General features: G+C 31.3%; 3 protein-coding genes across 7 annotated transcripts; 1 reads left to right on the top strand and 2 right to left on the bottom strand.

Annotated features, from left to right (window-relative positions):
• The first annotated feature begins 10,208 nt into the window (after positions 1-10,208).
• LOC139527691 (uncharacterized) lies at positions 10,209-34,394 on the top strand. 5 transcript variants are annotated; one of them, XM_071323296.1, is made up of 17 exons: positions 10,209-10,235; positions 12,865-12,989; positions 14,753-14,792; positions 15,130-15,249; positions 15,493-15,550; positions 17,319-17,431; positions 18,777-18,905; positions 19,935-19,961; positions 20,623-20,781; positions 22,491-22,688; positions 23,151-23,443; positions 29,644-29,724; positions 30,280-30,336; positions 31,056-31,139; positions 31,691-31,732; positions 32,538-32,609; positions 32,883-34,394. In XM_071323296.1, exons 2-17 carry the CDS (start codon positions 12,954-12,956, stop codon positions 32,967-32,969), a joined length of 1,596 nt encoding a protein of 531 aa, XP_071179397.1. In that variant the 5' UTR covers positions 10,209-10,235; positions 12,865-12,953; the 3' UTR covers positions 32,970-34,394. The 5 variants fall into 5 exon arrangements, with proteins under 5 accessions (XP_071179397.1, XP_071179395.1, XP_071179396.1 ...); XM_071323294.1 differs by having other exon boundaries at positions 10,229-10,323; XM_071323295.1 differs by having other exon boundaries at positions 10,232-10,311.
• A 1,255-nt stretch (positions 34,395-35,649) lies between these two features.
• On the bottom strand, positions 35,650-58,055 carry LOC139527690 (vacuolar protein sorting-associated protein 33A-like). Its single transcript, XM_071323292.1, has 16 exons — positions 57,926-58,055; positions 55,885-55,950; positions 54,864-54,991; positions 53,893-53,977; positions 51,881-51,985; positions 51,123-51,239; positions 50,408-50,582; positions 48,540-48,730; positions 47,981-48,071; positions 47,374-47,448; positions 46,756-46,835; positions 46,109-46,195; positions 45,369-45,500; positions 44,530-44,698; positions 43,851-43,973; positions 35,650-37,717 (listed from the first exon to the last, which is right to left on the bottom strand). The coding sequence occupies exons 1-16, from the start codon at positions 58,037-58,039 to the stop codon at positions 37,614-37,616; spliced, it is 1,842 nt and encodes a 613-aa protein (XP_071179393.1). The 5' UTR covers positions 58,040-58,055; the 3' UTR covers positions 35,650-37,613.
• On the bottom strand, positions 38,838-41,269 carry LOC139528955 (zinc finger protein 862-like). Its single transcript, XM_071325201.1, has 4 exons — positions 39,983-41,269; positions 39,682-39,920; positions 39,425-39,552; positions 38,838-39,273 (listed from the first exon to the last, which is right to left on the bottom strand). Exons 1-4 carry the CDS (start codon positions 41,267-41,269, stop codon positions 38,840-38,842), a joined length of 2,088 nt encoding a protein of 695 aa, XP_071181302.1. The 3' UTR covers positions 38,838-38,839.
• Positions 58,056-60,948: the final 2,893 nt, after the last annotated feature.

Consider the following 60,948-nt stretch of genomic DNA (forward strand, 5'->3'; position numbering starts at 1 on the left):
GAGTTAATATATCTAAAACATCTTAAAAAAACTTTCTTGAAGAGATTCTTTTCTTCTACGATGGTATGAACTTATTGACTGGTTATAGAGATGCATAAATCTGTCATCAATTCTTTTCCGATCAACAACCACAACCTGAAATATTTCATTATGAAAATGATAACCTATACGCAACTAAAGTCCACATCAAACCTCTTTTATCTTATATGTAACCTTTTTTGGAGGGCACTTCAGTGATTCCCTTCTGACTTTTAAATCCGGGAACAAAAGAAGATATTATGAAGACATAATCTTTCAATCAGTTTAATTGAGGTCTGGAGCTGGCATGTCAGTTAACTGCTAGTAGTCTGTTGTTATTTATGTATTATTGTCATTTTATTTATTTTCTTTTGTTACATCTTTTGACATCAGACTCGGACTTCTCTTGAACTGAATTTTAATGTGCGTATTGTTATTGTTTTACTTTTCTACATTGGCTAGAGGTATAGGGGGAGGGTTGAGATCTCATAAATATTCATATGATGAAGACATAATCTTTCAATCAGTTTAATTAAGGTCTGGAGCTGGCATGTCAGTTAACTGCTAGTAGTCTGTTGTTATTTATGTATTATTGTCATTTTATTTATTTTCTTTTGTTACATCTTTTGACATCAGACTCGGACTTCTCTTGAACTGAATTTTAATGTGCGTATTGTTATTGTTTTACTTTTATACATTGGCTAGAGGTATAGGGGGAGGGTTGAGATCTCATAAACATGTTTAACCCCGCCGCAATTTTGCGCCTGTCCCAAGTCAGGAGCCTCTGGCCTTTGTTAGTCTTGTATGATTTTAAATTTTAGTTTCTTGTGTATAATTCGGAGTTTAGTATGACGTCCATTATCACTGTACTATTATGCATATTTTAGGGGCCAGCTGAAGGACACCTACGGGTGCGGGAATTCTCGCTACATTGAAGACCCATTGGTTGCCTTCGGCTGTTGTTTGCTCTATGGTCGGGTGGTTGTCGCTTTGACATATTCACCATTTCCTTTCTCAATTTTATTTTTTACAGAGTTTGTCTTTAGTGCCGTGTGGAGACAGTAGACTGCCTCCCCGTGCTTAAGGTTTATGCTCTTATATTATACTAGATTATGGAGTGTGTGTCCGAGCGAGAACTTCTCTATGTTCATTACTTTAGGAATATCTATCAAAAAGTAGTATTTTAATATTCAGCCCCATTCATCTATTTAGTCAGACGTCAGTCGCTACCTTGATATACCCTATCTTTTGTTAAATTTGTCGGGTAACTTATGACAATAAGCATTTGACGTCTTGAGCCGAACAGTTTTATCATTTTTACACAATTTAATCTACTGTGTGATGGTTCATATTCTGGACGCCAGTCTTTGCTCCTTTGTAATAAATCTACATACCAAAAAACAAATATGAAGCTTAGAAATGGAAAAATATTAAATACTAAACTCGTTCAAAGGGTATCTACACGTCTCAATCTTCAGAATCGCTTATCTAAAAATACGACCATAGTAAACGTTTTTAACAATAAAAATCGTGGTTACCCTTCTATCGATAAGTGTCATGCCAAAAAATGACTTACGTGTCCCCGTCTTTCCACCAACAATACAGTAAGGTCCACATTTAATGGTCGCACATTTTCTCTAAATTTTGAAACTGATATTACTTGAAAAACAAACAGTATTATTTATTTACTCACATGAAACAAACCGGGATGCGGTATTCAGTACGTAGGTGAAACTGGGCGATATTTATCTAAACGCACGCAAGAACACCTGTATCGTTTTAAAAGACCCAATAAATTCAAAAGTATCATTTATCAACATCTTAAGAAGCACAGTCATCCTATTAAATATTTAACAGTTCAACCTTTAGAAGTAGTAAATAAGCAGCCTGGTGAATCTCATTCCAAGTTTGTACGATCACGAAACATAAATGAATTAAATTGGATTAAAAAATTACAGACAGTCTACCCTATCGGTCTTAATGATAATATCATGGGAATTGGCAATATATCAAGAACCGATTCTGTTAACATTTTGGATATAGTTTCTAAAACTGTTCGTAAAAATCGTTCTCATGGACGCAGAAAAAATCGCAATCAAAGAAAATTTCGGACCAACCATACAAATATTTCGGACCTAATTTCCATTTCAAAAAACAACGGCAGACATTATCTGTTAACCAAGCTTTGTTCTTTACCTATAAATAAATTAAATAAAATTTTAGAGGATTGCAACACAATTTCATATTACAGTCCTAAGTATGAAATTGTCCAAATTATAATGGCATATTGTTATTCTAAACTGTTTCCAAAAATTGATCGCCCTGAAGATCATAAAAAACATTTTATTAAAATAAAGTATGTCAATAAAGGTTTTGATTTTGTAAATATTGCCGGTATTTTTAACGACCATTCCGTTAAAGACAAAATTCCTGGATATTTTGATAATACTGAACTCCCTCTCATTTGTTATATTTACAAGAAATCTACCCGAAAATATGTGTTTAATTATAGCCAATTGTGTAAAGATGTAAATATCACTGAAAATACACCTATGTCGTGTAATTGCAGTAATTCAGAATACACCTATGGACCAATTTCCCATGTTATAACAGGAGACCTTAACATCGTTCGCGACCGAGAGTTAAAATCATTCCTCAGTAAAGGACCTAAATATCGTCCCCCGTCAACTGTTAACTGGAATGAGTGTCGTAATATCATCAACGACTCACTCCGCGCCTACTGTTTGAAATGGGTAAAACGGGAAAAAGCTGACAAAAAATCTTTGGACTCTTTTTTTAATTCAGTAATGAAGATAGTTGATATTCGAATACAACATTTTAAAGAACATTTTACCCTCAACAAAAACTATAAAAACCCTATTTCGCGTATCAAAAATAAACTAACAGAACTAGCCAAGGAATTTGTTTTTGTCCCGGCTGATAAAGCTGCTAATAATATCATTATTGTTTGACGTAAATTTTATATAGAGGTTCTGCAAAAGGAAATCACGAATTCACCAACATTCCAACTGACTTCATTTTCAGAAAACGACATCTGTAACAAACATAAACTTTTAGCTACTTCTTTACAAGCAGAACCAAACACAATGAAAGTCCCAACTATGTACTGGCTTCCGAAGCTGCACAAAAAACCTTACAAATATAGATTTATTTCATCTTCCAGCCATTGTTCAACTACTAAATTGTCTGTTTTACTTACTAGTACACTTGGTACAATAAAAAACCTGATAATAAATTGTTCAAATAAGGCCTTTGAAAATAGTGGAATTAATTACTTTTGGAGTGTCAAAAACTCGTTGGAAGTACTTGATAAATTGCATGCATATATTGGTGATTTTGAATCTGTTCAAAGTTTTGATTTTTCTACCCTATATACCACTTTGCCTCATATTCTTATTAAGAAAAAATTCACATCCCTAATTAACTGGGCATTTAAAAAGTCGGAATGCGAGTACATATGTTCAAACTCTTTTAGATCATTTTTTAGTAGCAATAAACAAAAGAACTATGTCAATTGGACATGCTTTGATACTATTTATGCACTTGAATTTTTACTTGATAACATTTTTGTTCGCTTTGGAGATTCCGTATATCGTCAAGTTATTGGAATTCCAATGGGGACTAACTGTGCACCACGTATTGCGGACCTGTTTTTGTATTGTTATGAGTTACAATTTATGACTAAAATTAGCAAAGACCCATCAAAACAACATTTGATACAAAAATTTAACAATACTTTTAGATATTTGGATGATATATTGGCTCTAAATAATGACGACTTCAGTATGTATACTAAAGAAATTTATCCTGTAGAACTTACTTTAAATAAAGCTAATGATAACAATGACCACTGCCCTTTCCTCGATCTTGATATCTATATCATAAACGGGAAGCTTAATACAAAAATTTATGATAAAAGAGATGATTTTTCATTTCCTATTGTTAATTATCCATTTTTAGATGGTGACGTTCCCTTGTCACCATCTTATGGTGTTTATATATCTCAACTTGTACGATTCGCTCGTGTATGTAACAATGTATTAGATTTTAGCGAGAGAAATTTATGTATTACTGAAAAATTATTACACCAGGGTTTTCGATATCACAAACTGGTCAAAACATTTACTAAATTTTATCACCGGTATAAGGAAATAATTCGTAAATATAACTCAACATGCAGACATCTTATACGTTCAGGTATTTCACATCCAAAATTTTATGGAAATATTCTTTATAAAGCACAAAAATGTCAGTATTCTCCTCAGAAACTAACAAAACCTTTAAATAGACTTATTAAAAGGGGATATAGTTACGATACTGTTGTCAGGTCATTAAAGATTGCATATTTTGGCATTAACATTGATTCACTGATAGGGTCTTTGCATCGGAACTAAACACATTTATTTCTAAAAAAAACAGTTGTTGGCATGACACGGGTTATGTTCTTCTCATATATTTTATGATAGTATGATACTAAACCCCTAACGGGAGGGATTGTACCTGATATTCATATGATGAAGACATAATCTTTCAATCAGTTTAATTGAGGTCTGGAGCTGGCATGTCAGTTAACTGCTAGTAGTCTGTTGTTATTTATGTATTATTGTCATTTTATTTATTTTCTTTTGTTACATCTTTTGACATCAGACTCGGACTTCTCTTGAACTGAATTTTAATGTGCGTATTGTTATTGTTTTACTTTTATACATTGGCTAGAGGTATAGGGGGAGGGTTGAGATCTCATAAACATGTTTAACCCCGCCGCAATTTTGCGCCTGTCCCAAGTCAGGAGCCTCTGGCCTTTGTTAGTCTTGTATGATTTTAAATTTTAGTTTCTTGTGTATAATTCGGAGTTTAGTATGACGTCCATTATCACTGTACTATTATGCATATTTTAGGGGCCAGCTGAAGGACACCTACGGGTGCGGGAATTCTCGCTACATTGAAGACCCATTGGTTGCCTTCGGCTGTTGTTTGCTCTATGGTCGGGTGGTTGTCGCTTTGACATATTCACCATTTCCTTTCTTAATTTTATTACATGGTGTATCATAAAGGTGCGATAAAAGTCCACTGTCTCACATGCTTTTCTTTAAAAAAAAAAAGCTAAAACCTGAAAAATAATGTTTATAGGCGGGTAAACGTAAGGATTCGTTTCTAATGAAACACCTTGTGAAAATAAATTTACACCTGCTGACAACGGAGAAGGTGCTAGAGTAAAATGTTTGAGTTTTTCACCTGACGTCGTCGTCATAGCATTTGAATCAAGTGACATTAGATCAACTGTATGTGGTCCGTACGTACTTTCTAGTATGAAACAACTTTCTAAGCTGAGTTTTGTATCAACTAAAGAGACTGATCGAGAGGTGGCATCCGCCTCATTGAGAGAAGATGGTATGTACTGAAAACGAAGATCGATATTATTTTCGCACACCAGCATAAATAAATCCTTCATGATATCATTAAATAATTTGTCTCTACCTCCCTGATTTTCCCACATGGCAATAACTGATTTATTATCTGTTAATATATCTAAACGATGATTGCACACGACGGAACCTAAAGATTTAATTGCTTTGATAACGGCATCTGCATCTTTCAGGTGAATAGGACACTCGTCATCATTTTCCCCAAAATACCCAAACTGTAAACCCTGTTTTTCCCCATAATAACTGAAACCCCAAATTTGTATAATGAAGCATCTGTTGTGTCTGACTTCATACAGGAACTTTCTTAAAAAGAAAGATAAGTTGTTAGCAATATCCTTTTTGAAAAATTTTACGTCAAAAGAGATGATTTCAGCTTCCCAATTGTGAACTTTCCATTTCTATGTAGCAACATTCCAGCAGCGCCTGGGTGCAAACGGAGTATATATCTCCCAATTGATACGATATTCCCGGGCTTGTATTTCCTATTATGATTTTCTTGATAGAGGATTGCTGCTCACAAGGAAGGTATTAAACCAAGAGTTCCAAATGGTGAAGTTGAAATCATCCCTTCGTAAATTTTACGGACGCCATCACGAGTTGGTTGACCGTTATGGAATAACCGTTTCACAGATAATATCTGATATGTTCCTTATGTCGTAACTACAATACCCTTCCCTTTTCACGAATGTGATCTACCGAATTAGACTATTTACCGGATTAGTAATAACATAAGCAACACGACGGGAGCCACATGTGGAGCAGGATCTGCTTACCCTTCCGGAGCACCTAATATCACCCCCAGGTTTTGTTGGGTTCGTGTTGCTTAGTCTTAAGTTTTTCTATGTTGTGTCCCTCTTTTGCAATAGTAAGGTGCTTGAGTAATTCGAGTCTCCAAGGCGTTACGCCCTTCCAATTATCTGAAAAATTCCAGTGTTCGATCTCCCTTTTCAGGTCACCACTAATATTTACATCACGTGAAATGTTAATGCCGCTTGCGTTGACCTCTCTGCAAAATAATTTGGCTGCCGGTATAGCTTAGTTCATTGACACACATTTAACTGCAAACCGTTGCAAAGTCTTCACGCTGACCTTCTCAGAATTTAAGATAAGCTCTCTCAATGCAATAAACGATAGTTTCTTATCTGATGGCAAATGACAACATTTTTGTTCTGAGTCAATAATAAAGAAACCTAAAAATTTTATAGTCTTGGAAGGGTTAAATCTACTTTTTTAATGAATAGTGTGTAACCTAGTCTAGAAACTATTCTGTTACATGTTTTAGATTTTCTAATTGAAACGGATTATCCTTGATCCATAGGTTAAGAAAGCGTTCATCGTGACAGAGTCGAGGTTTACTCGGCTCTATTGTCAAAGGCATGATTATACGAGGCAACACACATTCTCCCAGCTGTCCCCAAAGTCGTATCGAACATGATTTTAACCTTTCCGTAATCTCTTTCTCAATAAAAGGTATAAATAATCGGCATGAAGAAGAGTTATGAAAATCAGCTTTTGGCTGTCTCTTTCCTTCATAAGATTTTCCTTTAAAATTGCCTTTAAAATGTTTAAAGAAATCGTTTACGTCTACATCATTGCTTATCCAACCTTGTATTTGTATCGGAATATCGTCGCCAAAATTTTTCAACCATTCATCGCTATTTTGATTAATTTCACCTGATACAAAACTGTCAGGATCTCGAATAGGATTTTTTTTAAGATCGTGAACTATATCTGAATTCAAAATATCAATCGTATTATGGTGAACTGTATTTGCTGGCTTGTCCCCATCCAACGTTACCCATGTTGAGTGCTTCCTTATATGTTGCAAGGCACTACGAGGATAGAACTGAACCTGTTTCTCCCATTCCGGAGTAGAAAGGTACGGAAAACCAGAATTTTTTGTATTCACATCCTGAAATACAGAATAAATTTCTATACCAAAATGCAAGGTATACAAATGTAATGGAAGCAACCAACTTAGGTAAATAAAGAAAAGGGAGAAGCTTAGCACCTGCAGTCCACATGGTCTAATGATCACTAGGGAATCAGTGTCCCCGGACAGAGTTGCTGGCTTAAAAAATGTATATAAAATGCATAGGCAAAATTTATGCAAAAATATACTAATCTTAAAAAACTACAAATTATGTTTTAAAGCACTAATTAATGAAAAACTAGATTTAAAAAAATGTTACAAACTAGAAACAAAACTCGATATAATTATTTTCACTTAGCGTTTTTCATCTTCTCATAATTCTTCACAACGTGATTATTCGAATTGCAGAAGAAACAATTTCATCTGCCACCGGCCATTTCTTGGGCTAAATCTTCTAAGGCCTTGATTATGGTACATTCTAGTACTAAAGGGAAACATTCCCTGATGCCATCCAGTGGGCGTCTGAGGCATGAAATAGTTATGCATACAGGTAGCAGGAGGGTAACCATTAGCAAAGGGAGAAGTGGTTTCCATTTTTTCCATATGGTTAGCTTTATTCACTGTGATTTTTTGTTCCACTTCCTTTACCATCAGACATTTTGCCATTGCTTTTTCAACTAGATCAGAAGCTTTCCCCCGATAACATTCAGAGTAAGAGTGGCACCATTTATCGACCCCTGATATCTCTGTGCCTGTCGCGATAATTCATAGAAGGTTTCTGCGTCATCATCGTTTTGTTTTCTCGCCTTTTTTGCCAACTCGTCAAGACTAAGGAAAATTAGAGACTCGCTGGGGTTTGCCTGTAAAGCTAAACTCCTCACCTTATCTTTCAACTCTTTAACGTTATCTTCATTAGACTTTTCTATATCTGCTACTCTATACACAAGATCAGCTAAACAGCCAAGCAAAGAAATGCTAATCTCAAGTGCCAATCAGGCTAAATATAACTAAGACTTCATCAAAGCTATAAGAAAAATCACATCATCAAGTCCTAAAAAGGGCAACACATCATGTTCCGATCAAAAGAAATAAAATTATATTAACTTTGGAGGTAGGCGATGTGTTCTCTCCTGTAGCAAAGTTGAAAGTGAGGCTTGTAATCGTGCACAGTTACACTTCACTGAGGATGTAGTTTATATCTTGTGCATGGAGATGAATGCCAGACGTGGTTAAAGTTTGTTTTATGTTTTTACTATCTAAAATGTATCTGTTATGTTACGTTTTGAATTTTCCTCGGAGTTCAGTATTTTTGTGATTTTACTTTTTTTTTATAAGTTGAAATTTTTCATGTATCCACCTTAATTAATAGCAATTACTGGTATGTGTGGATCATTTTTGCTAAAGGTTTTCCTGAATGATGCCACCTTGATTATAGACATAATTCGATGAATATTGTTTTAACTCGTAATCTTTACCCTTTTCGATATCTAAGTTCCTTCCGGTTAATTGTTGGTGTCATATGTATGTTGCTCAATTTAGAGTTCCTTGGAATTGTTTTTTAGTCTTTGATTTTACTTTTCAAGATTCAGTATCAGGTTTTGACCAAACAAATTTGGGGCATGTCAAATATTTCTACATTTCATACATGTAAATATCTACCAGTTGATACGATACTCTAGTGAATGTTATCATTTGAAAAAGGTTGTAATCAAAAGGAACTTATTGTCCCAACTGCATTTTCAGTGTCGAATTGAAGTCTCATGGAAGCCATAGTTTTCTGTTTTAACGTTAGGAAATTTCTGTTTCATATTTAGTCACTTATTGACGCCATAATTTTTTTGAAATACTAGTAATGTTCAAAAGTTTCGGCCTTGGGCATCACTAAAGATGTATTTATTGGAGAAATGCGCATCTGGTGCAGTAACAATGGTACCTTTAATGTTATCAGCATGTTTTTGCAAATGACAATAACACTTTCAATGGACATATTTTTTTCTTTAAACGTTTCACTCATTTTGTATTACGCAAACCTCGTGACATATAAGGTAAATTGGGTATCGCATGTCATATACAATTGCAAATTAGCATATAACAATCAGACAAGATCTTTATAGAAAAGTGGAAATGTTGAGATAGATATGGCATTCATTCGTTAGACTTTTAAGAAAATATATATCTTTATTATATTTTCATTAATTTTTAACTTTGTAATATAAGAATTGTGAAACTTTCATTAAATAGTGTGCTAGAAAGTATTTTATATAAACAGTCTGCATTCTTTCTCATAATACGGAGTTCATGTATAATCTATACAAAAACTTTAATTGGAACAAAAGCTCCCGTGATCAATAGTTTTTTCTATAATAATTAAAAAGATTCTATCGATTTTTATCTAAACCCTCCATCTACCTTAGACAGAAAATGTGCAGGTTAATATAATAATAACAAATTGTATTGATACATTTTAATTTCGTTTATAGAATTTCGTTTTGAAAAAAGCCAGCTTAATAAAAAAAGGTATTGAAAAGATATAATTTAAAATCATCTCTCTGTTGAAAAACAAGTGCAAAATTATTCTACAAATACTACAAATTATAAATAAAATGGAATCCGTAATATTTAGTATTTACGTAGTTAGAAATCACAAATTCAACAATATAAAGTTCCAACTGAAGAAGCTTTTTTTTTTAATCCTATTTGGACAATATTATTATGATAAACTAAGGTTAAAATCCCTTTTATTATGTGTGCACATAGTAGTCCTTATTCATTCACGAAATAAATTTATTTCAATGATATCGAATATGTAGAAGACGTATGATTTAAACACTTACGGGTTTTCCAAATATCCATGGAAAAGGACATTACTTGGATTTAAAAATAGAATTGCAATACAGGTAAGATTCACACTATTTACATTTTCAACCTACTTTAACATGTTGAATTAACATCATGAGCATAAACAAAATTCTGGTAAGTTGTTAGGTAAGTTTTATTTTCAATTAATTTAGTTTGTTAACGAATTGCGGAATCTATATTAATTAGGGTATCATCAAGAATATGAAATATATTTGCATATTTTCTATTTATATCTCACTGACAACAGAAGATGGTCGCGACCACCGAAGGGGTAAGGAATATGCGAGTTAGACAAATTATTGTTTTTCTTTGAAACTAGTTGCTAGCAATGCATCAATTCCAGCTGAACCACTTAGCATTTTAATTGATTTTACTGCATTGTCCGAGGGTATTTAGTCTTGGAACTATATATCATTTTTCTTCCATTTTGTGTTTGTTTGTATGAAAATATTTGAAATATCTATGTCACCAATAAGTCTTGCATGCATGACCTTTGAAATAACGGTACTACACCAATTTTAATATAAGTTGAGTTGCATTGCTATTTCATTGTAATACATAAATACAGATTGTGTGTTTTGCATGCTTTGAGAAGTAAATTACGCATTACAATTCTTTTTTATTGTCGTTTTAACCGCAAATGGTGGATATTGATATGAAACCATTATATGTAAGTAGTAGCAGTTTGAAACTGTGATTCGTAAGATGTACATATTATAATGGTAAATGTTGAACGTTTATTTTGATGATTTAATTTTCTTCCATTTAATTTATATTAAGTTGACTTTTTCGGGCATCGATAATAAATGTTTACCAGATGACGTTGGAAACTTTCACTGAAAAAAGTAGGTAAAATTTGTTTTCCGAATTATATTGCTTGGAGTAATAAGGATACACAATATACAATTATCTGAGTTCCTTTCATTTCCATTTCTTTTCTAAAAGTGAAACATTATTTTTACAACGTATAATTTGCTGTACTTATTCAAAACTTATTTGGTAGTTCCCAACTGCGTCAATGGTAGCATTAGGTATCTGTGACGATTTTCTATTTATAGATTCTATGTGAAAAATATCGGATATAGTTATTTATTGTCGGTACACATTTTAAAAGAAATTATTTCTAAACGTTAGCCCATCATTTTAAACAATTAATTAAAAATAATTGTTTTATAGTTATGTCTATAATATTATTCAATAGAAAACAAAATATTTGGCACAACTTTTTGGAATTTTGGGTCCTCAGTGCTCTTCAACTTTGTACTTGTTTTTGGCTTCTAATTATTTTGATCTGAGCGTCACTGATGAGTCTTATTCATAAGTTCATAAGTGTTTCCCGTTTCTTGTTTATATATAGATTAGAACGGTGGTTTTCCCGTTTGAATAGTTTTATACTTAGTCTAGTAGTTTTGGGGCCCTTTATAGATTGCAATTCGGTGTGAGCCAAGGCTTCGTGTTGAAGATCGTACTTGACCTATAATGGTTTACTTTTATAAATTGTAACTTGGATGGAGAGTTGTCTCATTGGCATACCTCATCTTATTATATCTATGTATATATGCTGCTGTCGTTGTATTCGCAGTATGTTCCAAGCTTAGGAAAACAATCCAACATTGTTGTCGTTCGACGAAAAAGACAGAAATAAGACGCACCAAATTCAATAATCACCTTGTAAATACTTTATGGGCATAGAAGTATGAAAAAAACACCGCACTCCAAGGCAATTTAAAGAGCGGAAGTCCATAGAAATCGCCAAAATAAAATGCTAACAATCAATTTTTGTATATATAATTTTATCAAAATGTGAAGAGGAAAGTACTCACATAAAGTTTCCTCTTGAATAAATAGTTTGTATTCAATGAAAATAAATTTGGTTCACTTCAAATGTGCATAGTTTGATAATTCTATTTGGTATTTGCCAAAAATATCATCTTTGTAAATATTAAATTGAATTCAACACCTTTAAGTGGAAGGTGAATCACAAAAATGAGGCAATTGAGTTCTACAGATCATTTTCGTAATCGCAAAAAAGAGGGACGAAAGATACCCGAGGGGTCAACTTTACCTTTCAAATTATTTTGTGAATTAACAATATGTTTGTTGTAAGTTTCCATGGGGAGATAATCATTTTCTCTCAAAAAGTCTTTATTCAAAAGAATAATGTTTAAGTTATCTCCCCATGGAAACTTATCAATAAAGTATTGTTATTTCACTCATATTTTACTGAATATATGATGTTTTAATTCAAATGATGTATGATTCTTATGAATATAGAAGACTTTTCGAAAGAAAAACTATATGAAAGCTTAGTTTAGACATTTTTATAGCAATTCAAAATTACAACAGTTCACCTTTAGCATGACAATGACTATAAAATATCTATACAAACTGTTACACTGATTTTTCATAACAACATTAAAGTGGACGAAAATCATGTAGGGTTGTAAGTATGTTTTAATTTATCACCTTGCACTTTCACATTTTGACTCAATAGTTTGTTCAAAATTCTGACCAGTTGAACAGTTTGGTTTGATAAAACAAATTGCAATTTGGTCAGAATTATGAATGGGTTGTAATTGTTAGAGGGCAACACTAACAGTGTAGTCACTGTAATATAGTAAGGTATCATTGGTACATATTCTTAAGTTATATTTACACCAACTTCAGGTTAGTGGAGGAATACAACATTGAACAGTAATGAACTAAAGATCTAATTCAACTAATGTGTGAGTTGCGTTGAATCCGATTTCAGAGTGATGGAATTATCGAAAATAGCACTTATTTTCTTCACGGTAAGTGCATGGACAAAACAAAGTCAGAAATGTTTTTTTTTATCACGAGATATCCATGTATGAAAATTATATCATTTATTTATGACAACAACCCCTCTCTTCCAAAAAATGTCAAAAAGACTAAGATATGCCCAAATTGTATTAAACTGGGATTTTATTACTGTACTTATATGTAAAATCATTGTCATCTTGTCATTTAAAAAAATGCTAAATTGTATAAGGGTCTCGAATATGATTGTCCAGAAAATTTCAACTGTAAATTTCAGACACTGGAAACAAAATGAAAATGTTGTACAAGACTCATTTACGTAATACTGAAATAGTAAAAAAAAAGTATGTCCATTGCTTAATCATACCCTTAACTATTAATGTAGTGATCTAAAATAAATAAACAAATGGTTATTGCTTTCTTGCTTAAATGAATATTTGGTGTGGCTTGAACCAAATAGTTATCAAAGGTACCAGGATTATAATTTAGTACGCCAGACGCGCGTTTCGTCTACATAAGACTCATCAGTGACGCTCATATCAAAATATTTATAAAGCCAAACAAGTACAAAGTTGAAGAGCATTGAGGATCCAAAATTCCACAAAAGTTGTGCCAAATACGGCTAAGGTAATCTATGCCTGGGATAAGAAAATCCTTAGTTTTTCGAAAAATTCAAACTTTTGTAAACGGGAAATTTATAAAGATGACCACATTATTGATATTCATGTCAACACCGAAGTGTTGACTACTGGGCTGGTGATACCCTCGGGGACGAAATGTCCACCAGCAGTGGCATCGACCCAGTGGTGTAAATAGTTATCAAAGGTACCAGGATTATAAAAACATTTGATAAATTAAATTTTTTTAGAAAACTAAATTTGTGATACTCATTCAGTTGTCTATTCATACTCATTGTTGGCACATTTGTTATGCATGGACATCTAAACTTTGACAACAGGACACAAACATACTGAACAAGTAGTAAATAAATACATAATTTAAAATGTACCATAAACTAGATTATACAGGAAACAAAGAACAATAAACTGTTACCATTAATCTGTAATTAATGATAATTTAAAATTGAAAATCGAAATGGGAAATAGGAAATGTGTCAAAGAGTCTAAAAAAACAACCAGAGAGCATAAAACAGCCGAAGACCACCAATACGTCTTAAATACAGCGAGAAAATCCCACATGCACCGGAGGCGTGCTTCAGCTGGACCCTAAACAAAAAGTGTACTATATAGATTAGACCGTTGGTTTTCCCGTTTGAATGGTTTTACACTAGTGATTTTGGGGCCCTTTATAGCTTGTTGTTCGGTGTGAGCTAAGGCTCCGTGTTGAAGGCCGTACTTTAACCTATAATGGTTTACTTTTTAAATTGTTATTTGTATGGAGAGTTGTCTCATTGGCACTCACACCACATCTTCCTATATCTAGTTCAGTGATAATAGACGCCATACAAAACTTTGAAATATATAAATGAACTAAAATTAAAAATCAGACAAGACTAACAAAGACCAGAGGCTACTGCATTGAGACAGGCGCAACAATGCGGCGGGATTAAACATGTTTTTTTACATCTCAACCCTCCTTCTATACCTCTATCCAATGTAGAAAAACAAACACACATCAATATGCACAGTACAACTCAGATTAAATAAAACTGTTTTGGTGGAAACCACATAATTTGGCTAGGAAAAATTTGCTCAATGAATATATATCAAGATACATTATTATATCATGTGACATAATCTTTGTTTTATTACAGGTTGTGACCAGAAGCATAAGTAAACTACAAACATGCCCAGGTAAAGTGAACTTTATATATGTATTTTTATTAAATATTGTTAAAGAAGACATTGTTTAAATAGATAAAAAAAAAAACAAAAAAACAATAGTGTTTTTGATAAAAGGCAATAATATATTTCAATACACAAAGGCAAAATTTAGTAAATGACGACTAATAGGATATTATGTTTTTGCAAGATTATTTAATAAATTCACTACTTGCTTGGATAGTTGTCTCATCGACAATCTTACCCCTTTTTCTTATTTTCAAATTAAGTAGATTCTACTTAAAAATGTACATTTAATTGCAAACTATATTAACTACGCATCTGAAATTTACTCTATTTTCACATTAAGAAAAGTCAATATGGAATGTGTCAGAATGCACATGTGATCTACGCCGCGGTTACTTTGGTGAAGATCCGAACAAATGTGACCAGAACAACTGCAGTGATGGTTTCTTACTGACAAGGAATGGTAAATAATGATTCATTGTATATATTATAAAAGATATAGTATATCATATTCTTAATGTTAATGTATTTAACAGTTGTAATTCATTGATGTTTATTTTATTGAACAGATTTATCATACCCTGCAGTGAGTCTGTAGTTTTGCAGTTTTTTGTGTTTTGTATTTGTTTTAATTTTATTTTTGGTGGAATTCTGCTTCTTATGGATGTCTGATTTTTTTTTGTAAACTTATATTTTGTATGTTCAGGTACCTGTAAACTTTGTACTGCTGACGATGATGTGGAAAGCTGTTACAAAAACAAAAGGTATTGTCATCAAGCTTGAAATATGGTCCGCGCTTTAATTGCTCTACCTTTTATAGTGTTAATCGGGTGGGGTTACCTAGATGTGTAAGTATATAATTCGTAGCATCCAACTGTTTAAATAAAACTAGCCGATCTTGCTACTTCTTGCAAGTTACCGAGGAAAACTAAGATAATAGCCAAGTCCAATTCAATAGTGATTATACTTTTTGATTTGATTAAAGATTTGAGAGAAAAGTTTTGTTGCCAAAAATCTCATACGAAAGCATAGATGTACGTGAAATATCTTTTTCAATAAGATGCATATATTTATACAACAGTACTTTACCATACACAGGCAAATTTCGTTCACATGAATTTCACCTCAAACGAGCTTATACGTAAAACTAACGTGAAATCGGTTCATGTGGGTTTCATGTTAATCTTATGTGATACTCATATGATTTTTTTCGATGTAAAATTCACGTCAATTTGTAGAATAACATAATTCAAATAACATTTAAAATTTTAAATCTGATTAAAATCATAAAAAATATTTTTTTTGTTAAAAGTTTATGTGAAATTCATGTGAAAAATTTCACATGAGATTCATGTGAATCTCAATTCAAGTGAAATTTACATGAACATTTTCACGTGAGTTTCATGTATAAGCTCGTTTTCAGTGAATTTCATTTTAAATTTTTCACGTGGATTTCATGTGAGATTCATGTGAAATTCATGTTTGCAAATTTTGCCCGTGTGTCTGGTATATACATTTTGAAAATACATACCAAGGTAACAAGTGAGGGAATCGAATGAATTCCGAATAAACGGCGAGAGCCACCCATAAGTCGAAAATTAACTGATGCGATTGCAAAAATAAAAGGCAAAAAGACAATAAACAGTCTAGAGAATCAACATTAAAACACTAATGACTTAGTGAAAGGAACCCCCCCCCCCAAAAAAAAAAAAAACGGGTGTGATCTCAGGTGCTGCTTAAGGGTAAGACAGTCCTACTACAAATGTGACACATTAAGGTGCGATACTGCACACCTAGCCCGGTAAAGAGATTTCTACTACGGCCTTTGTGTTCAAATAGATATCGATAATTATTTATTTTTGTCGTCAAAGTTACAATACACACGACATTTCTCCACTAAAATGAAAGATTTTATGATATTCGTTTTATCATATAATTTATGTAAACGACGTTTAAGTGCTTTATCGCTAATATCAAATTGAATCATAATAGTCTAATATTGTCATGTAAATGAAATGAGCCATATATAAAGTGTTTGTAATACTTAAACTCGCTAACATAATGATGTTAACAATCAGATATCAGTTGTTCCTGATCTACAAGCAAATGACAGCAAATTGCTCATAGAGAATATTGAGTGGAATTTTTAATATCATATTTTTTATAAATGACATCGGAATGATAAAATTGCATACGATGAAAATGGGAACGGAAATGGGAAATGTGTCAAAGAGACAACAACCCGACCAAAGAGCAGACAACAGCCGAAGGCCACCAATGTCTGGGTTTTTCAATTATGTGATTCATGATAATCAATATACCCATTGGAAGAAGCTATATAGGAAAACATAATGTACCTTTACAAAAATCAAATGACTAGAAAAAAAGTCTTAGAATTTGGGAATACACTCATCATAGATAATAGGACTAATATTGTGTATACCAGTGACGTTCGAAAAAAGTTAAAGGTACGAATTTATATAATAATCTCATGGTTATTTCAATGCATGTATCGATACTATCTATTTCTAGACAGACGAGCAACAATACTTTGACAACATCACTTATTGTAGTATCTATTTTATTTGCAATTTTAGTAATTGCATGTATAATAGTTCTCATAATCTTTATTTTATCAAAGAGAGGTACGTATTTGCTTTGTAGAAGTTAATAAATGATTTAACTTTTAGTATTTGAATAATTTTTTTAACAACCAACCGAGCTAATGATTATGTTGATGAATGACTTTGAAACCAACATTATAGGCATTAGTCATCTATAATTTAAATATATTTATCTTACTTTTTCTGATATTTATATATAATACAATGATTAATCATAAAGAGAAATCTCGAATCTCGAAATAAAGATATAAATCGTGAATCTCAATTTTCAAATTTTGAATTTCGTATATGAATCCGAATATCGGATCTCGCATGGTCCTTCTAGTCTTTTGTTTAGAAGTGTGAAATATGAATTTCAAAAGGCTTTGCATGATACACAAATAAACTCATCATAGATACCAGGATTGAAATTTTAGTGTTGAAGAGTAAACGAATCGTAGTTGGTAGATATAGGTAGGGTTTATTTCCCTTATTTTATTTCTCACCAGTTACTAAATCAAAATCGTTTTCTTTCAAAGGGTCTAGCAAATATTAAATGAAATATCGTACTAATAAGTGATCGGATTTTTAAATTTATGGATCTTTTCATTTGAACAAACACGACTAAAATACGTATATCTAGTACTGTTAAAAACTATAAATCTATATAAATGATAATGTATAATGAAAAACAAACAGATTAGATATTCCTGGTTATTGTTGTCGATGCTGATTGTGGTGTAAATTTTATTTCTCTAATTCTTCGTCAATTTATCCCTTTCTGCACCCATTGTATAAACAAAATTTAATCAACGTGTGGTTCGTTTGAACTCAGTTCTTCATTGGTTAAAATCGGATTATGACGTCGAAATTTCTTGCTTTCCTCTGAATTTCCTATTGTTACGGCTTGAAAAAATGCGACCATGCCTGATGACGTCACATAGAAAGAACACATCTTTTTGCAGATCATTCAAAAAGAAGGAATAAGTTTGCCTGCATATTGTTTGAAAATCATTAGAGAAACAGATTCCTCCACCAAATCTCGTGTAAAACAATATTTATTCACTCTCGACAGTTAAATTTTAAATATTTAAAACGTTCGTCGAGCCTCGAGTTCTAAATTTGAAAATTTAACTGACTCGAGTGGATAAATATCGTATCACACTCGATGCAGTGGTAGAATCTATATATATAGAAATCATGCCTCCTTCGTTATAGTCATGAACAAAAAACATATTAATTTATATAACCATATAAAAAAGCCACCAATGAGGACGGTAAAATTTAAAAGTTTCAATACTATTTTATAAAATGAAAATAGTTAATAAAGTACTACCGATAAACTCCATTTCGTAGTTAAACTTATTGCTTAAGTTATATTTTATAGGAAGGAGAAAACAAAATCGAAATACTGCTTCAAGGTCAAGTCCGTTACTGTCACGCAGACGAAATCACCAGGAAAGCAGCTCTGAACGGAATAGTTCAGTATATAGTTATGCTGACACCTCAGTCATTGGTAGGTCCATATAATCAAATAAATATCAAGATACAAATCATGATTTGATCATTGAACATCAGCGTTCTAATGACCTTGACCTATCTTACAACTATTACATAGTACAATAAATCTTTACAATCAACCAGACGTGAAAAGTAGATAGTTAAACTTTTAGCGTTTGGAGTAATCAAGATATAGAGCTTTTAGTATATAAGCTTATTTTGCAAGCTAAATATAGCGTGAATCCATATTAACCAACATGTATTGCATTACAAACTAATGTTACGGTTAGTCAGAGCTGCCACTATTACACTAAGTATAAGTTGTTATGACTTCTATATATAAATTAAATATACATGTAGATGTAAGATCAGACTGATATCATAAACCGCACCAAACACTGTGTCTAATCTAATATAAAAAGCATTCGTGACAAGCAAAGATAACACGGTCCCAATAAAAAATCGTATATTGGTGATAGGATCAGATTTGGTATGTATGGGCTAGTTTCAATTCGACCTGTTTATAATGCTTTTTTGTTATTTTATATTAATATGGATCTTGTCTATATACCAGCTTTGATTATTTCGAATATCTTCTTATTTTCACTTCTTCGTACTACATTTGTATAAACTTCAAGATTTACCTGTATTATTAAATCGGTTTTTTTTCAAAAGTGATTATTTTCGAAGGGTTAAATATTTCCCAGTGGTGTCTTGCCATGGCTTTGTTTGGACTTGTTTGTTTGCTTTTTGGCCTTGAATGTGTGTCCCTAATATTTTATTAACTGTTCATTTAAAATAAAATTGAGAATGGAAATGAGGAATGTGTCAAAGAGACAACAACCCGACCAAATAAAAAACAACAGCAGAGGGTCACCAACAGGTCTTCAATGTAGTGAGAAATTCCCGCACCCGGAGGCGTCCTTCAGCTGGCCCCTAAACAAATATATACTAGTCCAGTAATAATGAACGCCATACTAATTTCCAAATTGTACACAAGAAACTCTTACAATTATTGTATTTATTTTTTATTTTTGTTTTGTAGGTTTATCATACAGAGATGTATCGAATAGTAAGTGTCTTTCCTTTGTATTAAATGTGCTAGTAGATGATGTATGAATGCTTAAAATAATATAATTTTGTCCCTTTGATATTGCCTGTCTCGTTTTTTACGGAATGCAAAACCATTTACCTGAAGGGTTAAAATAGTTAGATAGCTCATTGTTAAGCTTCGTTTCATTTTATTATGAATAATGTTTCCCGAAACCGTATTTAATCGTAAATTATTCATAGATGTGGAAACCTCCTTTACAAAGTGAAGAAAAGAAACATTTTGAGTATGTTTTTCGTTTTATCGTTTGCTATTCGTGGTAAAGGGGAAAGCAAATCAACAAAGTAGGATGAATGCCAGAAATAACAATGATTCAATCATTTCCGACTTTAGATATGTGTAAGATTTTATCTATAAATTTTCGAAATCTACATTTCAGGTCGTTTGTAAGAAAACAAGTGTACAAATTACTAGTATAAAGTGTAGGTTTAAGTGATTCTATAGATATTGAATTTTGTAATCTACTAATGAAAACAATTCTTTTTACAGGCAGCCTTTATCAACCACAAAGAGTAACCACTTAAGTAAACGTTAAATCTCCTGTATCGTAATTCTTCAATGAAAATTAGTCCAACAGACATTGAAGACAAACCAACTGATCCTCATGTTCTTTTTCTTTAAGGTTCAAATCTTATTAACAGATTAAATCTACCGGAGATGGATGAAACTAAAGTAAAAAGGACAAGGGAAAAACTCCGAAATGCTATTCCAATTCCACCGCGGCTTCACCCAAGTCACAGTCAGGAACATAGTTTCAGTAGTCCAGATGTAACAAGCAGTGGTATTTACAATTTTCAAGAAATGTCTACTATTCATTAACATGATTTAGAAACATGATTTTTTTTAAAGATTGACCAAAACATTGCAAAACAAAATTTAATGCAAGATAACATAAAAGGACAATAGCTGTCAAATTCATAGATATAGGAAGATGTGGTGTGAGTGCCAATGAGACAACTCTCCATACAAATAACAATTTAAAAAGTAAACCATGTTCACCAATTTGACTCAAATTCTCATATTTGATTTAAAAAAGTAACAAAAATACCGAGCTCCGATGAAAATTTAAAATGGACTGTGCCTAATCAAATGGCAAATTCAATGTAGAAAATATTGGATTAAATCTGATTTTACAGCTAGCTAAACCTCTCAGTTGTATGACAGTCGAATAAAATTTCATCATATTGACAATGATTGTGTGAACAAAAAAAAAACATAATAGGAAAAATGTCAAAAATATCCCAGTCAACATTATGTTACAATCTTAAACACAATAATAACCTTCCATCATTACCGAACTGAACAAAGAAATAACACGACGGGTGCCGTATACAGTGCAGGAAATGCTTACCCTTCCGGAGCACCTGATTTCACTACCAGTTTTTAGTGGAGTTCGTGTTGTTTCTTATTTATTATTTGTAACTGTTGATTTCTTTTGGTTTTGTCTTTGTTTACTCTTTGGTTTTGATTGTTATTGTCTTTGAAGAGGGTAAATTTTCTTTAAATTGATATAAAAAAGCAGAACTTTGGCGATTGTAATTGAAGATGCCAGTGTAGATCTTTAGAACTTTTGAGAATCCCAATCTAATGGACAGCAATCTTTACTGAAGAAATAATTGTAAGAAAAACTGAAGGAGAATGTGTAATCCAATATCTACGAAAAAAACTGTAAATGGCGTTATACACCACACGATAAATAAATCATCAGCAATCTAATATTTTCTTCGGGTAGATGTGCTAGTTATTTTATCTTCGATGTAAGCACGCATAGTTTTCTTTTCAGACCTTTTTTGTAAAAACATGGATATAAAAAGCGAAGCTTCAAATGCATTTATAAAAAAACAAAGTTAAGTCACATCTCTGAAACTATAAAAACGTAATCAAAGTGAACTGTTTCCCATTGCTGTTACTATGACGATTTCATAGTTGTTGCCTGCTTAACTCTTATGGTACAGTATATATAGATATATTTTTCTGATTTTTGGAGTAGACAATGGAGGAAATAGACTGCATGTCCTTTAAGTGCTCATTAATTTTCTTTAAATTAAGACTTTTATTTGTTATTTGGATATGTTGTTACTTCTTAACCGTAGAGATAATGATAATAACAGTTGGCATGAAAAGTATCCATAACGCAGTAATTCAGTCGCCTTTATTTATAGCCATTAACTTTGTTTTATAGTTAAAGAGAATTCTGCCTACGCCAAAGAATTGCAACATTTTAATAGTCCTATTATAATCTCATTATCATGTTGTAGTCAATATCAATTATTTCTCTAAGTATTAATGTTTTCTATTTATTTTATAAAAAAACTTTTCAATCCCTTGTATAATCATACATTACTGGCTTTTAATCGTTTAGATGTTAAAGTTTTTCATAAAGATTAGTCCTGATTTTAATGCTTTTATTTCATTTACACGATTACTTGAAAAGATATAACTATTCATTTCATAATGTTTCTTATCTTTAATTACTAGTATTTTTTCCAGACATTACTCCTTCTGGTGACCGACGATCAAATAGTAACCCCTTTGTAGCAAGCCAGCAAGTAAACCAAAGTTTATCATCCTGGCCAACCAAACAATCGGGTTCCAATTCTGATGAAAGTTGTTTCAACTTAGAAAGAAGAGTGACTAATTATATTTCAACAAATGCCGATAGGTGCACACAAGTTGGCACACAGACAGGTAAAACTGCACTACTATAAAAGTTTTGAATAGTAATGACATTGTGTGTGTGATTTCCTACAAAATGAATACAATTATCTTTTTGTCTTAGTATTAAATTAATAGGTACTACATTTGATCACTGTTTTGTACTGAAAAACTTTTAAAAGCAATAATCGTTCATTATCTTTTAACACATTAAGATCATAAGAAGTTTATACATTTGATTGAGAGACGATAATTGATAAGTGTAAATTAGAAATCAAACAAATAATGAGTCAATACGACATTGATCAAAAGTGTATTTCATAAAATGAAAATGGCTTAACCAATTGGGAAGTTATAAATGAATTCATCAGACTGCAAAACAAAAGTTATAAATGACAAGTTCCTTAACGGATAAAATGCATCATCAAACACTGAAATCCATTGACGTCAAATGCAACATGTAACATCTAAAAGTTTTGGTCATATAATTTACAGGAAGTTTGTTAACACTAGATTCTATTGATCGGTGTTCAACTAACAAAAATGTATTAAGCTGGAATGGGGAAGATGTACCTGACAACAGAGACTTAGAAAACGAAAATATGGAATATCATGGTCCAGTCGTCTTACATTGTGTACCATTGTCTGTGCCTATTTACCAAACAATTGAGATGGAAAACTTGTTAACAGACACACCATGTATGACAACGGATCTAAATTATCTAAGTGAAGATACAGAGCTAATGAAGCCATTTCTAGATGACCTTTCTTCGAATCCAACTCAACAAGTGAGTATGTTTCTATATAGTTAACTAGTAAACATACTGAGTCATGCTTTTCTAGTAATATTTACTATCCTTGTTTATTTCACAAACTTGTCAGAATAATTACTTTATTTTATCATCGGTACAAAGACTCCATAAAATATGGCATAGTTTGGAATTAGTATTAATTCAATTATAATGGAAATAAATACACGTGTTCTAAAACCAGTTGTTGCCATGCTAAGGATTATATTATCCTCATATATTTATGTGTATATAAACAGAGCAATAAATGCTATTACAGCTTTTTGGAACACATTTCTAAACGTAGAAAGTACAACCTACGATTTGTAAGTATTTGAATGTATCTGGTTTAGTTATGCATGCGTTGGTGTTGTGTGTAATGAGTATGTAGTATGAATATCTTGATATATATGGGATTTTAGGTTAAAACTTGAAAAAAAAATCTATATTTTAAAGTAAATAAAGGAAAAGGAATCATAAAGCCACTATATAGATCTCAAGCATACGAAATGAAGAAAGTGTCAATCAGATGTATCAAAGGATTTACTCTGTCGGATATATGCTTTTATATCTTAAATATGGCTTTAAAATTTGCTAAAAGGCTTCAAAGATCGTGCATTTAATCTTAAGTTGCCTGAAAACTTTATAGAAGGAGCTGGACAATGATAATAAGTATACGCCAAGGCCAAACTGTTTAAAATGAATATCAAATTCATAATAAGTTAGTATTGTGTAACTCAGCTGATGTTCGATTATATGTTATAAAAAGTAATGAATTGGTTTGCCTTTTAGGGAGGCAATCATGAACCACTTTTTAATTGCATTCACATAAATCGGAGTATTTGCTTAGTAGTTTAAATCATTTCTTGTGTTTTTTCAAATGCGCTAACACATATAAACTGTATTTTTTTTAAATTTCATTTGGTATGCACTGGTTTCTGTGAATTTATATATCTAAACTCAGATTGTTATCAATTATAATATTTTAGAAAATAAGCTATATATAAATATTTCATCAAATGTATTGTTTAATATTATTATTTCCTTAATTGATTAATGAATATCTTCCTATTCCCAAAATCAAAGGATGGAAACAATACCACTTTGTTGAAATTTAATCAATCTGTTATTTAACCCATTGAGATAATCATAAACTTGGGATATATTCTTCAATTTATTGAATGTTCCATTATTAGCATGCCAATGTCAATACAAAGTATTTTATTGCAAACAAACTAATGAATCTATATATCAATCCACCTTTTTTTTATTTATTAAAATGTCCTGGACCAAGTCAGGAAAATTGCCATTGTTTGTTATAGTTCGTTTCTGTGTGTATTACATTTTAATGTTGTGTTTCTGTTGTGTCGTAGCTCTCCTCTTATATTTGATGTCTTTCCCTCAGTTTTCGTTTGTAGCCCGGATTTGTTATTTTCTCAATCGATTTATGTTCGAACAGCGGTATACTACTGTTGCCTTTATTTGTAAATTATTTTCATCGTTTACGGTTTTTTGTATCTGTAACTAGGTTTTGGATTTGTAAATGCCACGAGCATTAATGAAGAGGCATTAACACTCTAGAAAAATTATAGTTAGTATTACAAAAACATAGTGCATTTAGATTTATATTGCAATATTTATAGGTAAGATAGACATTGCTAGATATGCAATATCATTTTAATATTTGATTTTAAATTGATTAATATTGAAGATTTATAAAACTCAAACAAAAATTTATGCCTTCGGGAATGTCACAGTATATACCATGTCTTAGATCTGAAAAACACATAATGTATATGTTGTTGTTTAGTACTAGCATGGTATACTTCCTCAGATATATTATACATTTACGTAGGTGTTGTATCCTCGTTAATAATTCTACTCACAAAATTAACTGAGGTATTTCGTTTGCTTCATGCATGCTTCTATCTAATTTTTAAAAATGCCTTAAAATTATGTGATTACAAATGAATCCGTTTAAGTACTAATGTGATCTTGATAATTTACTATGCTCTCGTGTTCAAAATAAATCTAAGGTGTGTTAAATATATTGTCTTAATTGCTTATTTGTAATTTGGTTTTAACCAATTTTGTTTTAATTTCTTGTCACATGAAATAGTTCTTGTTATTGTGTATATAATATATTACACATGTTTTGAAAATGTGAGTTAATTGGGAATAGGCGAGTGACTTATTTCAAAAAGACGCTTAGTTAACGACTTTAATGCACCCACCTAACACACGGCTGTATTATATATCATTCGAAAGCTGTTAATCTGTACTTTCTGTTTTGCCCGGTCGTAAAAAAATCGTACGGTGCAATTTTTGTTAAATCAAGGACAAAGGTCATGAAATTTACTAATTTAAACGCCATTTTCTAATTCTTGTACCATAAAATTTTCCAGAAGATCATATGAACTTTATGGAACATGATACATAATTTCCAAATCAAACAAAAAATAAGAGATTCGATGCGCAAAATTTCCCGAAAATTGAAATTTATCACAAATCCTAAAAAAAATGAAAAATTATTCAAAAAGCAAAATATATCCTGGGGAATCGATATTTGAATGCTAAAAAAATAGATAAATGTATATGTTTTAGGTCAAGGAATATTTGTTTTGTAATTTTAAGATGTAATTATTAATTATTGTTCATGGAATAGCCTTCTGTTGAAGTGTTTGCAGTTGCCCAAAAATCTGCCATTTGCAAATAACGATCATTTTGTTAATCTATGTTAAAAAAGCACATCGCTAATTGTGAATATCAGGGAGGAGAATGATTTTCCATAATAAAAGAAGGGGTATTTAAAGTAAGAAAAGAATATATGCGAGGTAATTGAGGTTAAAATATGTTTTTTACCTAGTCAAACTGTTCTACTTTTTGTAATCTGGTTTAAATGCAAACATTACTTTGCGACTAAATCGTAGGCAACATTGAAATAAGTAACCTTGTTTAGAAACACTTGGTTGTCTAAAGCGGGATGTAAACGAACTAAATAAAATGCGGCTGCTTCTTATTTAGTTTAAAATCGTGTTATAGTAAGTCATATTAAATGTGATTAGAAGTTTAATCGCTTTAATTATTTGAATAAAATATGCTATGAGTATTTTCTACATAAGCTTTAAAAATACAAATGCATGTCATTGTGTATGTAAAACACTATAAGCAGTTGTGAAATAACAAAATGAAAAAGTTAAATACCCTTCCTGACCTCATAAGATCATTCGCTGTTTTAGGAGTGTTCGTTTTCATGGTATGCTGTGTTTTTTGGACTGTTGTTCATCTGTTGGACTTTAATCTTATTTTGTTCATGGTTTTAATTAACTTTATTTGATTCATGGTTTGAGATGTTGATTGTCACTTTGGTATTATTTGACTTTAAACACATTAACTTGCAGTAATGAAAATCAGCCAAAAAATCACCTCAAAGTAAAGTGAAGAAGATTAACGCAATAAGACAAATATCCGCGAAAATAGCTTAATTGCTCACGATGATATATATATATATATATAGAACCAAATCGTTATCATGATACATTTAGCTACACTGATCTACAATTTTAAAACCTTTTACTACTTGAATAGTGACGAAATATATCAAAGGGACATCAAACGCATAATTGAAAACGAACTGACAAAGCCAGGCAAAAAACGAACAAGACAAGCAACAGTAAACAAAACACAACATATAAAACTACAAATTGAGTAACACAACCCCCCAAAACATTTTTTGAGTGAACTCAGGGGCTCCCGAAGGGTATGCAGATCATGTTCCACAAGTGACACCCGTCTTAGTTTAAACATATTTATTTATAGTGGATTGGGAAACAAGTTTTGCAACTTAAATTAATCGCTTTCCACTTTGCGGGTGCGAGTGCTGCCTTGTAGCGGCATTAGATTGCTCTTTTTCGAAATCTACAAAGGTGTGTTTAACGTACAAGAGATATGCCTCTCTCTTAACACGGGTCAGCCATTTATCGTCCCCTTCCGACGGACTTTCATCGTTTCCTCAAGACCATACTCACAAATGGTGTCAAGGAAGAGCCGAAAATTCAGTCCCTGAAATTTTCATCACGGAACGGAAACGAACCAGGAACCTTTGTGTTAGTAGTCCGATGCACTAACCACTACACCACGACTCTCTTTTACCCGTCTTGTGGCTCATGTATTTCCTAACTCGGTGCCAAGCCTTATTCGGTTGGTGACATTCACGGCAGAAATGACGGCAATTTGGTTACGTCGATGGAACTTATCAGTCGTCATCTGGCGAAACAGTTATCTCATAATTGCAACCAACTCGTAGTGGCGTCCATGAAATGTTCAAAGGGATGATTTCAACTTTGCATTTGAACTCTGGTTTAAAACATGTTTAAACCACCATTTTTCTTCAAATGTCCTGTACCAAGTCAGGCATATGGCAGTTGGTATCGAATAATCTGTTTCTTTGTATGTTGGCGTTTGTTTTTGTAGCAGTTCTGTGTTTCTGTTATATCGTTGTGTTCCTCTTATAGTTGATGCGTTTTCCTAGTTTTTGCTTTGTGACCCGGATTTATTTCAGTTACTAGTAAATCGATTGATGACTATTTAATAGCGGAATACTATAGTTGCCTTTATTTCAGAGGAGTTGAGGCTCATATCGGTCTCTCCTTTAGTAGTATAGATATGCAGGCGTTGCTATAATGTTGTTACATATAAATGAAAAGTTTATAATTTGGTAGTAAGGGGTGTTTTTATGGGTTGTTTTGTGCTCATCTCTTTTGTCGTAAAACTTGTTCTCAACCAACCCTCATCATCGATTTCAAGATACGTGATAGAGTAAACTGTATCTTTTGAGTCTTTTATTTTTATTGAAAATACGAGTCCAACATTGTCACAAATTTTGCGATATTCAGTGAGATGACATCATCTATATAATGGAACGTGAAGTTTCAAGATAGTGATAGCTGCTTTTCAGTCGTCATCAGAAACTCTTGCATGAAGTCATCCTCGTATAAAAAATGAACTAGTCATTCAAGCTATTCAGGAAGTCTAGTTGTAACTAGAATCGTTGCGTATTAATGGATATTTTTTTCTTCTTCAAAATTATTCTTATTTGACGAATTAATGCATGTAAACAACGAACAACGCAATTTAAGCAATCAAGTAGTCAAGTTTTATAATGTGTTTACTAGTTTTTGAAATTCTTTGAAATTTCAATTTTCATCAATTTATTTTCTATTTATTTTGGTCTAAATTTTCTATTCACATTAAATAAATAAAAGGTCTTTTCACTACATCAATATTTATAATGAAGCTATTAATCAAACAATCAGAAAAGTCGAAATATGTTTATTTCAGTCTGGTAGTTACAATGCAGATTGCAATCTCTTAGTTTTACCCCCTTTATTTCAAGCAATAAGATGATTCGCGCACATGTTTTTTTTACTCTATTTTTTTCAGATTCTTAAGAATATGTTTATTAAATCTTATATTGACCACATACAATGTTTAAATAGGAAGAAATGCTTAAAAGCTGTTTTTTCGCAGATGGCGGTATTTTGGGCAACTGTATGAGTTGTTATGATTTGCTGTTTGATTAGAAGTAAGCATAATTTTAGGAAATTTTATGATGTCAAAAACTTCTTTGATAGTCATTACAGGGTTTTACTTAGTTTTAATTGATTAGCATTTGCACCAGAAAGAAAATTTTGGGTTTTCACACATTTTGTTAACTTTTACTCGAATTTCAGGAAACATGTGCTATCTGTCAAAAACACGCTTTAAATATTAAAAAATGCATTTGAATAATGACTGTTAATCTCTCTGCTAAAAGTTTAAATTGTTTGCATATGTGAATTTAGTATATAAAAGTCATATTATGCAATCAGGCTGAAATCTTAGAAAATATGCACTTATTCGTCCTTGGCCTTTGATCTTGATTTGACGAAAATTGCACCGTACGATTTTTTTACGACCGGGCAAAACAGATAGTACAGATGTGTAGCTTTCAAATGATATATAATTTAGCCGTGTGTTAGGTAGGTGCGTTAAAAATTTATTTTTATGGTTAAAGTCACTCGCCTAGAATAAAGTCAGTATGAGAACTTATGTAATTAGAGTATGTTTGGTTGAGTTCACTATTTTTGACCATCAAATATAGGGGTTTAATTAACTCATGTCACAGGTTAACGAATTACATTTATAATGTCTACTTTTAGGATATCGAACAAAATGTAACTGCAGCACACAATGATCATCATCAGAATGGTGATGATTATGAAGCTATTCAAATTCCTCAGGTATACGTTAGAGTAATAAAAAAACTTCATAAATATATAACTATCAATTTGAATGTAGTATTGAATGAAACGGCTATTGCAATATTTTATTTTGTGAAACATTTAAGCCAATTATGAAATCTATATCTATTGTGTAAATCTGCAAAACTTGTTGTATACCTTTCTCTGTATTGTTTTGATTTTCTCGTTAACTTAGTAATTTCGTTGTAGTATTTTTTTTTTCTGTTTGCCAATGGTGTTGTCTTGTGGTTTTCTTTACTGATAACTTTGTATGGCCCCTTTGCTATGTGTTATGTTCGCTATGTTTTACTAGTATTGTCAATGTAGAAAACCGAAGCTTATACTGAAAATCCTTCTTGTCCTTTTTCTTTAATTTTTTTTCTTTGAATTTATTCGAATCTATTTCTCTGTTTTGATTTTAAATGATATTTGTATTGATCATTTATTGATAACCTAAACGACAAATATAAGAAATATAAGAATATTTGATCATTAGAATAGTCGGTTTTTTTTTAAGTGAGACCCTTTTCACTAAATGGTAAAATGATTTTTCAGGAACCAAGGAACAGTATTTCAAATAATGCAGTAACTATTCTTGGAAGGTTACAGACGGTAAGGTTATCAATGTGACCGAAAAGACATCAAGTTGTCAAACAAAAGTTGCACATCGACAAATTAAAGAACATTAACTTTTACTTCAGACATTTAGCATAACAAAGACTGGGTCTTAAAGACAGAAATGATAAAATACAACTTAAGCAATAGAAAAAGAGGAAGGAATAAGTTAAAACAAAGAAAGACATGTCTCATCTTCAGCATTTTCTTACTGCACTGGTGCTACATGCTTTACACCATTTAAAAATATGACATTTAAGCAAATAGAAATATCTGAATTTGACAAATTAATATATGTGATGCAGCACAATTTTATACAGGAGCGTGTTGGTCTTGACTGAAAACATTTTAATAAATATTGACAAAATCAAATGAACGATCAGAACGCCAAATTATATTTGTCGCTCAGGAAGTTTTTTGTGTGTGGTACCAAATTCACCTGTCTTAGCATATGACTTAATTAGCCGTTTCAGAATCTAAAGAATCATGGGTAATTTCATTGTTCGTACCCCAAAATGAAAATAACGTCACGACATTGGTTGAATTTCCATTGTTTTGGACGTTTTCAACCAATCACGACGTTTCGGTGTACATTTTTGAAAATATTACCCAGAATGCAATAGATTCTGAAACGGCGAATTGTTCTTTACTATTTATTTACAAATATGTAGACTACTTCATTTCATACATTGATCGCCACATAATTTTTGATGTAGTTGATTTTAAAAAAGGATAGTAAACTTCAAAGAAAAACAGAAGAGACAGAATGGTTAAAAGAAGAAGTAAGAAGGTTACGGGAAGTAAGTTTTGTTTCATATGTTTGAATTTTTCATATTTCACATCAAATTGATTATCTCGAAAAAGTTATTTGCACAAAAATGTATGAAGTAGGCAAATATTATTTGCTTTATAGTTTGAAAAATGAAAAGGGCAACCCCTGTAAATCAAAAGAGAAAAAAAAACATCCAGAAATTTATAAATAAGTATCGTACGATCTAAAATACTAAACTACCAATAAATATATCTAATTGTATGATACAATATATACATTTTACATTGTGATATAACTTGCGTCGATGGTAACTGGAAACCTGTAGATAGAAATGTATATGCCTGGGCATTTCAAGGTCAGTCTTAAGAAATTATTTGTTGGGCTGTTCATGATGTAGATATGCATCCCTTTCCATTGGAGGGAGGGGGTACGTTCCCGATGAAGGTAAATCAAGAAAAACCGCTTTGAGATGACTAAATTTTTAAAGAGATATTTTCATTTTAATAAAGTTAACTATTTTTTACATGCTTAAGAATTGATAGAGATATTCATAATTAATGTTTTTAATTTTTTGAAAAGGGTATTGAACAAAAGGACAAGGAGTTGCAAGATATTCATCAGGTAAAGATTAACATAAATTTAACAGTAAATTAAATTTTGAGAAAAAATTATTGAAACTAGAGATCTGGCTTTATGTGAATTTATAAACATTCTAAATTATACACAAATACATACATCGATATAAAAAAAACTATGATGGACGTTCAAGAAGATGGGCTTCATATGCCAATAATAGACATATTTCGAACATAAGATAGATAGAGACCTTTGTCTAGAGCAGTGTGTCGCTTAGAATAGAACGGTTAATCTAGTTATATCTGTATTGCAACTATAGTTTTTGTGGTATCATGGAATTTATAGAAACATTGAACCGATATATGATGTTCTTACTAATAACAAATTTCGAGACTTGTTTCTCATCAATGATGCAAATATTCAAAGGAATTCGAAAGCAGTTACAGTCACAAAGCGGTAGAGCGATCAGTTGATATTTTAAATTCTAACCAGTTAGTCATTAGTGATCATGTTATAAAACCAGGTTTAATCCACCACTTTCTACATAAATAAATGTATGTACCAAGCTATGTCAGGAATATGGCATTTGCTTTCCAATCGTTTGATGTGTTTGAGCTTTTGATTTTGCCATTAGTTAAGGAATGTTCCGTTTTGAATTTTCCTTGGAGTTCTTGTTTTTTTTTTTTTTTGTTATTTTACTTTTTAGATACAATTACAAGATTAAATTTTCCATGGCAGTTAATCTTGTATAATAATTTTGAAATATTGATCTTATTTCCCTTTAAATGAGATATGAACATTTGATGACTAAATTCATATATAAAGATATTGACATTAATTTTAACTCTAGTATCTAAGCGGTATTATGGAGAACTTTCCTCATGACAGAAATTCTATGGAAGAAATTTGTAATGACTTACAGGTAAGAAAAACTCAAGCTTTATACTCATATTAATATTTTGTTTAGAGTTTCATGAAGTTTATGTACACCAATAAGGATTATATTATACGTTTCTATCCATTTTTTCATATAAGTAACATGCATTACATCATGCTTAGTTGACACATGATGCCAGATACTAAAATACATAGGCTTCTTGGCGGATTGTATACAATGAGAGTCAGGACATCTAGACATTAAGATTTATTGTGACTGCACTTGTCTCGTTTTATTTCATTATTTTTTTTTTCACAGACAAGTAATGAAATCAACCTACAGACTGAAGATGTGAAACAGGATCAATCTGACACAGATATATACTACAGCAGACAATCAGTCTAATACTTCTATGATGTATCTATGTTCTAGTCATTCTTGGAGTGAACGATGCAGCTATTTTCTGTGGATGGGTCAGTGTCCATAATAAAAAGAAATGCATAATATATTCTCATGTAGATGACCGTCATTGTTGTTTTATAAAACGTTCTGTATGTGTTTTTTTATGAATTGTATATAATCCTATTCCTCTTGGTTTTCTGGATACTACTGAGTTTCTAATTAGTTGTAATAATCCTTAGTCTTGATCAACATCTAGCTAAAAGAGGAAACATTTGTTTTGACTGCGTTTCTTGTTAGCAATTTGCTATTGTTGATGTCTACAAAATGATGTACAAATGTTCCTCCTATCCAGTTCGAAGTGTATCTTGTTACCTTATCAGTGAAGTATTGTATGCTCATATGTGTTGGCTGACTTATAGTGGATAAATTCAGAACAGCTGTTACAATCTCTAAACGTTACCGTTGTGTACGTTATGATTGGACCGGTCGTTTAAAAGGATAAAACATTTTCTTTAAGTAAGCATAGTTTATCAGAAAAACCTTTCTAGGCAAACAAAATCTAGATAAAATTGCCTTAAATAATATTCAATGAATAAAAACATTAGAACTCTAGCAATCTAATTGAATGTTTTTATCAATAAGTAAAACATGACATCTTGTGTACAAATATGTGGTAATTTTGTTAATTATCGATAACAGAATGAATACAAATATGTGTCTACCCTAGATGGTCATGAAGAAGCCTCTGCAAAGGTTTCCTGGAATTCAAAGATAGTTTTGGAAAAGGTTAGTGTAGGGATGTTTGAAAAGCTTTAACCTTTGACTGCATCTAAATGTGATTTCCAAACCATTTAGACATTTTCTACCTCTGTAATATATTATCTTAGCTGTATTTGGCAAAACCTTTCGAAATTTTGTGTTCTCAATGCTCTTCAACTTTGTATTTTATTGACCCCTTTTAGACTTTTCGATCCAAGCGTCACAAATGAGTCTGTTGTAGACAAAATTGTCACAGTTCGTTGTTTTCGAGATTTCATCTGTTTCTCATAGCTATAGTATGCCTCAAGACCAACTATATTTGATGAATAAAATGATTGTTTGTTGTAGATCTCGTGAACAGTCTTAATTCAGAAAAAATAAGCAGTTGATTGTGATTCTTATTTTGTCATGTATAGGTCTTTTATAGCTGACCATAAGGTATTTGTTTTGCTCATTGTTGAAAGCTTGGCATGTAGTTAAATAAATCCCCTATATTTAGACTCAGTTAGATAGTTGCTTCATTGCCAATCGTACCACATATCCTTATTTTAGATTGTGCAATGCTAAATTATAAGTATGGACTGGATGTAGGACCAAAAGTGTTCATAACTGTATACCAATATATGTTTTGTTTTGGTTTTTAATATATTAAAAACAAAATCAATGATAGTATTTTGTTTATTTTTTGTTTTGTTGTGCATTGAACTGTTAATTTGTAATAACTTGGGTACAGTTTCTGTACATTATAGTATGATAAAAAAAATCTGCATAAAATTAGCTTCACTTTAGATATACATTCAAGTCATTCTGATCAGTAGAATAACATTTGATAAACCACCTGTTCATATTATAGTTTTCAAGGTAAAAGGTACATACAGGTATATTATTCAAAAAATTTCAATTAAGGGCAGTTACTTTTATAAGAAGTCATCCAATGTTCTGGAATAAAAGAATTTTATAGGCCTTGTATTTTGCTGATCATTTTTGTTTGTTGTTTACAATGTCTACCTATAGTTTACAAGATGATAGTCAAAAACTTACCACCTTAAGACAATAACTCCTATAACCAAGAGCTTTTAGATGTGAAACAATAAAAGAAATGTACCATCATTCACCCACATTTTGGTTGAAATTGATTCAGTAATTTCAGAGGTGAAGATCTTTTGAAAAGTATACAATGGACAAGAATATTAGTGGTGGCAATAACTCACATCACCAATTGGGCAAGGCAATTTTATTATGGTGGGCATTAAGTAGGGGTCAAAATTAATGTCAAATTAAGGTTAATACAAAAAAAATGTAGTTTTGCCCCACCTACGATAGTAGAGGGGCATTATGTTTTCTGGTCTGTGGGTCCGTTCGTCCATCCGTTCATTCGTTCGTCCGTCTGTCCCGCTTTAGGTTAAAGTTTTTGGTCAAGGTAGGTTTTGATGAAGCTGAAGTCCAATCAACTTGAAACTTAGTACACATGTTCCTTATGATATGATCTTTCTAATTTTACAGCCAAATTAAACTTTTGACCCCAATTTCACGGTCCACTGAACATAGAAAATGAAAGTGTGAGTTTCAGGTTAAAGTTTTTGGTCAAGGTAGTTTTTGATGAAGATGAAGTCCAATCAACTTGAAACTTAGTACAAATGTTCCTTATGATATGATCTTTCTAATTTTACAGCCAAGTTAAATTTTTGACCCCAATTTCACGGTCCACTGAACATAGAAAATTAAAGTGAGTTTCAGGTTAAAGTTTTTGGTCAAGGTAGTTTTTGATGAAGTTGAAGTCCAATCAACTTGAAACTTAGTACACATGTTCCCTATGGTGTGATCTTTCTAATTTAATGCCAAATTAGATTTTTTACCTAATTTCACGGTCCATTGAACATGTAAAATAATAGTGCGAGTGGGGCATCCGTGTACTTTGGACACATTCTTGTTTTCATATTAATTTTATTGCACCTCATAATAACATATAAAATAATAACAAATTAACATCAATAACAGATGCAAACATTCACACAAATATTCAAATGCAAACACACACATACAAAATTAGTTCATAAGTTATAAAGATCCCAATATAAATCTGTTTTTTTACATTTGTTATAAACCTTTACTAATTCATGAATAGTATGACACGTTATATGTGTTAAACATCTTTTTTTACAGTAATAACTTGTACAATGATTTAAATATATATTAATATGGATATGTGACAGTTATCCACCAGAGACCAAACAAGAATGACTATCAATACTTTACTACAAACAAAATCTGGTAAAATACAATAACTTTCTTGAAACTTTTTTAAAATGGTTTATTTATGATTAAACATTGTCATATTTTGTTTATGGCATTTTGTTGAGCAAACAATTTTTGACTATAGTTTACAAAATGAACAATAAATTGTTTAAATTGTTTTTTCCTGCTCAGCTGTAGACAGAAACCAACTGTTAATCATCAAAAACGATTCCGGTTTTTTATGCCCCCTAGGGGTATTATGTTTTACAGACTGTGCGTCCATTCATTCGTCCATCCATGAGTTCGTTCGTCTGTCCCGCTTCAGGTTAAAGTTTTTGGTCAAGGTAGTTTTTGATGAAGTTGAAGTCTAATCCACTTGAAACACAGTACACATGTTCTCTATGATATGATAATTTGAATGCCAAATTAGAGTTTTGACCCAAATTTCACGTTCCACTGAACATAGAAAATGATAGTGCGAGTGGGGCATCCCTATACTTGTTTTCCTGGATATGTTAAATAACCAAAAGCCATTAGGGGTCTTAGGGACTGTGTCCAGAGAAAGTTCATCAGAGTGTACGTAAATCAGCATGTTCCTTTGCTTTTTTTGCGTTTTTTGTTGTGCATGTACTGATATTGTTTCTTGGATGGATACCCCATATCCTTTGTTTTTCTATTATGACAATCTTCTTAACACTGAAGTTTTGTTTTGGTCTAGTGATTGCATTTGACTCCTTTCTATGATTAACACCCTTGTATGAATATAAACACATCACAATTACAGTTTACTCCTCAAACTATAAAGCATTTGCTCAGTCATACTATTTTTGCAACTATAATATGGGAATTGACATTTTTAAATGACATATCCTTGACCTTGTCTATTTTTAGGTCATTTATTCATGATACATTGTCAAAAATAAAACAAGCACTATAATGACTAATATTTTAAAAACTTTAACATAAAGTTACAATTTGAAATTCTGACAAGTTTTAACTGTAAGTTTACTTTATACGAAATATTGTTATAATGTATTGTAAAAGTATTCATAGATTTTATATACAATCCAGGATCCCCCTAGTACAAATCTTAACATCCAAGTCATTGGAATAATGATTTATACTGAACTTTAATTAGTATATATAAATCAGAATTTACATTTCTTCTAGCAAGACGTTAGAATTTTTATTTATACTGTAATGTATACATAAGAAGAGGATGTCCTTACACATCTACATCCTATGGACATATCTTAACTTTGGGTATTTAGCTGAATTTTGTCTTCGAATTACCCTAGACCTATCTCCAAATAACCCTGTGAGGTCAAATAAAGTTTTAATTATAACATCAATTTTTTTAAATTGTATGGCAATATTCTATGGGAATAGATGTGATTTTTAGTATGGCTGACAACTTTTCATACAAGTGTAAATATGTTTAAACAAAACAACATATTTATATGAAAATCAATTTGAAGTTCAGGAGATCAATAAGTTAACATCATATATCAGACTGGACTAAATTTAACTGGTTTTAAACATCCTGATACAGCTCCACAAGATAAAACAGATGTAGTAGCTATTATTAAGTCTGTATCTCCAAAAAAGTGAAATATTCACCAAGACTGTAGGCTGAGGTCAATAAACCTTGAATCAGAATGGATTAAGTTTAGCTGGTTCCAAAGGTACTGATACTTGATTCAATAAAGTTTCACCAGATAAAATAGATGTTGTTGCTATCACATAGTCTGTACCACCTAAAAACATAAAAATCTAAATTAAAATCAGTTATATTGTAGTGAAGTGTTAGACAATAATAATATGTATACATATAATACATTAAAATAAAACAGATTGCCAAAAACATATGATAGAAAACAGAGCATATAAATATCTGAGTTCTTAGATTTTTACACTGTTAAGCATGTTCACATGAAACTTGATAAAATTTCATGAATCTCTGATGTAAAGTTGTGAAGGAGATTTCATGGAAAAAAACAGAAACATAATGAAAGACAGATAGGAGTAAAACAGTATACACCTTTTTCCAAAGTGGAAGTTTATAATAATTTAATTGTTTCTGACCTCCACTACCTTTATAAATGTTTTTAAACTCAATCACCTTATTTATATTACAAATCTGCTAAACATTGGTAACATGGATTTTATTAATTATCTATACACATTGTTTCTGTATTTGTTGAAGATGGGATATTGATCTGTTGACTGTCATGACTGTTGCTGTTATATTTGTCTAAACACAAATTACCATTACATGATTGTCAGTACAAATTACCATTACATGGTTGTCAGTACAAATTACCATTACATGATTGTCAGTAAAAATTACCATTACATGATTGTCAGTACAAAAATTGGTCTTTTTGATCATCATAGGATGCAACAGACTTTCCAAGATGCATTTATTAACTTTAACTGTCTGATTTTATTTGCTTTTTTAATTAAGGTTCTGTACAATTGTTAAATACTTATATATTGCTATAACATCTCTCTTATATTCATATCCTAAATTGTTCAAAACTCCTTTAATTGCTTTCTAAAACATAAATTCTAAGAAAAAATCCAATATATCTTCAAAAATGTATAATTTCTTATTCTTTCAATAAAACAGATTTTGCAAGATCATGTGTGATCATACATGTCAACCTCTGACAATGGAAAATCATGTCATGACATGACATGACATGTCAAAAAGCGTGTGAAAACGCGTGACGTCGATGCGGACTAGTTAAAATGAAGAAATTGTGACTTGGATGGAGAGTGGTCTCATTGGCACTCATACCACACCTTCTTTTATCTATTATATCTAATATCTAATATCTTTAATACAATTTTTTTAATGTAAAAAACAAAACATTCTACTGTAAACTTTTATTATATTCAATGGTGGCCTGTTTTGCTGCTTTCAGCACATCACAACTAGGCTGATACTCATAGCAACTGCCAGTTTGATTAAATTTGCATGACAAAAGTGCACATAATGTATCATTGTTCAGCTCAGATCTAAATTCTGTGTATATCTTTTTTATGATGGAAAAGGCTCTTTCACAATCAGCATTACTATTTGGTAAAACTAAAAATGCTTTAGCAAGCTTTGAGAGTTTGTCAAAACGTTTTTTATCATTGAAGATGTCCTCAACTTCTGCCATTTCTCCCCAGAATGATGATATGTCCTGGTCAAAGGTGGGAAGATCATCAGGAGATAACAGCTGGTACTCTGTAAACTGGTCTAGAAGTTCTGATGTATTTTCACACCCTATGGCCTGTGGAAACCTGGTAGCTAGCTTTGTAACTGAAAAAGAAAGAAAAAAAATAAAATTTAAATACCATTGAATACTCTATCAAATAGCTAGTTGTCCTCTCACACATGTAGTTTAGATTGCAAATGATAGATAATGTTTAAGATGTATAATTCTTTGTTAATAATTTACAGAAAAACTCACCAGAGTCAGATTCTATCTTGGTTTTCATCCTAGGGTTTATAAAAGCAATGTCCTGCAAAGTGGTGTCTGAGAAGGGAAACTTATCAACCATCTTGGATACTATCTTTATATAAAAGTTTCTGGCTGTTCTGAAAATATAAAGATAAGTTTGTGTTATTGATCATGGACACTTTACATATGACATATTTTAATATACCTTTATACAGTACAAGTATTGCCAACCTCAACAACAACTGACAACAAGAAATAATACCAACCTATACAATTTCTTTTCTATTTCAACACCAATTTCATCTTGGTGGTCGGCAATGTAACTTCTGCATGGCAGTCCCACAACAAGTTTATCATCAGGAAGGAAATGGTCATTAACATCATATGGAACTTGTGTAACATCTGTATGAGTAACAATGACTGATGTCTTTACAAATCTTTTCAAAAAGATTCTCAGTAACCTTTTGACTTGATCATGCAGTAGTCCAATCTTTGATGCATCAGCCTGAAATAAATATAGATACATTAATAAATATATCACAAAGCTGACAGAAATTACATAATTGCTAGTTGATATACAGAATTGACATAATTGCTATTACAAGTGTCCAGAATTTTTTTTGTTACCTGAAATGCTGTATTGAAGTCATTCATTGGTTCCATTACATCATTCAAAAAAAGAAAATACATTTTCATTTCAGGGGTGTCCAGCAGTTTTGCAACTCTTTTAATTCGGCCTTCCTTTTCAACGTCCTTGTGACTTTTGAAGTAAGATAATAGTGCTGGCCAGTGGTGTAGAGTTCGGTCTACACATTTCTTAAGAGACAGCCAGCGTGTACTCACATGTTTGATAATCTTTAATGGATCTATGTCCAGGAATTCTAGAAATACCTTATACTCTTCCTTTCTTTTAGAACTTTGATTAAAATGGCAATATATATCAAAGATCAAGTCCTCAACAGACAGTGGAATCAGCTTCACAGCTGCCCCTACACACAAATTTGCTAGGTGACAAATACAGCCCATGTCCATTACTAGTGGCTGTCTTTCTCTAATACGTGATATTACAGAGTTGTGTTTGCCTTTCATAACACTACAATTGTCTGACATGAAACCAAAGACATTAGACCACGGAATTTCATGTTTTGTGAGTGTCTGGTCCATAGCATGAAACAGGTTCACAGCAGTTCCAATATTGACAATAGGCATGTCCAAGAATCTAGTTAGAGGCATGTGTAATTCATTATCAAATAATCTTACTAATATTACCATGCATTTGTCCTGACCATAATCTGTACTTTCGTCACACATAATAGTGAAGGGCTGTGACCTACATTTTTGAACAACGCTATTCAAAAGACTTGGGTTGACCGCCCTCTTTACAATTTGTGTAGTCTTTGTTCTTCCACATGAAAAACCTTTGGCAATTTCACTGTCTGTAAACATTATCTTACAAAGTTTTGTGAAGTGATCTGCAATTGCAAATGGAAGATTGTGTTCGGCAACAAAGTATGCAAAAAGTGTCTCAGCCTTGGTGATTTTCTCATTCAAAGGGTTTTTAGAACCTGGCAGGAAGGAAGAAATCGACTTGGACTGATTTTGACATGATACAACTTTCAAGTGTGCAGCAGTTTTTGAATGTCGGATTAGGTCACTTTTTGCAGATGATCCAATGTAAATATGGGAATTACATAAAGTGCACAACGCATTATTCGGCCCTCGATCGCTTTCCTTTACCCATTTGAACTCGGACTCCCAACATTTTTGATAAGTACAGAAGTATCGTTTTCTCTTAGCAATCGGTTCCTTGGACGATGGTACGGGACCAGAAAGAGACCTCTTTCTGCTGGACATTTCCCCAAAGTGAATTTGAAATAAAAAGAAAGTCACAAAACCTTAAAAACTACTCACTAACTTACCTGTAGGGCTTATTTTGTCGTCCATATTGGCATAAAAATATAAACAAAATCTAATTCGAAATTTTCGGATTTTATCTTCCGACTGTGAAAAAACCCGAGAACAGCGATATCACTAATGACCAAAAAATCAAAACAACGAAAAAGCGTGTAATGGCGTGTAAAGTGGAAAAAAGCGTGTACACGCCATGTGACAAAATCTTCGCGTGTAAACCGTTGAAAAAGCGTGTATTACACGCGAATATCATGTGAGTTGACATGTATGTGTGTGATACTGACTAGCATATAAAATACTACTAGAGATATTGGGTATTATCATATACTTAGACTAAATAACATATGATTTTTACTGTATGATAATAACATTAAATTAACGTAAACTCCATATTTTTCATATTGGTGCTTAGCGGGCTGATACAAAAAGTTTATCACATGCTTCGATTGTTATCACATGCCTTTCCGTAACATTATTGCATTGCATTCCGGTGATACTCCGCAAATTCCAGAAAATTCAATGCTATGTTTTCACTGAAAAGCATTACAAAAGTAGTGAACAAAACAATTATTTAGATACCTGAAAGTATATTTTGTAAAATAAATAATAAAAAAAAACCAAAAAAAAACCAATCAAATTATTAAAAAAATGCATTTTTTAAAAGTTTCAAACATAATTTAGAGAGTAACTTTGAAAAAAAATTGACTTTTCCAAACAGTGTTCATTATGTATATTTTTTAATTATTTTTTTGTCGTTTCGTCCATATTAAAATGTTTTTCTTCTCTGTTGAGGCATATGATAGAAAGATTTCATATCGAATGTACTTAATTTGGGGTCCGTGAACTTTTCACTCTTTGAACTTCTATTTGGGAACCACGTAAAAGGATCAATATATGAATCTGTGATTTTTCTCCATTGTTAAAGCATATGATAAAAAGATCATAACATGTCATTTTTCATATCCCATGTATTATCAGCCCTCGGTCAATATCAGCCCTTGAGCCATGCGGCTCTAGGGCTGATATTGACCGAGGGCTGATACATGCAATATGAAAAATGCCATGTAATAATCTGATAATAACAAGTAATCAGAAAATCATTAACTACTAGCTAGTCAACAGTCTTATGTATTATAGATATATATGAATATAAAGAAAATAAAAATAATTTCCCTCCAGATAATGTTTAATCCAATCCCAGTGCAACAAAGGATGAAAATGTACAAACAATGCCATGCTGTGGGATGATTGTTCAAGGACCATATTGAGTAGGAGGGATATCAGTGATGTAAAAGTGATGCTGTAGTGAGGTGATTGTTCAATGTTGGTATTGAGAAGGAAGGATATAAGTGATGAACATGTGATGCCTTGCAAATGAGAGATTGTTCAAGGTTGGTATTGAGAATGAAGGATATAAGTGATGGAGTGAAAAATTAAAACATTTTACATTTGATTAAGATGAAAACAACCGAGCAGGTTTAGTATGTTCAACAACAAAGTCCATTAGAGTATTACAGTTGAGAATTTTAGTAGAGGCTATGATATAATCTGTACCACCTAAAAGAAACCATAACAAATTAACATGCATTTATAATATTATATTACAACACAATTTCTTGCTTGAGTGGATAAAATATAAACATAAGATTTAGTATGACAGCTAAATAGACATATCTCCATAAGAGACCAAATAACACAGAAAATAACAACTATAGGTGATTGTAATTTTTGCTTATATGTTCATTTATCTATAATTTTGAATTAGCAATAGCAGTACCTAACATCAGAATGGTGCTTAACATAGACATATTTTATTACATTTTTCACAAATTTAAATGCCCAATGGGGTATAATTTTCTAATGGTAAATGTGCAATCTTTGGAAAAACCTTAAAAAAATCAAATATTCAAAAAACTCGATTTTTCCTGAATTCACAAACTTTGGTACCAACAAAATAAATGAAAATCCTCATATTTGATTGACACTTTGTACTCTAAAAATACATATATAGAATACAATGCATTACAATCTTTATATGTTTATGATTACTTTAATGTGCTAATCTACTGGTACATATCATAAGTTGTTTTAAAAGTGATAAATGGACACCTATATAAAACATGCATTACAATTTCATGCATTTAGTCTTATATTGCTTCAAAATGAGTTAGAATACCGTGGATTCATTATTATTTGTTGGATACCAATTTCGTGGGTTTCGTAGGTACAGGTGAACTACAAATTCAAATGGTCAACGAATAACATATTCTCAATAGGCTTTGTATACAGAGATTGGCAAAACTACGAAATCAAATATCCACGAATATGCAAGTTTTCAGCAATCCAAGAAAATTGATACCCACGAAAAATAAATGAATCCACAGTAGCATAAACATGATAAATGTTAATAAGGTATACAAAAAAACACATTTAATACTAACTAAATTATAAAATAAAACAAGAACAATATATACATGCAGAAAACTGAGAAAACAATACACATGGAAATTATTAAATATCTCACCATCATCCTGTTGAGCAAGAAACCTGAGAGCAGCAATCTCAGCGTATGTCACACCTCCAAGGAAAAACACCAATGTTATCTTTTGTTCTGCTGCTGTAGAATTTATTGATCCTATTGAACTTCCTGAAAATAGAATTTAAAGAGATACTCATATTTGAAATTGGCATAAATATATATATAGTTTGACATGTTTAACCCCTCTGCATTCTGTATGTATGTCTTTTATAGCTGACTGCGATATGGGTGTTGCTCATTGTTGATGACCATACAGTGACCTATAGCTGTTAATTTCTGTGTCATTTGGTCTATTGTGGAGAGTTGTCTCATTTGGAAATCATACTACACCTTCTTTTTTATATAAAGGCTATCATATGTCTTAAAATCATTTTTTTCTTTCTTTCCAATAAAAAGTCTGAGACACACTACATATACAAGGCAGGTTACTCTAAACAGTTCCCACAAAATAGGTGAAATGTTCTATTTAAAACTATTGACCTTTAAGCTTCATATAAATTAAACAGCTTTGCCAAGAGCACATGAAATACCCTTATTTCAACATGTATTTACTAGTTTAAATTCCTTTTTTCACACATGTTTTTATTAAACAAACTAGAAAAAAAAATAAAAAAATAAGACATGTAAAAATCAATTTATTCAAAACTCATTAAAATACTCTTACTTCTCTTCCTGAGAGCTACAGGTATTTGTTGGATTTCTTCCACTGTCGGCCCAGGTAATAGGTTAAGAACTTCTGTTATACTACGCCAGCCAGGGCGGGCATAATACTGGGCTAATCTTATACTTAATGGAGCATAGCCACTGTATACATAGGAAATATCATTGGGAACCTGAAACAAAAATTTACAAAATTTATTACTTGGACTTTAACAAAAAGTTTTTATCCCATTGTCTTTTTTTCATTACTTTCTGTATCTTCCAGAAAACCATGTTATTGTCTAAATGACTAATATTTCTCATCTTTTATTCAAATCAAAGGTAAGCCTATATTTTGACAAGCGGCAGGAAGAGATACAGCAAACCATTTAAATTTTTTGGATATTTAATTAACCAAGTCTCTTCCAGCAAACGTTAAGACCATTTTCTTTTTGTGGTGTTTCCTTCTTATCAAAGTTGTGCAAATTTAAAATGAGTTGGTTGACAATATTCGATGTTGGTGCTAAAAGCAAGACGTCATTAAACCTATACAAATTTTCTATACCAGCAGCGCATTCATGAACAAGAAAAAGGGAACAACTATAATTTTGATATCATGGAATAATATGGAAAACTTGTTGTACAAAGAGCAATAACAGAATCATCATTAAAAAAATATCCATTTATGAAAAACTAATCATCAATTGAATTTCAGTGATAAAAAACTCTACATGCAAACACAGAAAATATTGACAACTTCTAACTATACCCAAACAACCTATATATAGCTATCTATCATGCACAGATTTTAAAACATGACTTAGATTAACTCATTTACTAAAATTGCAATGTTTTTATACTAACCATTTCATTAACATCTTCCATGATTAATCGGAGTGACTTTTTAATGGTAGGATATGTTCTGTTACCAAAAAGACGAATAAATCCTGCTCTCTCTAGGTTCATTATTGTTATTATATGTTCAAAGCCATATGTCTAAAACCAAAACATGAGTTATGTGAGAGAAGATCAGACACAAGATCATACATTCTGATTAACTGTAATAATATTTGTTTTCTGTTTTTCGTTTTTTTCAAAATACTTGGATTTTTTCATGAATTGTTAAGTCATGTAAAGGTCTCAAATGTTTTCCACTTCTAAGTTTTCATGATGGATATTGTCTGACTTGCAATAATACCACATCTCTTTATTTCTACAGCTAGGGGTTTATTTTCTTATACAAGACAAAATCTTGCTAGTGTTTCTCTTTTTTTCATGCACAATTTAAAACAGTTCACTTATCACCAAATAAAAGAAGAAAGGATTATAATTTTTATCATCAGTTCACAGTAAGCAAACAGATATAACATTTGAAAAGAAAAAAATACCAGAATGCACAAATGCTACAAAAGTAACAACCCTCATTATGTCAATATAAACAACAACAAAAATTATAATTTCAAAAGTTGTCAAGTCTTTGGGATATTTATTATTGAAGACTGTGTGTTAACATCAAGAAGTGTTTTTGTTTTGTCTTATGCTTGTTATTGGATTGCTGTCTCCTCAAAGTATATCCATTTTTTTTATCAATCTATAGTAAATACCTGTAAAACTTCTCTTTTATAATAATCTAATACTTTTGGTTTTAATCCATTGTTACAATAAGACTGGATACATATTAATCTTAAAACCTGAAAACAAATAAGATATGAACATACAGAAAAATACACTTACTGTGACCTATAGTTGTTAATTTCTGTGTCATTTGGTCTCTTGTGGAGAGTTGTCTCATTGGCAATCATACCACAGCTTCTTTTTTATATATATACATGTATCTTACTTTTTTTTAAAGTCAAAACAAATGGAAACAGAAAAAAAACCTTGCTTTTTTGCATACAATATCAATCATACATGCTGCAATTTCCATATTTTTTATATCAAATATAAAAATTATACTTTCATTTGAAAACCAATAATCATTTTAGGCAAATGGAATCATCCACACATAATAAACCATTAACAATACTATTGGTATTTTTTTTTTCAAAGTCATTTTAAATATGTTCTTTTCACTCTTTTTTATTGTAAAAGTTTTATGTGATCAATAAGAAAGCAAGAGATCTACCACATTTTTATCAAAAACTGTGCATGCGTTATACAAAATGTCCTATGCCATTTGCATTTATATTGTTGCTATCTTCCCAATTGGTACTCAATTTTAAAACTGATACATGGAAAGCATTCTCCTCACCTTATTAATTGGTTCCTGTTTTCCCATACAATCTTCTATGTATGTGTGAACTTTATCTGTCTCTATACTATTTATGAATTCTGTAAACATATTCATATTAAAAAAAAATCACAAAGACATAATTGACAAAATCTTTAAAATTAAATAATTCTCGTCTGGTTTCATCGTTCATGTTTCATATATTTTGCTGCTTTTAAAATTGTTTGAATTGCAATTCATACTATCCTAAGTTTCTTTTCTAATCAATATATCTCTTGGTGTTTTTAGTTTAGACAAACAAGCTTTACCATGAGCTGTTGCTTAATATTGATAACCTTGCTATCATTATTCCAAAAGCAGGAAGTTGATGAATGATGGATGAGAAAACCCATTCCACAGTATGATAACTTGTAGCATGTTTCAAAATTTCAGGAAACTCCAATTTATTCTTCTTGAGAAAATGCCACATAAATTTCATAAATTGCAAATATATGTAAGAGTATTTGGTTAACTAAGAAGTTGATGTGCAATAGATATGCAAATTCCAAGAATGAAGGACACCTATCTAAAATTTGGTATTTATTTTTATTTGCAAAACTGGATAAACGTCTTTTTTCTTACTACTTATTTGCTATATACCTTGTTGACATCGCAAACAATCTATAAATTCATCTGTATCTGTATATTCTTTTACTAATTCTGCTATTGATGTATCTATTTGAAACAATATAAGAATTTAATTAGTGTTGGTCACAGTGATCTGTTTTCTGCCATTTTCTTTTTACTTACAAATATTACAAAGTAGACAAGATATGGTTTTAGTTGGTCTATTAGTCTTTTTAAGCTTTATTCTTTTGTGTATGTCTAATATTTACACACCCAGAAAATGTGTAATGAAAACAGAATTTTGTATGCTATTCTGCAGCAACCCACAACTCTCACTTCAAATAAGTCTGCCTTGCTTTATACCTTAATACATTGTACAATGAAATGCTCCATTCTTAGTCATTATTACTTTAAAGCTGGTCAGATAAATCCAGGAAACAGATACTCATCAATATTCAATATTTCTAATGAAACTCAGTAAATTTAACCTAAAAAGCTACATGTGTTTCAGTGTTGTCTATGAGTTGTGTTGTTTTCAACAGATAATAGATTTCTCATCTTTGACTTGAATAAAGTTGCTTCTGACTTGTAGACAGAAAATTCTTTTGTTTTATGGATGAAGCAAGGCGATTACACTTACGTATTGATAATGACGCTCTGACTTGCTGTAGATGTGGAAGTTTAGACACAAACTGTTTCATATCGCTTACTGTCTTGGCAGAATGTCTTTCCTGTTTAAAAAAACAGACAAACTTGTATATTAAACTTAATATAGGCTGTAAATGGTTTTAATTGTTTGTCTCTCACATATACATAATAAATAACAAGTTTACAATCAAATTATTGAGTACAACTATAAGTATAAAGTATGCTAATTATTGCCTAGGCAATTGGTTGATAGAATTTAAACACCACTTTTAACAATTCCTATAATTTTAACAATAAAACCAGGTGACTAGTTTCATGGTAACGATAGCATATAGTTAACTGAAAAAATTGAGGTCATAAGTTTAATTCCTTACTTGGTAAAATTAAAGACGTTTCAGTGTTTTCTGCTTCTCTGCAAAGCAAGAAGGAGTTAGAAGTCAGATTAAAGGGGCAAGGTGTATTATAGTACTTTCTATAGACTGTTACTCTTACTAGATCTAGGTGAAGTAAGGTTTTAATTGATATTTCATAAAATTATTCTTTAAACTTACATCAAATTCAGCTGTTATTGTTTTAGCTTTCTTGCTGACAATACTACCAACTGCATTAAAGTTCTTATCTCTTAAGTCAGCATATAATACATCAGAAGAGTTTAGAATAACTTTCTTTGGTTCAGTTGGAACACCTTTGGTTTCTTCTCCTTGTCCTGACTGAAATTTTTCAGGAGGTAGTTTAACACTTGCTACAATTAAAAAAAAATTGAGACAGATCCTTCAAAGTTTACAACAAATATAATACATTTTTACCGAAAATCTATTAATAACCTAAAATAATTCAGACGAGTTTTCTTAAACAAGAAGATAATTCAAAAAAGGTCTGTTATCTTTGGTTGAAGAGTTTCCACGGTCAGTTAGTAATTGACAGTTGCAAATGACTTTTTACTGCTAATATGGAGTACAGCCAGTAAAATGGATATTTGAAGCGGTCAAATTCTGAAATTGACGTTGGCAATGTCCAAACACATTACTGGTATTCCCAATATAATTCAATACTAGTAAAATGTAAATTAAACATTTTAAATATGTGGAAAAGTTTATGATACACAGAAAATGACCCCAAAAAATTATCTGGTGGAAAAGGAACAGGCTGTAAATATAATACAGTCGATTCCACTTAATTGCATACCGCTTAATAGCATAATTCGGTTAATTGCATAGTTTTCTCCTGCACAAAACCATTTCCCATTCATCTAATGTTAAATTGTCCGGTTATATGCATAGCTCTACAAGTGGCCTTTCGGTTTATTGCATAGAAAATTATTGCCGTCTAGATATGCTTAGTTAAAACTGACGAGATTTTTGACCGGAAACGGTCATTTGGTAAGTATATTTTTCTTGAATGCATCCTTATTTTCGTTATTATTTCATATTTACTTTTGTGTTATTAAAATAAAGTTTTAAAACAGTTTCTTTCGTGTTTGATCGTGTTTATACTACGGAATTTGATTTAAAAATAAAGTAAAGTTTCCCATGTTCTATTTTAAGCCTCGAGGTCATAAAAATGCCAAACAGATAATTGTTGTAAAAACACTGACCATTCTACTTCAAAGGGTGTTAATAATTGATTGGATTTAAACAATTGTCCATAGATTACATTTGGGGTTAATTTTTAAAACAAAAACAAAAACTCCTGCTAATTATCGATCATGTGAACTCTATTGGGCTTGGGGTGATCTGTATTAATGTTAATATTATAGGGCATTTACATATGGTTAAAGAATTTTATACATCAATCATTTGTTTTTAATATTTTATGAAAAGAGCATTTACTTTTAATTATTATATTTTCTCACTTTCAACACTTCTGTCCAGCAATTAACCCGTACAGGGCCCCACCATTACTGCTTTCCATATACGAAACTAACAAGTTGTTACTTCAGTGCCCAACTGCATATCAACATCAATTCATTACACATCTATTGTTAAAATAATTATAAACTGTGAAGTATTGTTTAAAAGTTTATTTTAATCAAAGCCTAACAATGTACATTGTACATATGGGTCATAGAAACAAATCTATTTTTAGAACAGGTTATTTTCGTATCCCAGGTAAAGGAAAGTCTGAATGCAAATAAACTAAAACTAAATGTGTTTATAATCTTTATTTAAAGAAACAAAATAAAATAACACATATGACACTATAGTAGACATAAAAAATTTATTAGAATAAATCAACATTCAGTATATTGTATGTGGATTACAGATGTTCATCTTTCTTCAGGGATTTCTTTTACTGATCTGTTCTATCGATGTTATTTGACTCTGTCATTTGGCATTTCGGATATAAGCATACTCCGCTTTATTGCATAATTTTGTCTGACAAATAGGCTATGCAAATAACCGGAATCTACTGTACTTACTATTATTAATATCAAATATTTCATCTATTAATCCCTCATATGTTAGCTGTGACAACAATGGGGTCAGAAGGTCAACATTACGATCCAGAATCAATAGATGATCTATCTGTGGTGTTATGTTGGGTTCCTGCCCACAAAGTTCTCGTCTCATTCTCAACATCATGTCCACTACTTGCTGTAATTAATAAATTGATGAGATAAGTGAGAATTCTATCAATAAAAAAGAATGTGTCAGGGAACATGTATACCAATTTTTCAAGTTAAAAAGGGGCATAACTTTATACAGTAAATGATTCACAACCCTATTTCAAAATCCTGTTTTCAAGTTGTAGTTTTAGCATTGTATATGAGTTTTTTAAAATTTGGACACAACATACTTAAGCAAGAGTGTGGAAACAAAAACATTTGCAATTGGATGGACAGACAAAGATAAAGTAATATGTCCTCAACATTTTGTTGTGGGGGGCCTGGGGGTATACACATTTTGATAATCTTTTTGAATTACAGTGTTGAAGAAATAACTACAAAAACATTATCAGACATTACTTGGCACATGAACAGTTATCCCCCCTTGCTAAGTAAAAAAACATTCCACTGTAGTTAAAAGGGATGATTTGAAATTTGTGCAGGATATCAAACTTTTCACCCTTCTTTATATAGCATGAAAAGGGAGAAATTCAACACTTCACAAAAATTATATATCTACTCAAAATACCTTAGCACAGTCTCCTTTCCCACAAATATTAGGTATAACACCATAAAGCGTCTGTAGTGTCATCAGGGACTGAGCAGCATAATGCATGCTGGTAAAATCATTCTCAAGGTAACATTCCTGTGAATCAAAAGAAGTCAATTTAGTCTGTAGTTGCAGAAATGTGAGTGCATTATATTTATATACTGTGATTGTTGAACATGGACAAAAATGTAAAATCCTTTATTGTGATTTCAGGAAATTTGGTATGCAAGTAGTGCTATCATAACTTAAAATGTATGTTTTTATTTTTACAAAAACTCATCTCATTTAAATTTTCACAATAACAAAAACAAGCAAAAATTTCTGAACTTACTTCAATCTGTTTATGTTTTAATAACAAGAGTAACCAATCAATTTACATGAACTTCAACATACTATATTTTTACCTTATAATGTTACTAGTATGTGTAAAATGAGATCAAATATGAAGAAATGGACCATTTATAAAGTAATGTATTGTAAATCAACCAATTAACTTATATCTTGGAAAACAATACAAAATATTGAAATACAAACTACAAAAATAGCATGTTTTTTTCTCTTTGTTAAAGCAGTGTGGTGACCTATAATTGCATACTTTCTGGTCATCTGAACTCTGTTTGATAGTTATCTCATTGGCAGCCAAATACCATCTCTCCTTCTTTAATATTGTTTAATAAACAACTTTTCTGATATTTCTTTACACAAATGTATAACATTGATACTTCAAAATTAGTTACCTTAAAAGAATTATCCATTTCCATTGACATCAGGTCATAATCAAAAGGAATTAAACTCAGACTAAATTCTTCAATATTTGCCAGGGTACCGTATACACCTAAATCCTAAAAAAAAAAAAAAAAAAAAAAAAATAAAAGCAGTACTGTATAGGCCAATCAAAATTAATTGCTAGATTTTCATCCCCGCCCGCCCCTCTGAAATCGTCCCGCCCCGATTTTTTTTATTTAATAAAAATACGATTTCCGGATTTTGTTCATGTCCGTTACCGGGAACCATCGATAATTTCGTTTCATTCAAAACTTCCAGTTTCAAATTTCGTTTTTGTGTTTCATGTTTCTTCGAGTAATCTAACGAAAATGATTAAGTCGACACATGCTGCTGCTCTATGATGACAACATCGTCTATCGAGAATAGAGCTTGATAACGAGAAGGGCATGAAATATTTAATATACAAGTAAAACGCCTTGTCCTTGAACGCAAATTGCGGTAGTCACATAAAGTGAATCGAAAACCGTGTTGCTTTTTTTATTTATACAATGACTTTGTGTTAGGAAATTTGGACTGTGAATCGTAGAACAAATTGGTTAAAAAAACATGAATTGATTAAACAAATTGACACAAGCACGAACTTGTTTGATTTATGACCGTATATTGAGAGAAAACAGCAAACACCCTCTGTAACTGTCCCAATACCCTCAATTTAGTCATTAAACAACAATTACTTTTTGGTTAAATTCATGTTTTACATCATAATTACTTTCAACACTGAGTTTACATTTTATTCTGTACTCATAATACTTGTGTTGCATACAATTATACCAATACATTTTATTGATTTTATGGGGACTACAAACCATTGCTTAGAAAGCAAAATAAATTTGGTGTAGGTATAACCCAACTGAAGAGAGCATTTCTCTTCTTTTTGATGTATATACTATACATAGGTTTCTAAAGCGACAATTACATGTATAACAGTGGTTGCCAATCAGGGATTTTTATTTAAGAGTTTAAAAGATAGTGTAGAATTCCTTATACAGCATGTATATACATTATACAAGCTTGCTTTCCACTTGCATATACCCCGGGATATGAAGAACTCGTGACGAGGGTTTCATATGAAATAAAATTTAAAAAATAAAATCCTCCCACCCGCCCCGTTTTTTTCAAAAATTTGGATGAAAATCTACTAATTAATTTTAGTTGGCCATATATAAAGCAATATAAAACTCAAATAAAATTGTTTTCCACACAAAAAATTCACAAAAAAAACATTTGTTTAAATTTGGCTTGTGAATTCAAAACTAGAATCCCATTCTGAGTTCAGTTGGATGAAAAATACAAACAAAGTGATATAAAAAACCTCAGTCAAATCTAAATATTTCATTGTCCTTTACATTCTTTCCTCATTTCTGTGACTAATCATCAAGTATATATTTAACATCAGTACTGTTAAACCATTTACAGTATCTTTCAGTGGTTTTCACGAAATTTCTTGGGCTAAACCTAGCCTGCAGGTTTTTTTTTTTGCACTTTGTTATCCCAGATATTTATTCTTTGTAAATTTCAAAGTTGGTCACAGGAATATTTTCATAACTTTATCTAATCATAAAAAAAAAGTGAGAAAAAACACATGTGAAATAACTACTTATTCCCCTTATATCACTGGTCAGAAAGTCTCCCTGTTTTAATAGGATTCATGCACAGTTGTTCTTTGGGTACATTTGATTGTCTTTTTGTTTTGTTTTTCTCTCCTTTTCTTCAATTTGAAAACAGTAATTGTTTGTAATAGCACTTTACAAATTTGTACACTAACTATGGGTCATAAATAGTTGTGTGTGTATTTGATTTAGGCAATATTACTTGGGATGTTGGTTGTAGGTGGTATTTAAGAAGTCCCTGCCTACCCTACAATATCCATCTTAATAATTGCATAATCTTCAAAAACAGATGCTGAGAGTCTTGGAAAAACTTTTGTTAGTCAATTGGTCTAGCTGAGCTAAATCATTCATACCTTTAATCTTTTCTCACAAAGAAGGCTTTTTCTTGGGACAAATATGATGTGATATTCTTTCCTAAATCCTCCTTTTTGTTCTTCCCTGTAAATACATGTATAAAATACATACAAATTCCATTCATTTAATTAACACTGCAAAAGTTTTCAACTATCAAAATGTAGTTTATTTTGTCATGTTTATCCTGAACTACATGTACAAGCACACGTAAACATTTTTTTAAAAATTATTTCCTACACATTCTAAAGCTTAAATCAAGCTCAAAATGGAGCTTAAAATCTGGATTAGGCATTATTAAAATGTAGCTTGAATGTGCAACATGTTGTATATCCTTTTTAAACGAAATATCATACATCTTCAAGTACAAATTGTAGTATAAAAACAAGAAGATAGACTGTGTACCAGAGCAACATGTTAAGAGGATTTTTAACATGTTAGAACACATGCAAAGAATCAACAGGAAAACATATACAGTGGAGTCCCCGGTGTACGCGCGGCCGGTGATACCGCTCATTCGCTGATTTCGTTATATCAACACAGTAACGCAAATAAAATTGTTCTTGTTATTGTTTTAGCATTCCGAAGATAAAAAAGAATAAAATTGATAAGTTCCAGATTGAAATAGTAACACTAGCTTTGCATACAAATTACTCTGTTCCAAATCATACAGTTTTTGGCCTTACTTATAAAACATTGAAAGACAAACTACTCAGTGTTTGTAGTTTGTTGCTATATATCATATTTGTTTTTCAATTGTTGTTTTATAAACAAATACAGCCTTTAGTTTTCTAGTTTGCATAGTTTTATATTTGTCATTTTTAGGCCTTTTACAGCTTACAATGCACTAAAGTTTTGTTCATTGATGGAAGCCGTACAGTGGCCAATAATTGCTTTTATCTGTGTCATTTGAACTCTGGTGGATAGTTGTCTCATTGGAAATCATACCCCATTTTCTTATTTCTATACTGACTGTAATAAATTCTGTGCTATGAGATCCATGAGTTTCAATCTTGGTCTGGCTATAAATATAATATTCTGTACATTACTTGGTGGTAGACCAGAAGTCTGCAGTGGAAACATCTTCTCAACTTCATGTTCCTATTAATAGAAACATAAAAATATATATCGAAATTGTTAACAAAAAAAGTAAAACCGTTCTCTTAAAAATTGTATAATGGTAGATATTTTGCAGAACCATAAAGTTTTTGCTTCCCTTTATGCTAAACTCTTAATACACTATCACTTATAGCAACATATGTAAAGATGTCATGCAAAATCTAAACTTCTTGGTTTAAATTTGTTAGATATCAATTAGAAAGAATTCAATTAAACAACAGCAAAATAGCATTTCATTCCACTTGCACAATTTTTGTGTGAGGCACAGAAACTAATAATCAATGTCGGTTAAAAGCTCATCAGAGCTTATGATCAATGTTTTAGTTTGCATACTTTTCAGACTCTAAATAAAGCTTTTATCTTATTATTTATTACCAATATGATGCAATAAAAGCAAAATATGCATATTGTTCCTGTGTATTTTTTTCCATGCATAAATCTTTAAATCTTTAATCACCAACATTATTTTAGATATAAAATGTCATTGAAATATGGAACATTGAATGTTTTCATATCTGTATGTATTTTGGTAATAATTGAAAATGTGAAACAGGGTGATTATGAATGACTTGTGACAACAATCTTTCTTTGTCATTTGTTGCTGATAATAATTTTGATTTCCATTTATTGTTTTGTACATAAACATGATCTGGCTGTTGGTTTTCTCATTTGAATTGTTTTTCATTTATCATTTCAAAGCCTTTTATTTCTTGCTAGTAGGTTGGCTTGTAGTTACTAACTTCTATGTCATTTGTTTACTGTAAATGAGGTGGATGGTTTTAAAAGCCAAAATACATATATAGAAATATCAAGAAATCAAAGGAAATAAAAAAAGTTATTTTCTGAACCAAAATTCATTGTATTACTAAATTTACCTTCAGTAAAGAGTATTCTGCTATTAAACCAAAAGGTCCAGTCAAATCATTATCCCATACTAATGCCTGAAAAATTAATCACTGTTATTAAATAAATCCTAGACAATATAACTTCCTATTCTTGTACCAAAGAAGAGTAAATTTAAATTGAATACCTGCTACACTTCCATTGAAGTCATAAATGTACATGTTTAGAGTCTACAAATTAAAGGAACATTAGTTTTAATTCATATTCAACATTTCAAGTACTCACTGTAAAAACATTTGTTTTTGAAACACTAACCCAGTATCTTTATTGTCTGAATACAATAATTGTGCTCAAAATTTTTATGATCGAATTACAAGAACTTTAAGAAGTCAAATGTTGTTGTGTCAAAATATCAGTTGTCAGCTGCTCTATGGTGGGGTTGTTGTCTCTTTGGCACATTCCCAATTTCCATTCTCAATTTCATTAAAGTTATTTGGAAAAAAACATAATGATTTTCTGACCTAAACATGTGAAGATGATCTACCATGTTATTTCTATTCTTTTTGGCCTCCATAGCAATCTCTAAAAAAGGTAGAGATTGGTTTTGGGGAAACAGACAATATGTATTCTATTCTTGGCCTTTATCAGTTTCAGATCTGTTTTAAAAACAATCTAAGTTTGAAAATATCAATACCATAATGAAACAAATACATGTGAGAAATCAGTGAAGGGTTATACTTATACAAGTAATTTATATTCACTTGTAGATGTCAGATGTATGCCATTATTTGATATATACTTGTGTTATAAAGTAAATCTGTAAAATTTATATTTTTTTTCAAGATTTGAATAATCTCCCCTTCTCCAAAAGTGTACCTGTATATATACAATGATATGAGTACATTGAAGAAATTTTATTTTGAAACCCCTAAAAAGTTCTAAAGTTAAAAACTGGCCTGAAACAAACAATTGGACTAGTAATATGTACTAACTAATAAAAAATGAAGACATTTATTTTATATTTGCAATACATACATTTATTTATACATACAATTTATTTACTGTAATTTTTTTTATTTACAATGACAATTTCTACAAATCAAGTACATGAAGTAAGTGGTTTTTAAAGTCCGACACATTTTTGATGAACGAAATTGCGTCCGCCACGGTTACGTGTACATACAGAAGTTCTTAGTATTTAAGTTACAGTTAGCAAACTTTGCTTTTGATGTATCAATTTGGGTCAAGTTGCATAGCTGTAGTGTATGAAATTTATGTCTTGATTTTGTTTAAGTTTGACGGTTTAAAACGCATCCCAATTTTTTAAGTTTTTCACCCTAAACAAAATTGGTTCAAAGTATAATGACAGTAATAAGAGTAGGTGTGCAGTTAAATACTTTAAAAAAGAGAAACCATTGAACTATATGTTTCGCCTTTGACACTCCTAATCTTGAGTATTATCTTTAAGAACATCAAAACCATTAATACGTAAAACTATTCAAGTTAAACACCATTTGAATGTTGATTTATAATATTAAATTTATCAGTATTACAAGTATTGTTTAGTACATATGAAAGAATTAAGCAAAACAACTATAGAAGATTTAAGTTTAATAAATCTAGCGTACATTGCTGTTTTTCATGTAACAATAACGTAATGTAACCGTAGCCTCAGTAATTATTGTTACATTCGTAATTAATCGGTTCCACACCCAACTTTGCATTCCGGCAATTAGTCTCCAATGTAACAATAATACTTTTATTATTGTTACATTTCCATGTAACCGTAGCCAGTGCCTAGAGATTTTAATCTGACATAAGGAAAAATGTGAAAACATGAATTGAAAAAGAAGTTTTTTTAGGGGTCGCCCAAAACTAAGACCTTCAACTTAAGAAATAGGTTTCCTAAACCATTAACACCACTATAGATTGACTTATTTGGATGGTAGTATATAGCCTTATCTGGTGCTGATCTGTAAATATATTATTTGGTTTCCGCCCCCTTAGCTTACTCTTATGTCCATTGGGGTAACTAGAATAAACCACACATATATTGATTATGAGTCTGCTTGCCTTAGAGCCAAGACATTTGTCAAGAGCTTCTAAAAGCTCACGTCTGTAAAAATCTCTCAATAAACTCAGGTTTATTTTCCCACTTGACAGGTGAGAACCTCCAGTCGAAGCCATGATGGAATAAATGTGATTACCACAAACAGAAAAGTTTTAATGTAAGAACGCAACGTCCCAATTTGCTAATGTTGCTATCTTCTTCTATTGCATGGATGTCCTTTCACAATCATGGAACATAAAATACAGCTGTGTGTGTCTATTGAAACGCATCACACAATTCTATTTTAGTCATAAATCTAAAAGGACTCTTTTAAACAGTACAAATTAGGGGTTGGGGTTGGGGGGGGGGGGGGGGGGGTATTTTTTGTTAAATATAATGTTAATTCCCTGGTAAAAGAATCTCTAAAAACAAACATAAATTTACATTCTGCAAGAATTTATTCTTGGTACTCATTTGAAGATAATTACTCTAATATTAATGTACCTTTTAAACAATCTAAAAACGATTTAAAATGTAATATCAAAAAGTGTGATATAGTAGTTTCAGTTCAGATGAATATGAAAAAATACTTTAAATAAACTTTCAAAAATGGATTCCTCATCTAAACTTTGTCTATAAGAGAAATTAAAAAATAATTTTGAGTCTGAGGTATGATTTAAATTCAACTAAATAATTTTGTCATAGGCAGTTACTCTCAAAATTTAGACTTAGTGATGATTCCCTAGATATTGAATTGAGAAGGTATACGGAACATTCCAAGAACACAAAGATTATGTAAAAGTGTGGAGTCCTAGATGACGAATTCCGTTTCTTTTTGTAATGTGACACTACTAACATATCATTTCGTTCTAATCTGTTGCAAATCTAAAAGAGTATGTACCATTATTTCAAAGTCTTGATGCATTTAATAAACTAAAACACATTCTAAACCACATCCCTGAACTTGTTTGTCATATTGGAGTCTTCATTAAGCAGTCTTTAGAACTGAGGGGGTCAGACCCATGTCAAACAAGCTTATGATGGTTTACGTTTTTTTACATAAATTTATAATTGAACTATTAAAATTATTGTATTACATTGTATTGCAAGCGTATTGTATATAATTGTTTGATTGTATTGCCTGACCCTTATGGGTGTAATTTAGCAATACAGATTATATATAATTATACAAGGCAGTCTCTGATTATATGTATAAAGTTAGAGTCTATGAGGAGACTTTTTTACAATAAAAGTTCAGCGGGAATAAACTTAAAATTCAAAATAAAATGTTCTTGCGTTTACCAGTTTGTGCTGTATTTCTGTTACCCAATAAAGCCATGCAGTGTTGTCATTTTCGCGATATTTTTTTTTAAACATTGTCATAAAGCAGGGGGTTTGGCTAGCCATTTAACCAGGTTCAACCCACCATTTTTCTGAAAATGTCCTGTACCAAATCAGGAATATGGCAGTTGTTATCAAATAGTTTGGCTTTTTTGTGCTTTCTTTTTTGCACTTCAGTGTCCTTTGTTTTTCTCTAGTTGATGTGTTTCCCTCAGTTTTGGTTTGTATTCCGGATTTGTTTTTTCTCAATCGATATATGACTTTTGAACACCAGTATACTACTTTTGCCTTTTTTTTTTATCATGTTATACACTTACAGTATATACGTAAAGCGTGAAGAATGTCCTGTCTATAGAAATAAGAGTCCTGATCATGTGGTGTGAGTGACAATGCACGGAGACAACCTTTTATTCAACTCACAATGTGTAAAATTACACAGTAATAGTTCAAAGTACGGCCTTCAACACGGAGCCTTGGCTCACACCAAACAGCAAGCTATAAGAAAACCTCAATATCACTAGTGTAAAGCAATTCAAGCAGGAAACCCAACGGTCTTATCTATATAAAAAGGAGGAACGATAAGTACTTATGAACCACATAAAAAGGGATATACTTATTCAAAAATATATAACTGTTCAGTAGCCACTTTATATATAATGTCAATTTATAGATTATCTCCTTGTATGCTATATTCGAGTCCTAGCTTTTAAAAGTCTGAATCAGGGAGTATGAAATTTGTAACATACACTTGCGGAAAGATTACGGATTTTGATAATGTCCTTCTTCTGGAATATTACACAGTTGTTGCCGGTGAACAGTTGATAACAAGCTGTACATTCCAAGTCTATGGTCCAATTATATTTATTGTATGATATTTTCAGCTCTCGAAAGGCTTATTGTCTTTACTTATATAGAGCTGGACAGTCTAGAAAGAAATTAATCTTATCTTCCTTGTCTAATTTACAGCAGTTTGGGTGCTTCCTGGGATGATTTTCCCTGGCCAACCAACATGACCAACATGGCTTGAAATAAAGCATAAGGGGCAAATGTAATGTATGTCTTTTATCTTATAGATATAGAAATAAGTCAGATAGATAAAATCGTTAGTCAACTCCTAAGAGGAGTTATTGCTATATTCAAAGACAATTTTCACTTTTGTGCGTTTTTGCCATCTTGAAAATTTTAATACATAAACAGAAAAATGTAGATAAAAAAAGAGGACACACAATTTAACATGGTCGGATTTTTTTAATCAAGTCCTATAAAAGTCATTGTCCTTATTTTATCATTATGCCTTTTTTTTTTAAGCATATGCCTTTTCCAGTACGGTGACCCCATGTTTTTATTTTCTTATTTTATTTCAAATACGAAAGCTTTTATCGAATTCTTATCTAGAAAACATTGATCAATTCATTTCAAAACTATGAGAAAAAATACAGGTATTTTACAAGAGGATAAAAATAATATATAATTTCTACTAACAACAATAATCTTTTATGTGATACAGACTGTTTATGAAATATTACAATGTCAATTATTACAAGTTATGTTGGCTATTTCAAAAGCTTTTACCTACAGCCTAAAGGGTATAAGATTTAATGGCGATATTATTTAGATCCGAATACAAGGATAGTCAGGCTTTAATTTCTACATTCTTCTTTATTGTAAAGCAGGATTTTCTGGTCTTTTCCATCAAAAGCTATGT

The sequence above is a fragment of the Mytilus edulis genome, chromosome 6 (genome assembly GCF_963676685.1).
Source record: "Mytilus edulis chromosome 6, xbMytEdul2.2, whole genome shotgun sequence".
Classification (NCBI taxonomy): domain Eukaryota; kingdom Metazoa; phylum Mollusca; class Bivalvia; order Mytilida; family Mytilidae; genus Mytilus; species Mytilus edulis.

Excerpts from the sequence above, each read along its gene's own strand:
- LOC139527691 (XM_071323296.1), top strand. The coding sequence starts at position 12,954 with ATGGAATTATCGAAAATAGCACTTATTTTCTTCACG. Across the intron at positions 12,990-14,752 it reads TAGCACTTATTTTCTTCACG|GTTGTGACCAGAAGCATAAG; the intron begins GTAAGTGCATGG and ends GTTTTATTACAG. Across the intron at positions 15,551-17,318 it reads AGCTGTTACAAAAACAAAAG|ACAGACGAGCAACAATACTT; the intron begins GTATTGTCATCA and ends ATCTATTTCTAG.
- LOC139528955 (XM_071325201.1), bottom strand. The coding sequence starts at position 41,269 with ATGTCCAGCAGAAAGAGGTCTCTTTCTGGTCCCGTACCATCGTCCAAG. Across the intron at positions 39,553-39,681 it reads ATAGAAAAGAAATTGTATAG|AACAGCCAGAAACTTTTATA; the intron begins GTTGGTATTATT and ends TTATATTTTCAG. Across the intron at positions 39,274-39,424 it reads CAAGATAGAATCTGACTCTG|TTACAAAGCTAGCTACCAGG; the intron begins GTGAGTTTTTCT and ends TTTCTTTTTCAG.
- LOC139527690 (XM_071323292.1), bottom strand. The coding sequence starts at position 58,039 with ATGGCTTCGACTGGAGGTTCTCACCTGTCAAGTGGGAAAATAAACCTG. Across the intron at positions 51,240-51,880 it reads AAATGGATAATTCTTTTAAG|GAATGTTACCTTGAGAATGA; the intron begins GTAACTAATTTT and ends TTTGATTCACAG. Across the intron at positions 50,583-51,122 it reads GGAAAGGAGACTGTGCTAAG|CAAGTAGTGGACATGATGTT; the intron begins GTATTTTGAGTA and ends TATTAATTACAG.